This window comes from Bidens hawaiensis, unplaced genomic scaffold (genome assembly GCF_021521415.1).
Source record: "Bidens hawaiensis isolate Kalapana, Puna unplaced genomic scaffold, B.hawaiensis_p1.1 tig00040082_1, whole genome shotgun sequence".
NCBI classification, from domain to species: Eukaryota; Viridiplantae; Streptophyta; class Magnoliopsida; order Asterales; family Asteraceae; genus Bidens; species Bidens hawaiensis.
Window position 1 is genome coordinate 107,663 of NW_027497066.1, and position 72,089 is coordinate 179,751.

The 72,089-nt window shown below is 37.7% G+C and overlaps 1 protein-coding gene across 1 annotated transcript; it reads right to left on the minus strand.

Moving 5' to 3' along the window:
• Positions 1–7,972: 7,972 nt before the first annotated feature.
• Positions 7,973–46,484, minus strand: LOC143591819 (putative LRR receptor-like serine/threonine-protein kinase At1g07650). Its single transcript, XM_077071910.1, has 23 exons — positions 46,432–46,484; positions 46,172–46,243; positions 46,029–46,097; positions 45,879–45,950; positions 45,644–45,715; positions 45,468–45,539; positions 45,326–45,394; positions 45,149–45,220; positions 45,000–45,071; positions 44,840–44,911; positions 44,608–44,676; positions 44,444–44,502; positions 42,931–43,000; positions 42,683–42,718; positions 42,557–42,597; positions 42,096–42,466; positions 41,598–41,796; positions 28,485–28,619; positions 28,273–28,391; positions 27,019–27,229; positions 9,003–9,240; positions 8,597–8,747; positions 7,973–8,520 (listed from the first exon to the last, which is right to left on the minus strand). Exons 1-23 carry the CDS (start codon positions 46,482–46,484, stop codon positions 8,146–8,148), a joined length of 2,769 nt encoding a protein of 922 aa, XP_076928025.1. The 3' UTR covers positions 7,973–8,145.
• Between the last annotated feature and the right edge of the window lie 25,605 nt (positions 46,485–72,089).

Here is a 72,089-nt window from a genome sequence, read left to right on the forward strand (position 1 = left end):
GCATGAGTATGATTGCACTATTTATAGTGCAACCCATACTATGCTTCATCTATCATTAACAGCCCAATGGGCTTTAGCATACATGGCCTCGGGTCCAAACATACACAAACAGAAACCAATAAGCCACTAAGATACATCGTTAAACAAACAGACAAATACAGAAGAATTATAAAGAAAACGGGGCGCAACAGGTAGGAATCACAAGTAAACCCAAGACAAGTTTTTTGAGGAGTAGGGTTCGGCTCGAATAGGAAAACTAATTTTTCTAAGAAAGCTAGAACAGAGGGCATTTTTGTCCATGAATTATAACCCTAAATCTAAAAAAAAACTCAATTACATTCGTCACATTCACCCAACTCCTACTTCTCAAAAAACTTAACCACCACCATTCCATTATCTACTGCCACCTTTCCGGCCACCGACATCCTCCCGAAGCCTCCAACATAATCCACCGCCACCAGCGTCACCTTTAACCACTTCATTTGACGGTTATTTAAAGCGATAATTGATGGACTTAAAACTGGTATGACGAAGAAACATTCAAATGCGCTGTAAACATCGAGTCTCCCCCGACACAACATATAACTGACAGAGAGATGAATCGCCAAAGAGATAATAATGTTACTAACATGTAACTAACGGATAGAATCATGTCATTGCGTATATGATAATAATGTTACTAACCAGAAATAAATAATATATGATTCCATAATAATATGGATGAATTAATACGTTAACTTTATTAGATACGAGTACAAAAGACTAACGATTTCATGTATGAAAGTGCACATATGTTGCACTCTGATCACAAAATTTTACTGGGCATGCCAACAAAATATTGGATATAACTTGAATTTAGATTATATAATTATCTATTATCTAATATATATAAATGATAAGTTTGGTGCCGCTAAGCCCCTATTGGCTCGCTTGGCAGCACCTTGCTTGTCTATAACATTTGTTTTTTTTTGTTTTTTGTTTTTCGTTTCGGTATCGCAACTAACATAACGAAGCTGACCAAATGTCCATTTTGATTTTTTCTTTTGTTTGTTTTAATTCCAATAACATAACGAACGTGACGGAAACCGACTGAATTCGCATATACTCAACGTCTCAACGGCAGAACTGACAATGCTCGGTTTTTCCTAAACCCAAGTGTACCGACCGACACCACTTCATTGGTCCACTCAATTTTTATATGTTTCCCTTTTTTGGCTCCGGTACTACAAACTTAGCCAAAATTGACCGAATTCATGTCCAATTACCGCCTCAATCCTCGGGACCGACAACGCTTGGGTTTTACTGTTGCCCTGGTTTACCTGCCAAACAAACGTCGTTTTAAATCATTTATTTTTTTATATGTTAATTTGAAGATTATATTTCTTTTGGACGCTAAGGTTTTACCAATGGTGTCTATATCATAACGAACTTAAACGATACTAACTGAATTCGCGTCAACTTACCGATATAAGTTCGGGTTTTACTAACACCCGGATTTTAACATTGAGGTTTTATCAATTGCCCCGGCGCGTGTAAAATTCTAGTTTATATATATAAGTTTAAAATTGGTTGGTGACGCTATAATGTGATTGGATCATGTGACAACACCATATTGGCCATTTTATTATTATTTTTAAATTATATTATGTTTTTTTGGATTGTTTTTTTCTCTCCTTTTTCGTATTATATGTTTACGATTTAGTGTCGATGATTATTAAATTCGCATCAGTTCGCTGTCGCAAGACGCATGTATTTTTTACTGTTGATACCGTCCAATTTGTGTTGAGTTGTTTTCGGTTCCAATACAGATAGAACTTGCGTATTTCGTTGCCGCCAGGCGCAAAATTTTCTTGTTACCGCCTATACTGTCCAATCTATGTTGTCACGCAGATTATTTTGAAATATGTATTTGTGGTATGGGTGTTGACAATTTTTCTTTTTTTCTATTTCCTTTTTCAAATTATATTATACGATTTAGTGTTGATACCAACGATATTGACCGAACTCGTGTCGGTTCACCGCCGCAAGGTTCGAGTTTTTTTTGTTAATGTCGATACTGTCCAATTCGTGTAGGTTTGATGCCCATGCCGATACCATTGCTGCCGACCGCTGCAAGGCACATGCATGGTTTTTTTTTTCTATTGCGGGCGATATCATTCAATTCATGTTGGATCGCCAAAGAGCAGCCGACCCGACGCAACGTAGCAAGTAAGAGCATTCTCAGCCCATTCCCTTAAAATATGTGAGGAGGATTTGTAAATTATATGGTATGGTTATGAGTGGTTGTGAGTAGAGAAAAGAGAAAATGTTATATGGAAAAGTTAAATTTGAGGATTCACTATTCATACCCTATAATATTTTAATAATTTTGAAAAGTGGAGGAAAGAGAAAAGATAATGATAAAGGTATAAAAAATATTATTTAATTAAACAGGAGAGAGAAAAAAAAAATAATTTGTAATGTAATTATAAGATATATATGGATACAGGATAGGAAATGAGTTGGGAATGCTATGACAACTAGTTTTACATAAAAAAAAATCATGGGTGTCACTTTTGACTCTTAATTGGTCCACCCTGGTGTCCTGTAGGTACAATCAAGCCGGTGGTTTGGCTGTGACGTGTATCAATTTATTGTTCTCCAAAATTCAACGAGTCAATGGGTATTCAGACCAGTGGGTTCCATATATAATGGGGTCAATAAATTTTGTTTAAAACACTACGAAACACTGTAGCTTTACTAAAGGTTAGGCGCATGTGGCTTTTTTTTAACGACCAAAGAAATTTTTATATATCACGAATTAGCTCGATTAGCTAGTCACTAATCGAACCACCAGTTTTACAGCCAGCCAAACAAAAACATAAGTAGTACACCGGTATCTCTGCTATGACAAATTAAATGATATCCACCTCTCCTAGGCTAAATTCACCATTTTCGATCTACTTCACAAAAAACTCAATGCTTTTACATCCCCGATCAAGCTACGTATATGTCACGAAATTCTGTCTGATATAACGTATAATTGCCAGCTTGCTATTGAAAACCAAATTATTCCTCGTCTTCCAAATGCACTAAATCATCACAAGACACCGCATGAAAAACCTTAGCTTCTCTCTTTGGCAGCTGAAAATTCTTATGAAGCTCCAGCAGCCAGTGGGTCACAAGATCAAACGCGAAAATTGTCAGGACTTTACATCATTGTTTAGTGAAACAAAATCGTCCCCACAAACTGGACAAAGACTAGACGACATAGGAATATGTCTTCTAATCAACGAGAGATGCGACATAATCCGCTCTATTTCAGCCCTCCAAAGCGAGAATCCCAACCTATATATGTTGGTACAAGATTGTTCCATTTAAAAGTCCAATCCGACCCATTAATTACCAGCTTCCAGGGCCGGCTCCGAGAAAGCAAAAAAACTTTTTTGCCGAAGGCGAAAATTTTTTTAGGTCTTAAGTAAAAGAAGTACTTGGTTATAATTTGGGTTGTGTAAAAAACTTTTGAATAAAAAAAGTATTAAACATGTCTCAAGTGCGGATAGAACCCACAACCTCTTGATTGTGAGTAATACCCATTTGCCACTAGACTGAACAAGTGGTTATGTAATTATGTTTAAACATTAAATATACATATTGTTTTTAATAAAAATACATATAATTTTTTTCAAAAAAAAATTCGGGTCAAGCGGGGTGTCGGGCCTGTGGCCGTCGACCACCCAGCCACACCCATGGGCCGGCCCTGCCAGCTTCCTTTAACCATAGGCTCTTAATTGAGAACCCTACTTCAGCATCCAGGACCCATTCTAGCTGATCATCTGCCACACTATATTTTGATGCTAACTAGTTTATGTTTATGATTAAGTGCCGACTAGTCATGATCAACAAAACCGGTTCCTGGAACCGAACCGGTGGAACCGAACCGGAACCGAACCGGTTCCTACCCGTTTTTGGTAGGAACCGGACCCTATCTGATTCAACCCGATGATCCGTGACCGGTTCTTGCATTTCTGAGTGGGAGCGGGTAGGAACCGGAACCGAACCGGAACCGGTTAGGAACCGGTTCTAGTCGTTGGATCGAGTATAGCCGTTTTTTTTGGCCGTTTTTTGACCGTTGGGGTCAAAAATAGCCGTTTTTTGGCTCCCCCAAGCACCCCACTACTAGTATAAATAGGTATTTGGTGTCATGGGTTCATCACAACACTCAAAACGCAAACCCGAACGCAAAAAAATACAAAAAAACGCTATTACAACGTTTTGAGTTCTCTAATCTCTTGTTTTCTCTTCTTCTATATTCATATTTGTTGTTATGGCTGCCTCACAATCATCGGTTGGTCAAGGTTCCAACGCCGAACCAAGTTTCGTTCGTATTGTACCTCATAATCGTAATCAAGAGATTTGGTGCAATTGGGATTTGGTTGAATTGAGTGACCATTCATTGAAGGCTCGGTGCAAGTTTTGTGGGACTTATTTAAACCCACTTTCGAATTCAAATTTGAAGAAACACATCGAAAAACCGTATTGCGAGGCGTTGAAAAAGAACGTCGATTCGCAACAAACGCAAAGGATAGTGAAGGCGGAATATTTACATACGAAATTGATCGAGTTCAAGATCGTATGGCGAAGTTTGTGATTCAAGAAGCTTTGCCGTTTAGCCACTTCGACAACCCTCGCTTAACCGCCATGATTCGAGATACGCTTCAACCACAATACACTCACGTAAGTTGTCATACTCTTAAACGTTATTGTTTAAAATTGTGGAAGAAGGCCAAAGAGGTACTAATTGCATATTTTGAAAATATAAATACGGGAATAAACTTAACTAGTGATGTTTGGTCGGCTCCACATGGTCTACCCGAATCTTATCTTTGTGTCACCGCTCATTGGGTAGACCCGTCATCGTGGGAAATGATGAAACGCACCATTGCTTTCGAACTCTTTGAGTATCCACATACGGGAGATAATTTGTTTGAAATTTTAGATTATGTTATAAAAACTTATAAACTAGAAAATAAAATATTTTCAATGGCATTTGATAACGCGTCGAATAATACATCGACGGTTGATAAATTAAAATTAAAATATACGCCGATTTGCAATGGTGTATTTTTTCACTCAAGGTGTGTTGCACATATCATTAATTTAATCGTGCAAGACGGACTTGCTTCGGATGAGGTTACATCGGTTATAAACGATTTTAGACTAATGATACATGAAGTTTTTAAGAAAAGTAAAAAAAGACAAATGGATTATAGAAAATTTTGTAAAGATACGGGAAGAAAAGCTTTGGGAGCTAATTGGGATGTACCTCATCGATGGAATTCCACTCGCATAATGTTTCAAAGTGCTTTGAAAAAAAGAGAAACTTTACAAATGTTTCATTATACTCTTGCCGAGAATGATTTGGCAATCCCCTTTTCAAATGAGAAATGGGAAATTATCAATGACTTATCGACTTTTCTTGAAGTTTTTAAAACATCAACTACGAAACTATCGGGAACGTATTATCCGACAAGTCCCTTGGTTCTTTCGGAGTTATTTTTAATCGTTAACAATCTTAAAGAATTTGAAAATAAAAGTCCAATGTTTTCAAACATCATATTACCAATGAAGTTTAAATTAAAAAAATACTTTCTTGAATTGCCACCGGTTTTACTTGCGCCGCCGCTTTAAACCCAATGTTAAATGTTACGGGGGTTGAATGTGTGATAGACGAAATTTTTTCAGCCTTAGATATGCATGAAGTTGACCCAAACTTTTCAACAGAGGCAAAAAATGATTTTAACTTGAATTTTAAATTTATGTATGACTTTTATTTAAATAAATATGGGTCAAACATACGCATGCCTATGCCGGGGGGTCTTCATCAAGTTCAAGTGCTACTAGAGTACGAGATCCCATGATTAGCCTTATGAACATTGTTCGCAACGTAACGGCTAAAAAACAAAGGGGTAACACCCCTTCGAGCGAACTAGGAAGGTATAGTGCAAATGATTACTCTACCGGTTTATCCGAAGAGGAATATGGCACTTTTGATGTTTTGGCTTGGTGGAAGGTAAAGGAAACCGAGTTTCCGATTCTTGCCACCATGGCCCGTGATTTACTAACCGTCCAAGCTTCTACGGTAGCTTCGGAATCCGCTTTTTCTCTTAGTGGCAGGGTAATATCGGTGAGAAGAACAAGACTAAATTCGGAGTCGGTGGAGATGTGCATTTGCTTAAAGGATCACTTGGACTCAATCGATCGTATTCAACACGTAACCACTCTCGAAGATGAAACACCACTTGATGTTCGAGTGCACGATGAACAAGAAGGCATTTCTACAAGTAATTCCGAGGAAGAAGTCGCCGCTCAATAATTACGACGAACAAGAAGGCTTTTCTAGAAATAATATGTCACAACTTTATATTTATAAGTTTAATGTTTTGTTAGTTTGTTTTTGAAGATTTTAAAACATGTAACCTTTTTTTTTTTTGAACTTCTTAAAGTAAATAAAATGAATTTTATGTTAATTGTTTTGTTTATTTTTCATGCTATACAACTACGAATCGTAGTTTAGAATCCAAATCGCAAACGAAAAACGAAAAAAAAAAAAATTTTTTACACTGTAACCGGTTGGAACCGGTTACAGTACAGGAACCGGTTTAGGAACCGGTAAGAACCGGTTAGATAGGTTAGGGGTCCGAGGGTGGGAGAACCGGTTCGGTTCCCTAACCGGTTCGAGCCTGGAACCGGTTTTAAAGGGGGTTTTGAATATAGGAACCGGTTAGGAACCAGTTCCGGTTCCTACTCCGAAACCGTTTTGAACATCTCTAGTGCCGACAATCAAGGCACATGATCGATCAACTCTTTATTAATTGTAGGTCCTCAACTGCGATCAAACAACTATGTTCTTGGATCAATCTCACACCAAGCTAGCGGAAATCACTTGTGTGTAACCAAGATCTCGGATCTTGTTGTGTTTGATTATTTTTGGTAGAGAGAGAGAGAGAGAGAGGAGAGTTGGTAGAAAGTATGGATAAAATATGACAAAAGATTATAGATGCATGTCTATGTTTCTCTATTTATAGGATAAACATAGAATGCATACACTTCATTATTTAATTATGGCCCTATCACCCCAATGGGTTCAAAGTACATGGCCTCAAGCCCAAACATACATAAACGAACTAAAGCTAATAAAGTACATCGTGACATGATCGAAATAATACGAAAGACTAAACAACAAAATAGGGCCCAGCATTATTGCAAGAGAAAACTGAATAAAAAACTTGTCACAATAATTCTCTATTGATCACTCCTTCAATATTTTGTTATTTTTCAAGGCTTACTCATTTATGTTTACGAATTAGTGCCCATACTTTGATACCAGCCTTATTCACGTAAGCTTGCATCTATATCACGCAGGTTTTAGCAACCAACTACATGTTATTTTAAATATGTTTTTTATCAGAAGTTATACGAGTACCAATACTATTATGTATGTTTATTATTTTGGGTGTATTGACTTTAGCATTACGAACCTAACCGTTATTAACCGAATTCAGTCGTTGTAGTATCGCAATGTGGCAAGTTTTGATACATTGTTGTGATAATTTAAGTACTGATAAACTACAAGATATTATTTGAATCTTGTTCACAACAGTTAGGACATCTAGCGTCTATAGAATGCCAACGAATCCTATGGAGACGACATGTATGAGAATAAAATTTCGTCTTATGAGAGTAAAATTCATCAAGCGATGATAAATTCATGTTATATCAATCATTAAAACAATTTAAATTTTCCAAGGGTCATCCTTGTTGAAAGGTCCTCTCAATCCTATACAAATAGTGGTGGGTTTAAATCTTGCAATGTTAAGACTAGGAGCTATTCTGAAAACAACAAACACAAAAGTTCAGAAAAAAAAAAGAAAGAAAGAAAGAAAAAAAGACAAGTCTATAATTTTTAAATAACAAAAAGTTGTAATGAACCATATCCATGCATTTCAGAATGAATAACTATTCTAGCACATTTGATACCGAATAATTGTTTGCTGCGTATAGGTATCCCTCTAACCATTTGTGATATTGGCATTTTCAAGGCTCGACGACACTTGAATATTTTTATGAAATATCCATTACGAAGGATTTAGAAAAGAGTATCGCTTACTGGAGCAACAAACAACTTGCTTCAGAAATTTGACTATTGGGATACAGGTCGTGCGAGATAGAAGATGATGCTTTAGTGAATGCCTCCTGCTCATCAGAGTAAGGGGACTGTATCTCTTCAAGCTTTAATTTGAGTGCTTGCAACCTGAACTCATCATCAGCTGTGGTTAGATTAATATCTGTTTTCGTAATTTCGATATGGCCCTCGAGCATATTTACTACTTCAGACATTGTAGGCCTAAGAGCTGGGGACTTATTAATGCATAATAAGGCGATCTCTATCATTCTCAATGCCTCTTTTTTGTTGAAATTAGAACACAGTTCATGATCCACCAAGTCCATCAAACTCCCCTTTTGTTTTAGAGAAACAACCTAGAATGGAAGAAACATATTGATCATAAGATTGTGAGTTACTTGGGATTAATTCAGTGAATAGAGTGCGAATTACCCAATCAACAAAACAAATAGATTCTTCAGTTGGTCGATATTTCATATTATTCCTTCCTGAAACAATTTCAAGTGCAAGAACGCCAAAACTATACACATCTGCTTTGTAGGTTAAGTGGCCCCTTAATGCATATTCTGGGGCCATGTACCCTCTGGAGAACCAAATACAAAATTAAAAAAAAAAGTAACAGAAACTGATCATGACGAACAAGAAAGAATATGATGACTGCTTATTTGGTAGATTTTATGGCACAAGCTGATTTCATGGCTTATTTTAGAACTTGCGTAAAGTTCGTTTTTCGTCCATGTGGTTTGATCAAAATTTTCATTTTAATGCAAAAGTTTATTTTTTTTTCAAGGAGACATTGAAGGTAAAAGAAAATGAATAGAATTAAGAAGACACTCACATAGTTCCGGCAACTCTGGTTGTAATGTGAGTGTATTCTTCGTCATCAAGCTTAGCCAAACCAAAATTTGATATCTTTGGGTTAAGGGCACTATCCAAGAGTACATTTGTTGCCTTGATGTCTCTATGGATCATTCGTAGCACCGACTCTTCGTGCAGGAATGCCAAACCTTTTGCAATGCCAATACAAATTCGTTTTCTTGTACGAAAATCTAATTTTATTGTAGCTTTATCGTTCTCTGATTTATGAAAAAAAAACAATAAAATATTATTCAACAACTTGTGTTTTCTTTAAACATGCAAATGAGATATATATTCTCTCTCCTTTTGGTTTACATGGGTTTCTTTTCTTAACTTTGTATATTTAGTACTACAAGAAGTCATTTCCTCATGAGAAATTCTCACCAATATTATTCAAGACCTGATTACATGAAGTGTAGTCTAAAGTTACCTATGGGTCCATTTATAAATCTAATTTGTTAGCCTTAATTTGTTAAATTTACGTGAAAATATAGTTTACAGACAAGTTATGTATTTATATATAATTAATCGGTCCTTCTATCAATATGTAAGATATGTAGCTGACTAGGATACGCCTTTTAGTATAGGGTTGTGTCGATTCATCCTATATACCGATCATTGTAAACAATTAAGGTTAATGAACCCCAATTTTCTCTTCCATTTTCTCTTGTTTAAAAAAAAGAGCCATGTGATTTCAATACAAAAAAAATTGTTTGCTGTAGATTTTTGTTTTTCATCTTTATTATTTTTCATACAAAGATGATCATGAAATTCTTGTGTTTTACAATTGTTATCAGAGCAATGGTTGTAGAAGATAATCGGTGAATTACAGAACTATAAGAAAATAATCGATAAACAGAAGCAAGGTAGAATCAAAGAAGTTTAAATCTATGTGACACATTGAACAAGATCGATCAATTAACAAATCAAGAACCTGGTCACTCGAACTAGTGTGGCATGATGGCAAATTGAGAAAAGCATTCAATCGAGACTCCAATCGATCGAAGAAGTGAAATTCAAGAGGTTCGGGAGAGAAAATCTGGAATTGAATCAAGAAATTAGAAACTAAAATAAAAAAGTAATGGAACTATGGAAGATTGATTGTGTGAAACAATCAAAAGGCTGTGAAAATTGAACCAGAAACAAAGAATGTAGAAGCCCAATTTTCGTTGATCGTAGCAACAAATTGTGTTACCACACATTGGTTTCATGATTCAAGGTAGATTTGATACCACTTATTGTTAGGTCCCATTTTGTTATATTAGTATTTTGTATTGAATTTATAATGTTTTGGGCTTTTGTAGTTCATTTTGTGTATCTAGGCCCAAGGGAAATAATGTAATGAAGCCCAATGGGCATGTGATGTGACTTGTTTCTCATGCATGCTTCTCTATAAATAGAGAAGCATGCCACGAGAGAAAGGAGTTGTGAATTGAAAACCTTTTGCCAAACTTTCTTAACACACACATATATTATCTCCCTCACTCTCTTTCTCTCGGCTTTCTTTCTTTCTTCCTTTCCTTCTAAAACCCGAACATAAACTCAAGATCCGAGACCTCTTAGGTTGCTTAGTGTGATTTCCTCTAGCACTAAGTTAGGTTGATCCAAGAATGTTGTTAGATCCACCCGCGTTGGGACCTACAATTGGTATCAGAGCTTCGGCTCACTAGTTGAGGGTTTTTGGATCACAACCTTGGGTTTTGAACTTGAGAAGAAGAAAAGAAGTGTTCTTGAAAAGAAAATTCACAAAAACAACAAATACAAGAAAAATACAAAAAGATTCGGCCTAAATCTTCATAAGATGTCTTAGAATATGTTCTTGGTGAAAAACAACAAGTGTACTAGCTTTAAATCCATAAGTTTTGGGTTTAAATGTGTTAAAATTGGTGATTACGGGCTTTAAAATTGTTAAAATTGATAAGTTATAAATTTCGCTTCTCATGGCATGAAAATCAGGGTACCAACTTTTGACCCAGTACTGACAAGTTAGGTGGAACAGATCCCAAGAAAGATTTCTTCTAGAAAACTTAACTTTTTCGCATTTCGCTTCGCGTGAAAGATTTTCGCATCGATTGTGATTTCGCATCGTGTGGCTTTTCGCTTCGCGTGGTTTTTCGCTTCGCTTGAACTTTTTCGCATCGCATCACTGTTCACCAACTTTTTCGCTTCGCACATGAAAACTTTTTCGCTTCACTTGACTGATTCGCTTCGCATCACTGTTCATCAAACTTTTTCGCTTCTCTTGAAAAGCTGTTTCGCGCGAAAGAGTTGACTGTTTTATAAAGTTGAACATTTTAAGATTTGTTAAGTGTTTGGAACTGCTAAGACCATGACTAGCACTGATTCAGAGTTGTTGAAGGGGTATTTGTTGTTAGAAAACCAAGTGGGAACTCCTCAAAAACCTCCAAAGTACATGACCCTAGATGATAATTTTGCCGACTTTAAATGGAGGTTCATGAACTATGTCTCATTGACTGAAACTAATTTGATGAGATGTTTTGAACAAGGTCCTCATGTTCCCGTGACTGTTACATAAGCTGGGGAACAACTAAAGGCTCCTGAAAATTATGATCAAAATGATAGGGACCTGTTAGCACAGGACAAGAAAGCATATCTCATTTTGACAGTTTGTCTTTCATGAGATCACTGAGACTTTATGTGAACACAGAAGTGCAAAGGGTTTGTGGGATGCACTTGTTGAGAAGGTTGAGAGCAATGCTGAAATCAGAGAAAACAAGAAGGCACTGTTGAAAGAAGAATTCAATATGTTCAACCACCGTTAAGGTGAAGGTGTGTTGGACTTGGTTAAGAGGTTTGAAAAGTTGATGGTTAGAATCAGGGCTGCTAGTGTTAACATTCCAAACTTTGAGATCAACCACAAGTTAATGAATTCATTGCCGTACAGCTGGAGTACCAATACAGTCACAATCAAGAGAACCACAAATTTGAATGGCATGACAAACACTGATTTGATTTCCACTATCAAGTCATTTGAAATGGACGAACATATGAGAATGAATAATCACTTGAGTTCTCTTAATCAAGCTGGGATGAGTACTACAACAACAATTCCAACTGCTTTTATAAGCAAAACCCAGCAGAATATGTACCCTGTGAACACTCCGAAGTACTCCTCAAGTGTTCCTCAACAAACTACTGCCTTTATCTCAACGGGAAGTCAATCTGGATCATCTGAGTCTAGCTCATTTCAAAAGGCAGTCGATAGTGCAATTGAGCAAGCATTGAAGGCCCATGGAATTTCATCGTCATCAAAGAGTCAGCCAAGCAAAAACTCTAGTTACTGTGAAGCACTACCCTTGTTGAATGACTCAAACATCTTAATAGTTCATGCTTTTCTGTCAAGCCATGAAGAGCTAATGCAAGGAAATCTATTGCCACCACAATTTGAGATTGGGGATATGAGAGACATCAATCAAAAGGATCTCAAAAAGATGGATATCAAGTACCAAATGGCAATAGTCGTGCATAGAGCTACAAACTTCATGAAGAAGTATGGGAAAGACAGCTTCAAGGATTCAGACAGGAAGAGGATCGGGTTTGATAAGTCAAAGCTACGGTGTTACAACTGCGTTCAGATGGGTCACTTTTTGAGAGAATGAATGAATCCATCAAAGCCATCAAATGGTATTCGTGTGACCGAAGTGACTGAGGAAGAAAACAGCAAAGCTACCGGAAAGAAGCATGAGGTGCATAAGCCAAGCAGCTCAGCTCCAAGAATTGAAAATCATCCACACAAGGGCAATTCAAGCTTAAACACAAGGGCCCTTGTCTCCCAAACAGAGGTCCAAGTTGGTATGGATTGGGATGATCAATTCCAAGAGCTGCAGAATCCTCTCAACTTGGCAAGCATGACTTTCACAGCAAATGATGAAGCATCCACATCCACAGCTGCAAGTTCCGATGCGTCACCCATCGATGAGGTAAATCACAATCTTTGCACTGAAGCTTGCATAAATAAGGTGACATATTATAGATATCTTCAGGACGAAGTTTTGAAAGAAAATGCAAAACTTCGTCAATTAAATGCTGAATATGTTAAAGCTGACAAGATCTATGTTGAAAAGATAAAAACTCACCATGATGATGTGGCAAATCTTAAACTTAAAAATTTTTTAAAGGAGCAAGATGTCATCTATTATAAAAATATAATTAATGAGTTAAAGGATGAAACTGAGAGATTAAAACTTGATGCTTCTGATAAAAGAGAAAAAGAAAAACAAGTTGAAAGATTTGAAGTGTCATCTGAGCAATTGGATGATATTATCGGAGCACAAAGAAGTACTACAGTTAAAACGGGGCTAGGATATGATTATTCAGTGGTGGCTCCACCAATGAATGATAGTTATACTAGTTTGCCCCACTTTAGCTATAATACTTCTCCTGATGAAGAAATAGCATATGGAATTGGTAAAGCACCAAAACCTATGAAATTTGTTCATGCAGTATCAAAAACTGCTGCGCCAATTCAATCATCTGATAAGTCTAACGTCAACGTGTCTTGTGGAGCTAGGTGATATAAACAATGGTGATTGTGGGAAGGTTAACCAGGGTTGTAAGCCAAAAGAAGAGTTAGAACCCCGTTTTGAGTCTTGTGTGGGCCTAACAAAATCAATTAACAATCCTATTTGTTATAAAGTGTGTGAGTCAATGTTAGGAAGTTTGATGTCAGGATCAAAAGCTGTATTTTGTGAAACATCTAGTGATGACAGTTGTACAAATGTTTGTAATGAAAGTGAATGCTCTTCTTCTGATTCAGAATGTGAAATTGTTTTTGACGAAACCATTGAAGTCAAGGTTGATGAACAGACTAGTCCTAGCTGCTCATCAACTGATCATCATTTTTAGAACTTGACTAAAGAGAAATCTAGTTTTGAAAATGAAAAACCAAGCACTTCTTGTAAATATGTGCCACCTAAGAAAACCTCATTTTCTCAAAATACAAATTACAACAACAGTTCTCAATATTATGATCAGTTTGATAATGTCTATTACTACTCTCATCAGAAACCAAGGCAATCAAATTATTTTGCAACTCATCATTCAAATGTTTATAATTATCACTCAGATAAATGTTACCAACATGTTAACCCGACCAAATCACCTTATCCCGCATATATCAGTGATCAAGATGTCTATAAATGCAACCAAAGAAAATGTTGCTTTGTTTGTGGATATCCTTCTCATCTTGCGAGACATTGCAAGAACTGGCACACGCAACAAAGAGACTTCAACAGTAAATTTGGTCAGACATTTCCTAAGTTTCCTGCTCAAACTAGGAAAATGTCTAACCAAACTTACACCTCAGCCAGTGAGACGGATTTCAGACCCAAAAGGACTGAGAAACCCAAGAAACCTTTCTGGCTAACCCAAAGGGAAAGAAAGAGGTTAGCGAAGGGATCTGAAGCTTAAAAGCCCAAGAACCCTTCAAAGGTTTTCACTAAGGATAGTCAAGAAGATTTTGTAGTTAAGTCTAAACCAAAACGAAGGCAATCCAGAAAACCATTTCAAAACTGAGGAAATAATAATTCAAGTTCCTCGAGAGATTGTTCTTCAGATTCAGACTCACCAAAAGACTATATTTTCAAAAATCATAAAATTAAACTTGGTGATTTTGTGTTGATTTTCCCGAGACAAGTATGTCTCGGGAAACCCTCCACTAACTTGTTGTTCATGTGTGTAGGGTCAGCCTAGAAGGCCTGTCAACAGTATTTCGTACTTAGACAGTGGCTACACCCGACACATGACAGGAGACGAGTCACTGTTGTTTGACATAAAACCATTCGACGGCGGCCACGTTTCCTTTGCCGGTGACACTAGAGGAGAGATAACAAAGCAAGGGAAGGTCTCAAATGGTACTTTGACATTCGATGAGGTCAATCTGGTGGAACAGCTCAACCACAACCTGCTCAGCTTATCTCAAATTTTTGATAAGAAATTCTCAACCCTGTTTACAGAAAATGAATGTCTTATATTGAAACCAGGTTTTAAAGTCCCTGAAGAGTGGATCATGTTGCGTACTCCGAGGCACAATGATGCCTACATTCTAGATATGAGAAGCAACTATTCCATGCATTCTGCTTCCTGTTTGATGTCCAAGGCCTCGGAGAACGATTCATCATTATAGCATCGACGTTTGGGTCACGTCAACTTTAAGAACTTGAATAAATTGGTTAAAGGTGACCACCTGAGGGGTTTACCTGTAAAATCTTTTCATTGTGCTGAAAAATGTTTATCTTGTTCAAAATGCAAATAGCACAAACTCCCTCACAGACCCAAGACTGTAAATTCCATAAACTCCACTCTCCAGCTGTTGCACATGGACCTCTTCGGTCCAATTCAACCAATGGAAATAGGTCGAAAAGCCTATTGTCTGGTTATTACTGACGATTTTTCGCGTTTCAATTGGACATTTCTGTTAGGGCACAAGGATGAGACATCGCAATTTCTACTCAGGTTTATCGTGTTGGTTGAAAATCAAACTGACAAGAAGGTGAAGTGTATCAGAAGTGACAACGGAACATAATTCTACAACAAAGTGGTGAATGAATTCTGCCACAACAAGAGAATTCTTCGTCAATTCAGCGCACCTTACACTCCCGAACAAAATGGGGTGGCTGAATGATGAAACCGTAAGTTGGTTGAAGCCGCTCGAACAATGCTTTCATATTCCAAACTACCATTGATTTTCTGGGGTGAAGCTACCAACACAACTTTCTTTACCCAGAATCAGGTGCTTTTGAATAAAAGATTGAACAAGACTGCTTATGAAGTCTTCTATGGAACTAAGCCAAGGGTAAATTTCTTCAGAACGTTTGGATGTCCCTGTACCATACTCCAAACCAATGCTGGAACAACCTCCAAGTTTGCTGAAAAGGCAGATGAGTGCTATTTTGTTGGTTATGCTGCTGACAAAATGTGCTTATCGGGTATACAACAAGAAAACCAGAGTGATCTTGGAGTCTTTCAACATTAATTGGCAAGAATTGAACCCTACCGATGCACAAAATGGTCCTGACTAGATGTTTGACTATGAAACTTTGTTCAAGCAGTTTCGTGGGATGTATGTGACCCCCGTCGTACCAACAGTTTCCCGTGTTGTTTCTGCACCTGTTCAACCCACTGATGATCAATTTGTTTTGATGAAAGCTGTATTGAGAGGTCTTGATGATGTAAATATAGCTGCTCCTGCACCCATACTTAATGTACAACCTGTGGCTAATCCACCAGCCCCGGTTAATGATGTGCAGCCCTCTGCAGACACCACCGAGATGCCCGTTGTTGAAGACATCACTGATTCGGACTCTGATTCATATGTGTCAGCCGACAACGAAGAAAATGTTCAAGTCGAACAAGCAGAGCCACCTCCTGCAGAACCTAGTGTGGTGGAATCCGTTCCCACGCCTCCCTTAGAAGAAGATAATCAAGGTCCCGCAATGGAGGTTGGTGCATCATGTGTGCAGGTTGATCCCAGTCCAAACGAAGCTTCTGATAACACCAACTCTACCTCTATTTCAGTCGTCGTGGTGCCATTCTATGACAACCTATGGGAAGGTCACATTGCTTCAGAACACTTAGTTGATCAAGAAGAAGGTGAAATTGATCCTCAACCAAGTGCTTCTGTCCCTGCGACCATCGTTTTCCATCCCATAGAGACCTTTTCCATACAGCTAGAGGTAACACCAGTCGAGCATGTCGAGCATATTCCACAGTTACCGATCCATCGTCGACATCCGACTGAGAACATCATTGGAGATAGTACTTCTGGTACCTCTGGTAACATTAACAGATGTCTTTTTGCTTGTTTTATTTCACAGGTGGAACCTAAGGACTACAAAGTTGCTTTGAAAGAGAAATCCTGGGTCGAAGCCATGCAAGAAGAGCTGTTACAGTTCAAGAAGTTGAATGTTTGGAGGCTGGTGAAGAAGCCAGAACATAAGAATCCGATCGGAATGAAATGGGTGTTCCGAAATAAGAAAGATGACAAGGGGTGATCATTAGGAATAAAGCCCGGCTTGTTGTGCAAGGCTTTTGGCAACATGAAGGTCTTGATTACGATGAAGTTTATGAACCGGGTAGCCAGACTAGAAGCAATTCGCATCTTTCTGACGTATGCCTCGTACATGAACTTCAAAGTGCATCAAATGAACGTGAAGACTGCTTTCTTGTACGGGAAAGTCAAAGAAGAAATCTACGTCAGTCAACCTCAAGGTTTTGAAGATCCAAATCATCCTGATCACGTTTACCGACTTAACAAAGAACTTTATGGTCTTCACCAAGCACCTCGTGCATGGTATGCCACATTGGCTTATCATTTACTGAAGAATGTATACAAGAGAGGCATTGTTGATCAAACTCTATTTGTCAAGAAGGATAAGGGTGATCTGATTCTGGTATAAGTTAATGTTGATGACATTATCTTCGGGTCCACGAATGAGGATCTGTGCAAGGAGTTCTCTAAGATCATGCAGAAGTGATTTGAAATGAGTTCATTAGGGGAGATGACTTTCTTCCTGGGCTTACAAGTTGAACAAAAGAAGGATGGGACTTTAATCCACCAAGAAAAGTACGTTCATGACATTGTTCAGAAATTGGATTCAAGGACTCAACAGCTTTTATGACACCAATCTCTACGCGGCCTGTTCTCGCTCCCAGTCGATCAACACCTCTGTAGATCAATGATTGGTTCCCCGATGTATCTCACTGCAAGCAGACCGGACATCATGTTCCCTGTTTGTCAGTGTGCCAAATATCAGTCAGACCCGAGAGAATCCCACATGACGGCTGTGAAGCGTATTTTCAGATACTTGAAGGGTAGACCACGTTTGGGTCTTTGGTATCCAAAAGAATCTCCCTTGGAACTTCTGCTTACACCAATAGTGATTATGGGGGATGCAACTTGGACAGAAAATCAACATCATGCGGATGTCAATTCCTGGGAGATCGGTTGATCTCATGGCAGTGCAAGAAGCAAGTCACTATGTCCACCTCCACAGCAGAAGTCGAGTACATTGTCGCATCCAGCTGCAGCTTTCAAGTGATATGGATCCAGCATCAGCTGTTGGATTACGGTTTAAATTTCGATGGAACCACGATTAAATTTTATAATGAGGCACCATTACAATTGCTAAAAACCCGGTCCAGCACTCAAAGACTAAGCACATCGACATCCGAATTCACTTTATTCGTGATTGTTTTGATCGTAAGCTTGTCGTTATAAAAGGGTCCATTCTGACTATAACCTTGCAGATCTCTTTACAAAAGCTTTTAGTCGTGCCTGATTTTTGTTTCTCGTTGAGTCATTGGGCATGATTTCTTTTAAGTAAATTTTATCTTTGTTTTTAAAATTAAAAATATTTTTCAAATATGTCACAATTTTAGAGGGAGAAAATGAGTTAACTTTAACTCACCAAAAAGATTTTAAATTTACTTTTAGAAAATCCAAAATCAAGTCCCTTGACTTAACAAAAAGATTTTATTTTAATATTCAATATTAATTTCATCTTTACTCCTATTTAAGAAAATCTTAAGAAAATTCTGAAAGTTTTATCCCGTTTAGAGGGAGCTCCTTCGTAGAGGGATTTGGTTATTTACAATTTTCAATTAAAAAAATTTGATTCGACCCTATGGAAAGTGATAGTACATTGGTATGTATTGATCCTAGCGCGTGAAAAGAGTAGATCAAAAGGCTACAAGGTCATTCATCAATGTGTAAATAGGCTTGACAAACATGTAAGTGTTGGGTGATATAAACTTAAACTCTTGCCGTTGTTAGTGGCTATACATTTAAGAAGCGGTTGCATGATTCCGTTAAAGTCATATCAATGAAGGATGAAATGTAATTACACATGTCATACCCAAGCCTCTCTTTACCTGATCACAGTCGTCTTATGAAATAAGTGTCAATTTTAATTTTCATTTGAGTCAAGAAAAGCCTCATAGAAAGGCAAGAAAAAGAAAAACAAAAGAGTCAAGAAAAGAAAAAGAAAAACAGAAAAATAAAATGAAAAATCAAGAAAAAGAGTCATTTAGGATTTTTAATTCTGCTTTATTTCTTCATTTATTTTGATTCAAGCCTTGGACTTTCTCTGTTTGTAGTCATACAAGATTGTTAAGGCCCTGAATCTTCTGTTTTATTTTAACTTTTCTAGATTGAGTCAAGTGTGCAAAGCACAAAATGTCAAGTGTACAACGTACAAAATGTCAAGTATGTCAATAAGAGTACTGTGATCAACTAAGAAAGCTTTAAGTCAAGTTGTGCTGATATGTTAACACAAAGTAAGCCCGAGATATAATGAAAATCAGTAACATGTCTAATTAAGTGGGGAACACATAAGCATCGTGCCTAATTGAACCTAAAATGTATCACGTTAACTCCAAAACACTTGTCAAGTTAAACATGTGGATAATATCTGCAGTTGATGATGAAGTTGTGTCAAAATAATATCAAAATGGAAACGCGATCTAGTTGCAAATCAATAATATCAAAATAATATCAAAGTTGATGATGAAGTTGCAAATCAGTATAATACCATGTCGCGATCGTTCTTTGTAAATTCAGTCAAAGAAAATATCTATGTAAATTAATTCAATATTATTATTAATTTAAAAGGGATATTTTTAAATTTTATTTTATTTTATTTTGTTTTGTTTTTATTTTCTAAAATATTAAGTACTTGTATAGTTTAATATTTTAAGTTTTGTTTTTAATTTTTACTTGATTTTATTTTATTTTATTTTATCTTAATTTTTATTTTTTATTTTTAATTTTTATTTTAATCTTATTTTTATTTTAAATTATAATTTTATTTTTATTTTTTTTATTATTATTGTTTATGTTTTTATTTTGTTAAAGAGATCATCAGTGCAAAAGTTAGCAGTCACGGACCGACAAAAGAAAAATCAAATAAATAAACAAGTGCTTGGATTCGGTGGGTAAATGTTTTTCGAGTTTAAAAGTGCAAATATTTTTAAAGACAGAGGACCGAGAGTGTATTTTTAGGCGAATACTCACGATGTTTTGACCTTATCACGAGATAGGCTAACCCTATATATAAGGGTAACTTAACATCTCATTCACTATTCACCATCACATTCCACTTACTCTCTCACCTCTCTCTCTTCCTTATCATCTAAACCCTAAGTTCTTTTCAAAATCTTCAAGATCCGGCCTCCTCTATATCATATTTAATCATGAATCCAGAGCATACACCCATGGTATAACATCATCACATCCTCGATCTATTATCTTCTTATGTTTCTGGGTTCACGGAGATCGTGGTGGCGGTTCATATGAACCGTCGGCCAGATCTGGATACTGATCTTAAAGTTTGTGTTGTCATCTAGGCTTAGGATCATACATTAGGCCTTGGTTTATGCTAATCATCATTAAATTGTTAGTTTATGGGCTTTTTTGTAAAGTTTGTAAATCTAGGGTAAGTTCATAGGTTCACGGGTTCAATTGACCATGTAAACCAAAGAGTTTTTGGCTCAATCTTTCTAGAAACCTAATTCGTGGCCAGGCGACACCAAAGGAAGAGAAAGGAATAAAAAATTAGATAAGTCAACTTTTTCGCGTGAAGGGGGTTTTTCGCTTCGCGTGCTCATGCGAAGCAAAATGGATTTCTGTTTCGCTTCGCATGCCCATGCGAAGCGAAACTGGACCTCATGCGAATAATCTATACTTAGCAAAATTTTCAGAACTTCAAGTCTGTGGCTACTGGACTGTTTATGAACAAATGGACTGTTTGGACTCTTGGACTGTTTTGGACTTAATCTTTGTACATATTGGACTTAGTAACCTATTAATAGACTAAAATCATGTTTTAACTTATTAAACTAAAATGTACATTATAACTTAAAATTAAATAAGTTTATATTTAACTAAGTTAATTATCTTGTGAACATTTCAAACTCTTGTATATATCTATCTTGTTTAATCTTTTTAATTAATGATGATTCTCATGATCTCAATGTCTAATTTCAGGGTCATAATCAATTTTGTGCTCTCGAGCTTCCAAAATCAAAGGCAGACAAAGTTTTCACTTCTATTGTGAAAGGACTAAGACAGACTCCTGTTGCTCATGCTATCTCTGCCAACTCAGCTGTGTATTACAAATGGGTGTTGGACTTTTGGGCGTTGGCAAAGCCTGCTGATGATGCTTTGTCATTCTCTACTAAGGTGGCTGGGAGGGAACTAACCATCACTGAAGAAGATATCATAAGAGTGTTGAAGATAAAGGATGAGCCGAATTACAAGTATGAGAAAGGTGACAGGACGAAGTTGGAAGAATTTGTAACTCAGATGGGATATGACACAGAATGGAAGAGCCTTGAGAAGAAACACCTCCCACCATATTGGAGGTTTCTTTGTCACATCGTCACTCATTGCTTTGCAGATATTCGTGGAGGTTATGATAGCATGAGGGTAGATTGGGTGCGTATGATGTTTGCGTTGACCACTCGAGAGAATTTCAATTACTCAAGGAGAATATTCTTGTGCATGTTTGCCAACACTAAGAACGACTCGAGGTGGCTCATATACCCTAGATTCGTTCAAATGTTGATTGATGTTCCAAGGCCAGGGTCAAAGAAAGCTAAAGATACGAAATCACTTCCAGAGCCTTATCATGTTAATGAGATCAAGACGTCAATTTTTGGTGTTTTGTTGAGCACCAAGGGGAAAGGATATCAGTATGAGGGACCAAGGCCGGGTCCTTAGTTCGGGTTGTTCGAGGAGACAGAGCATGCTGGGGATGAGGCTTCTGTTAAAAGTGGAGAAATGGTTGACTCTGAACCTGAGTTTGAAGCTGAACAGGTGTCATCTGATGAGCCAGCTGAGGGCAGAACGAAAGCTATGCAAGATCTGAAGAGGAAGGCTGTCGACAAGCCTTCTGTTGGTAGTGCTTCTGGTAAAGAAAGGTGATTGAAGAGGAAGAAGAAGAAGACGTTCAGCCCTTGAAGCGTATCAGGAGACTTGGGGACTCCAAGAAGGCTCCCAAGCTCATCGTCAAGCTTCCCTCTACAGGTAAACCCTCTACCCCCTGTATTTACTAAGGAAACCTTAGCCCAAGTACTCAAAGACCTAGACGTAGACAAAATCCAAATCCCAACCTATAGGAAACCCAAATCAAGAAAGAAAGCAAAAGTCAAGAAAACCAAAGCCATGCTCCACGACTCACCAGATTCCTCTCCCGAACCCTTACTATTAGACCAACCTATCTCAACCTTCCTACCACCAATGCCGACCTCACCACCACAAACACAGCCATCCCAACCCACAACTCTAGACAAACAACCAATCCAAACCGAACTCGAGCCTTCTATAACCACATCGCCCGCACAACCAACTACTGAACCTACAACCTCCTCAATATTGACATCATCTATATTCAGCTCACCCATACAAACCACCAGCCTTTGGAGCCAAACTGTTATCACTTCTCCACCCACAAAGCCTCCACCAAGATTAAACCTAGAACCCATACTTCCATATTCTCAAAATCATCCACCATCACAACTCCACCCATACCAACTCAATCACCACCCACTTCAACACCAACCACCTCCACAACCTCACCGGTACCTACCTAATCCATCACAGTACCTTTTCAAATCACCTCACCACCCACCATGTCCATAAACCCACCTTCCACAATCTTCTCACCAAAACCCATTACCAGAGGGAAGTCTTCGACACCTCCAGTATACGCCGATCTTATCCTCGATAGGATCGTTGCACTGGAGGCTTCAAACGCTAAAAAGGCAGAACGAGAGATTGGGCTTCTTCGCTTTATCAAGGATATGAAACAAAAGGAGATTGCGGATGAGAAGGAGAAAGCAGAGTTGAAAGCAAGGGTCCAGGTTTTGGAGGAGGAGAAGGTGGTGAATGAGGCTCAATTGGAAAATCAAAGATTGCTGATCAACACGCTTCACACCAGAGTCCAGAATCAACTATTGTTGCTGAACCACGAAGCCTCTCAAAACGCTAATCTGAGGGCAGACCACTCCAGGCTTGTTAACAGACTGGCTACACTTGAGAGAAACTTACCAAGTGTAAGTGCTCTCAGAACAAGTCTCAATAAGAAGATCGAGCATGCAACGAGAAAGTGGGATGTTGAGAGTGAGGGTATAAACTCCAGAGTCATGAGTTTAGAGAATCAGCTAGCATCATCCGCTTCCCTCGATACACTCATAGCTGAAAGTGCAGCAATGTGAATCGAGATGGAAGCTATTCATGCCAAAGTCAAGGAACATGATCGCCTACATGAGTTACAATTGAAGACAAATGAAGAGCTAGTGAGCAAGTATCAAGCGGCCTCATACCTTATGGGTATTCATGAGGATGACTTTCATGGTCTGGAGGATCGACTTGATGCGGTTTTTCAGAGTTAGAGAAGGTCTGGTACTTCTCAGGTTGGTGGATCCCAACCCACCGCAGGTCCGAGTGTGGCCTTGCGAGCTGCAAGGGTTGTGGCGTCTGAAGGTGAGGCAACTGTTGGTCGTTTGGTACAACAGGGTGGCCAAGCCACTAGTGGGGTAAGTACCAGCTTGGGTCCTGAAAAACAAGCACAACCTCAGGTCCAAGCTGGTGGTGAAGACAAAGGTGATGATGGTGATGACGAAGATGATAATGAAGATGATGATGATGATGATGATGAAGACGATGATAATGACATCGTCCATGATAGTTTTGATGATGATGATGGTGATGGTGATGAAGGTGGAAACGGAGGAGATGGAGGGGCCGGGGCAGCAGGAGGTGGAGGTGGATTTAACACTCAATCACCTCCACACACTCAACAAGATGTTCAAGACCCTGCTGCTCACGACTCGGCAGGCAAAGTCAGGCAGCACAACTCGGAGATTGACAATATGTATAAAGATTTGTTTCCTGATGATTTTGCAGGTGTTATGGATGATTGTATTGAAGCAGGAAAGAACTTGGAGAAAATTATTGAACAGAATACGGAAGGGGCAGTAGAAGAAGACTACCTCAACTACTCGCCAAATCCAGACACACCTCCAGCTCAAGTTCAAGCTTCAGAAGCTCCTGCAACAGATCCCGTCTCCAATCAAGCCTCCGACGTGACACAAGCAACACTGCCTCAGAAAAGAAAGACTCACATTGTGTCAAGTCGTGCGTGTGCCCGCTTGCTCAACTACCCTTATCATGATGATTCACTGATCATTTATGCGAAGTATGATAAGAGGAACAATGTTTTGGCCATCAGAAGATGCAGTGGTGACCTCATTTATCTCGACCACCACCGGCTGAAGACATTACCAGAGTTTGATCTCAACTACTTCAGAAAAGCTGTGGGTCGAGGAGAATACGATGATACTCTAGAAGGATGGGTAAAGACTCATCTGCATCATCAATCAAATGTGAACTACAAAGATTTTGAAGTTCAAGAACCCACGAGAGATCGACCCAACTACCGGAGAGCCCCGAACTATGTGGAGATACAAGGCGCCTAAAGACTGTCACGAGATTTATCACGGCAAGCCTTATCTTCCCAACACTCTCCGAGATTTCATTGGTTGGGAGTTTGATAATACAACCGGTGAGGCCTTCATCCACTGCCGTGACATGCACGAGATAAGAGTGTTTGATGAGCATGAGCTAATGGGATTTCATATTGAAGATGTAAAGAAGCTCTACAACTCACCGCTTAGGATTGTCGAGGATTTGGGTCGTCAGAATACAGACCGGATAGTTGAAGCCTTCAACAAGTTCGTCCGAAGACTTGTTGAACTTGCACTTTCCGAGGACGAATGTTTGATCTACGACACCGACGGATTCCAATACTAAAGACTAGAGGGAGATTTTTATGTCCCATTTTGTTATGTTAGTCTTTTGTATTGAATTTATAATGTTTTGGGCTTTTGTAGTTCATTTTGTGTATCTAGGCCCAAGGGAAATAATGTAATGAAGCCCAATGGGCATGTGATGTGACTTGTTTCTCATGCATGCTTCTCTATAAATAGAGAAGCATGCCACGAGAGAAAGGAGTTGTGAATTGAAAACCTTTTGCCAAACTTTCTTAACACACACATATATTATCTCTCTCACTCTCTTTTTCTCGGCTTTCTTTTTTTCTTCCTTTCCTTCTAAAACCCGAACATAAACTCAAGATCCGAGACCTCTTAGGTTGCTTAGTGTGATTTCCGCTAGCACTAAGTTAGGTTGATTCAAGAACGTTGTTAGATCCACCCGCGTCGGGACCTACACTTATTTCCTCGGTTTCGAGGTAGTATATGTTTGAGTTCCGTAGAAGTAGTTATTGAGTGACAACACTTTCAAGATATAGTAAGATTGCATTTTCTTGTGAAGTAGATTACAAGTAGAAAAAGGAATTTAAAAGTCAAAAAGGTTTATAACTTATGAGGATAAGAAATTGAAAGAAGACAATGGAAATGGGTTTGTGTGAAACGATAAAAGTTTAAAACTTTTGTTGTGTGAAACAACCATAAATTAATCGCGCGGTACGATCATGTGGAGAGAATTTTTGATAGATCATGAAGAAGAATCGTATGATACGGTGTTTGTGTGAAAAACTATACAAGAAAAGAAACGATTGCTTGAACGTTTGGGTGAGACAAACAATAGTGGTGTGAAACAATCGTGTGACACGATCTTGGATTAGCTAGTAAAAGACCGAATAAAATCTGTGCGAGATGGATTTGAGTCATGTGATAACAAATTTAAACAAGACCAAATGGAGTTGTGTGAGATAACTACATAAGAAAAAAAAGGAAATAAGTGTGTCATACGTACGAACCGGGTGCAGACAAAATAGAAAGCAAGTTAATGTGAAGTAAGTTCGTTTGAAGCAAAATCGCGTGAAGTAAATCAAGTCATGTGAAGCAAGTCATTAATAGCAACTGTATGGAACAAAGACAAAATATCAAGAAAAGAAGACTCAAAACTTGGATCAATTAAAGGGGTACATTGTTAGCCTTAATTGTTTAATACAAGTTTGATACAAAGTTTAGATTAAAATTACAATTACTAGAAAGTATAGTTTAGAGTCAAGTTTGGTATTTCTATACAATTAGGGGGTCATTATGCCAATAGGTAACTGACTAAACAAAGACACGTCGTGTATTTTAGGAATATAGGGTTGTGCTGTGTGGATTCTTTCCAAACGAAGTGTTTGTGCATTTGATATATAAACCGATCATTGTAAACAACAAAGGGTAATGAACCCTAATTTGACATTCAAGTTTCTTTTGTTTTTACGCTGCCGGTCCCAACTAATGAATTGATTGCTGACGATCCTAACTTTTAACGCATTTGTTCCCAACGGTTCACAACTAACAGAATCCTAATCACATTTTTTTCGGAAAACTCAACACTTTCGTCACAAACATCTTTGTAACCTTGGATTGGACGTTTAGGTACCGTTTTCCAGTAAAACACTCAATTACTGAGGTCGCTGGAACCCTAGAATCATCATCGGAATTGGTTGTTGGTGGTGGTTGGTTAATGGTGAGTCAGTTGGTGGTGTGTTAGTTGGTGGTGATTGCGGTGTTCAGGTTGAATTTTCCGGCAAAAAATGTGACTTTTCCGGCCAAACACGTTTTTCCGGTGGCCTGCAAGTAGTGGCGTTAGGATTCTGTTAGTCGCGGACTGTTGTAAACAAATGCGTTAAAAGATGAGACTATCAACAGCCAATTCATTAGTTGGGATCGACATCTACCAAAGGATGATAGTTGGAAATAATAAAAACCAATATACCTTGTTTTAAAAAAGGGCCATGTGATTTTAAAACAAAAACAGTTGTGTATTCTAGATTCTTGTTATTCATCTTTATAGTTCTTGATCTTGATACAAAGATCTTGTGGAAATGGACCCCCATGTGTTCTACATAATTCACTATAACTATAGATGACGTTGGAGTGAAATATTATTACCATACTATGTGAAATGTAAGATGTGGAAATTGTAATGAATGAAAGAAAAAGGAGAATACCAAATAGAGCATGGGCTAGAGAATTATTCTCCATGTACTCATAAACAAGCAGTAGTTGATTGCTTTCCACACAACACCCATGCAGCTTTACAACATTAGGGTGTTGAATGCCAGCTATCATCCCTATTTCATTCACAAATTCACGATTTCCTTGACTCGATTTAGAAGAGAGTTTCTTCACAGCTATTAGAGTTCCATCTAGGAGGGTACCCTGCAATTAAAAAAAATAGAGGTATATCAGCTACGCCTAGTGGCGGAGCCACATTTTCTCGACCGGGTTCGGCTGAACCCGGTATTTTTTCGGTTTTATATATAACCTATAGTCGAATTAACGAGCGAACTCATTCTTTTTCGAAGAATAAACTCAGTATCATTTTAACAAAATATATTTGAACCCAATGGCTGTGAAAACTTTTGTTATATTTTTTAGTAATGTACATTCCTTTTATAAAATATAAAAAGCTTTTAAAAAAACTATAAAAATTATTAACAAACATCATATAGCAATAATAACTCGTATATATATTATTAAAAAGCCCAAAATTACTCAAGATCAATAAGCCCAACTCAGTTCACATTTTAAACATAATACCTAAATAAAAATAAATATATAAATAAATAAGCAAACAAAAACATCGGCCGTCGCCTCAGCAACTGATCAGCTTCTTTTTGCCGACCAGACAAAAATCATTGCCGTCGTCGGTTCACCTCAAGGTTTCAACGATCGCCAACAACCAATATCCGTTGGCCTATCGTTTGTGAAATATTTTTCTTCAATAAAGCATGTAAAGACGGATTTGCGTAATTATTTGGGTGACGATAATATGAACGATGCTTATACTTGTTATATTAAAAAAAGAGTTTTTTTTAAACTCGTGATTGAAGATATTATTTTCAAAACATGAAAACGCGTAGGGAGCAATTACAATATGTAATATATTTTTATTTAATATGACTTTGTATTTTATTAATTTGTCAATGATATATTTTTGTTACGATTGTGATATTGTATTTTTTATCTAACCCAATGATCGACCTGACCCGACCCATTCGTGCCCGATAACTTTGACGTCGGAAAAATAAATCAAGAATCAGAAAATCCCGAACCCATAAGAGAAAATTCCTGGCTCCGCCTTAATTGGTTTATCAATTTCTTTCGTATTTTGCCTTTTACATCAAACACCTTACAAGTAATACTTTGTAGATTTCAAAATGTGAATGGAAAAGGAAAATTCTATATGTGTTTAACATTACCTTGTAAACAGGTCCAAAACCACCCTCCCCAAGTTTATTTGAATCCGCAAAGTTATTGGTGGCAGCTTTAATCTGTCTATACGTAAATACGCCAGTTTGCAGATCCAATCCCCTTAAATCTGTAAGGAAGTACAATATATTAGTAATGAAATAATGTTTCTCACTAACCACATAAAGGAGACTCAATTTTTAATACTAATTAAATACTAGACCTTTTTCTCGTGATGTTTCCCCTTTATAACCTCGCACGATATGCCTTACAATACCAGCAATTATAAGAAAGAGGCACAATGATGCAGCCACTGCTCCAATGACTATGAATGTACTTCTTTTGTCAGGCTTAGACTCTAAGGAAAGAAAATCATATCAGCAACAAACGAAAATGAATAATTAATTGATCATAATTGTCAGGCTTAGACTCTAAGGAAAGCAATGTGCATATGTAAGTATGTCACAATATCTTAATTTTATCAAGACTTAGTGTGGGTAAAATATTATAGTGTTGGAAGGTCCGGCCCATTGGCCAGCCAATCAAGACTTTGCCTTTGTTTTAGGCCTTCAAATTTTAGAGCCTCCAACAAAATATGGGTTATGTACCTGGGTTTTTTTTTTTTTTTTTTTCATTTAATAACTTATTGATGTGCCAATAAAACTAATAGGAAAGGCCCATATCATGGATTATGCATGTCATCCTTAATAATTAAACATGTTATTGTATATATCTTTACTATTCTAGTTTTATGAATGTTAAACACTTAGTGATTATATAATTATATGCACAATAACCGTGCCATTTTCATACTGAGAATGAAATTTTCAAGAGAAAGAGTGTTCTCGGATACGTTTTTGCACGTGCATTTTTTTATTAAATTCATTATAACATAAATAAAATCATTTATGTACACATAGTATAGATTCAAACATAGATGTAATACATTTTTTATATACGTTATGTAATTATTTGTTTTACTTATAATTTTATAATTTAAATCATCCCGTGTGTGACATGTGCTCTAAAACTAATTTTATATAAAACGTGATCATGAAAAGCAAAAGTAAATATCAGTAGTTTAAATATTGACTAAAATATCAAATAAAAATGAATACAATTATAAGGATGCATATTTTAACTTGCTAATTTTATTCTTAAATCTTATTATGATTCTTAAATCTTTTTTGGTTATTTGAGAGTTACTTATACGTTTTTTAAAAAAGATTTTTTTAAGAACATGATAACGAATATTTTATTAAATAGTTTGCATCAAATAAAGCAAGAAGATTAAATTTCATTTAAATATATTTAGAGAAAAAAAAGAACATTAAAAAAATAACTCCGCCAACTATAAACTCATTAGTTTAAATCAAATAGCTTTTGAAAAAACTCTCAATATTTTAGTTCGCTTTAGGCCTTCAAAAACGTTAAGACAGCCCTGAGTCTTAGCTTTTTAGGACTTTATGTTACATCTAAAATTTATTCGCACGCTATTTAGTATCCAGTATATAGACCATTACCATTACAACTTTACCACACTTTTGTAGGATCGTCTAATGAAAATAGATTGGTATACGGTTGTGGGACTAAGTAAAAGGTAATCAGATTTCAAGTATAATCCTCGATTGCATTATTGGTTGGGAATGATAAATTAATTGCAAATAACCCCTATTATAGCCATCAAATCCTTAACACGTACAATTTTTTGTTAGACAAAAATACGAGGAAAACTAGCTTAAAATACCCCTAGGTTTGTAAGTACGACAACTAGGTCCCCAAACTTACGTAAGATTACACTAACAATCACCCCTTATCTTATGACGCCGATGAAGCTTCGCATCTCATTAAACTTCAATGTGGCAACGATTTTGTAAGGATGTTTGCTCTTTGTAAATCTCCACTAACATGCTCCACCTTGATTTGTTCTATCTCGATGCACTCCTGAATGAAAAGGTACCGCTTGTTGATGTGTTTACTTCTCCCGTAAAAAATCGGGTTCTTTATCAAGGAAATAGCCAATAAATTATCCACCTTCAATGTCACGATTTCCTCCTTTTCTCCATCATCTCTGACAACAAACCTTGAAGCCATCAGGCTTGACATGCAGCCATTGTAGCTGCCATAAATTCAGCCTCACATGATGACAACGCTACCGTTCCTAGTTTATGAGAAACCCATGATATCAGTGATGTACATTAGTAGAAAATTAGAATTGATGTCCTCCGACCAACATCCACATCCACTGCGTGACTACTATCACTATACCCGTGCAACATACTGTTTTCGTCTCTCAAGTAAGTGATACCGAAATCGAGTAAACATCTTTGACATCAGAGATTATATTTAACCGCTTGAGGGTGAGCTTGAGTTAGTGTTTGCATGAATCGATTCACATAACCAACCGAGTAGCTCAAATCAAATCTCGTACGAGTTAAATATCATAAGCTTTCGATTATTTTTTTATAACCGGTCGTATATACCTTCGGATTTTCATCCTATATTGATAATTTTAAGCTCGGTACCATCATAATTTGATTCGACTTACATTCCCAAAGATTTTCTTCTTTTAGCATCTTCGTTGCATAACCGTTTTTTGCTGTAACGTTATTCTGCGATCGCTTTGTTAAACTTCGATTCCAAGATAGTAATGCAACAACCCGTGGTCACTCATCTAAAACCTTGACTCCATTTGTCTTTAGAAATTTGATATCTATTGCACACCTGTGCTCGTCACTATCAGATTGAAATTTGATATCTATTACAACTTTTCCACACTTTTGTAGGATCGTCTAATGAAAATAGATTGGTATATGGTTGTGGGACTAAGTAAAAGGTAATCAAATTTCAAGTATAAACCTCGATTGCATTATTGGTTGGGAATGATAAATTAATTGCAAATAACCCCTATTATAGCCATCAAATCCTTAACCCGTACAATTTTTTGTTAGACAAAAATACGTGGAAAACTAGCTTAAAAAACCCCTAGGTTTGTAAGTACGACAACTAGGTCCCCAAACTTACGTAAGATTACACTAACAATCACCCCTTATCTTATGACGCCGATGAAGCTTCGCATCTCATTAAACTTCAATGTGGCAACGATTTTGTAAGGATGTTTGCTCTTTGTAAATCTCCACTAACATGCTCCACCTTGATTTGTTCTATCTCGATGCACTCCTGAATGAAAAGGTACCGCTTGTTGATGTGTTTACTTCTCCCGTAAAAAATCGGGTTCTTTATCAAGGAAATAGCCAATAAATTATCCACCTTCAATGTCACGATTTCCTCCTTTTCTCCATCATCTCTGACAACAAACCTTGAAGCCATCAGGCTTGACATGCAGCCATTGTAGCTGCCATAAATTCAGCCTCACATGATGACAACGCTACCGTTCCTAGTTTATGAGAAACCCATGATATCAGTGATGTACATTAGTAGAAAATTAGAATTGATGTCCTCCGACCAACATCCACATCCACTGCGTGACTACTATCACTATACCCGTGCAACATACTGTTTTCGTCTCTCAAGTAAGTGATACCGAAATCGAGTAAACATCTTTGACATCAGAGATTATATTTAACCGCTTGAGGGTGAGCTTGAGTTAGTGTTTGCATGAATCGATTCACATAACCAACCGAGTAGCTCAAATCAAATCTCGTACGAGTTAAATATCATAAGCTTTCGATTATTTTTTTATAACCGGTCGTATATACCTTCGGATTTTCATCCTATATTGATAATTTTAAGCTCGGTACCATCATAATTTGATTCGACTTACATTCCCAAAGATTTTCTTCTTTTAGCATCTTCGTTGCATAACCGTTTTTTGCTGTAACGTTATTCTGCGATCGCTTTGTTAAACTTCGATTCCAAGATAGTAATGCAACAACCCGTGGTCACTCATCTAAAACCTTGACTCCATTTGTCTTTAGAAATTTGATATCTATTGCACACCTGTGCTCGTCACTATCAGATTGAAATTTGATATCTATTACAACTTTTCCACACTTTTGTAGGATCGTCTAATGAAAATAGATTGGTATATGGTTGTGGGACTAAGTAAAAGGTAATCAAATTTCAAGTATAAACCTCGATTGCATTATTGGTTGGGAATGATAAATTAATTGCAAATAACCCCTATTATAGCCATCAAATCCTTAACCCGTACAATTTTTTGTTAGACAAAAATACGTGGAAAACTAGCTTAAAAAACCCCTAGGTTTGTAAGTACGACAACTAGGTCCCCAAACTTACGTAAGATTACACTAACAATCACCCCTTATCTTATGACGCCGATGAAGCTTCGCATCTCATTAAACTTCAATGTGGCAACGATTTTGTAAGGATGTTTGCTCTTTGTAAATCTCCACTAACATGCTCCACCTTGATTTGTTCTATCTCGATGCACTCCTGAATGAAAAGGTACCGCTTGTTGATGTGTTTACTTCTCCCGTAAAAAATCGGGTTCTTTATCAAGGAAATAGCCAATAAATTATCCACCTTCAATGTCACGATTTCCTCCTTTTCTCCATCATCTCTGACAACAAACCTTGAAGCCATCAGGCTTGACATGCAGCCATTGTAGCTGCCATAAATTCAGCCTCACATGATGACAACGCTACCGTTCCTAGTTTATGAGAAACCCATGATATCAGTGATGTACATTAGTAGAAAATTAGAATTGATGTCCTCCGACCAACATCCACATCCACTGCGTGACTACTATCACTATACCCGTGCAACATACTGTTTTCGTCTCTCAAGTAAGTGATACCGAAATCGAGTAAACATCTTTGACATCAGAGATTATATTTAACCGCTTGAGGGTGAGCTTGAGTTAGTGTTTGCATGAATCGATTCACATAACCAACCGAGTAGCTCAAATCAAATCTCGTACGAGTTAAATATCATAAGCTTTCGATTATTTTTTTTATAACCGGTCGTATATACCTTCGGATTTTCATCCTATATTGATAATTTTAAGCTCGGTACCATCATAATTTGATTCGACTTACATTCCCAAAGATTTTCTTCTTTTAGCATCTTCGTTGCATAACCGTTTTTTGCTGTAACGTTATTCTGCGATCGCTTTGTTAAACTTCGATTCCGAGATAGTAATGCAACAACCCGTGGTCACTCATCTAAAACCTTGACTCCATTTATCTTTTGAAATTTGATATCTATTGCACACCTGTGCTCGTCACTATCAGATTGAAATTTGATATCTATTACAACTTTTCCACACTTTTGTAGGATCGTCTAATGAAAATAGATTGGTATATGGTTGTGGGACTAAGTAAAAGGTAATCAGATTTCAAGTATAAACCTCGATTGCATTATTGGTTGGGAATGATAAATTAATTGCAAATAACCCCTATTATAGCCATCAAATCCTTAACCCGTACAATTTTTTGTTAGACAAAAATACGAGGAAAACTAGCTTAAAAAACCCCTAGGTTTGTAAGTACGACAACTAGGTCCCCAAACTTACGTAAGATTACACTAACAATCACCCCTTATCTTATGACGCCGATGAAGCTTCGCATCTCATTAAACTTCAATGTGGCAACGATTTTGTAAGGATGTTTGCTCTTTGTAAATCTCCACTAACATGCTCCACCTTGATTTGTTCTATCTCGATGCACTCTTGAATGAAAAGGTACCGCTTGTTGATGTGTTTACTTCTCCCGTAAAAAATCGGGTTCTTTATCAAGGAAATAGCCAATAAATTATCCACCTTCAATGTCACGATTTCCTCCTTTTCTCCATCGTCTCTGACAACAAACCTTGAAGCCATCAGGCTTGACATGCAGCCATTGTAGCTGCCATAAATTCAGCCTCACATGATGACAACGCTACCGTTCCTAGTTTATGAGAAACCCATGATATCAGTGATGTACATTAGTAGAAAATTAGAATTGATGTCCTCCGACCAACATCCACATCCACTGCGTGACTACTATCACTATACCCGTGCAACATACTGTTTTTGTCTCTCAAGTAAGTGATACCGAAATCGAGTAAACATCTTTGACATCAGAGATTATATTTAACCGCTTGAGGGTGAGCTTGAGTTAGTGTTTGCATGAATCGATTCACATAACCAACCGAGTAGCTCAAATCAAATCTCGTACGAGTTAAATATCATAAGCTTTCGATTATATTTTTATAACCGGTCGTATATACCTTCGGATTTTCATCCTATATTGATAATTTTAAGCTCGGTACCATCATAATTTGATTCGACTTACATTCCCAAAGATTTTCTTCTTTTAGCATCTTCGTTGCATAACCGTTTTTTGCTGTAACGTTATTTTGCGATCGCTTTGTTAAACTTCGATTCCGAGATAGTAATGCAACAACCCGTGGTCACTCATCTAAAACCTTGACTCCATTTGTCTTTTGAAATTTGATATCTATTGCACACCTGTGCTCGTCACTATCAGATTGTTCACATAAACTCCAACAAGTAGTAGTCGTTGACCCGAACAACGTTTGTAAACAACTTGTTCTTGTTTACATCGAGTAAACCGAGTTCATTTAACAACCAATCTAGTTTAGTATTCCACGCCCTTGATACTTGCGTAGACCATACAATGCTTTAGCCAACCTGTACATTTTCCTTTCTTGATCTTTTAACAAAAACATCTGGTTGAAACACGTACAACTCTTCATTTAAATCACCATGAAGAAGCGTGGATTTTACATCCAAGGGATGCACTTCCAACCTCGATTTGATGCTAAAGAAAGTAAAATACTAACGGAGTACGAACACCTCTTCGAAATTAATCCCATATTTCTGAGCATACCCCTTAGCTACGAGTTGGGCCTTGTAGTTGGTTATTTTTCCGGCTTTATCTCGTTTTATTTTGTAGATGCACTTTAAACCTATCGGTTGTACTTTGGGTAGCACTTCAACTAACCTCCATGTGTTGTTTTTTCAATCGACTCGATCTCCATTTCCATAGTCTTTCTCCAATGTTTTTCATTATTCGCTTATTGAAAATTTACCGGTTCATCATCGAATGATTATAGGATATTTACCTCGTCGTTTGCTGGGTCTTTCTTGGCGGGTGTTGGTATTCCTTCAACTAGAAAATCGCTAAATTTCTTGGGCAAAACCATCTTTCAACTAAATTTCTTGGGCAAAACAATCTTTCAACTAGTTCATCGTTTAGGCCTGTGTCGGTCCTAGTCAGGTTTTCGGGTGACCTGCCACATTATGAACTTGACGAATCACTTATGTTTCTTATCTGAACATGCTTACCACATCTGTTGGGCTCTCCAATATCGTGTCGGTCTACGGACCACATGTCGAACCTGGTTGTAACTTGCTCCGGTTCGAGTTCAGTATCGTAGCCGATAATAAACTCGGTCAATTCCGGACCCTTTTCGCACTCTTGTTTGTCAACATCAACCCACATATACCTTTTACGCTTGTCAAACTTGACATCGCGCGTAACGTGCACCCATCTTTTGATCGGATCAAACATACAGTAGACTTTAGTTCCAAGTTGTGCACCTAAATGAATCATCACAATGCTTCGGTCACCCAATTTCTTTTGCCTAGTACCGAGGACTATTACATACGCCGTGCACCAAACACTTTAACAAGTGAAAGGTTCGTTTTTCTTCCTTTAAGATGCTCGTACACCATACAGAGTCGAGTCCTCCAAAGATTTTGTTGGTGATCGGTTCGGTAAATAAACCGATTGATGAACCCTTCTCCTCATAAGTTTTATGGTAGAGACATTGCCTTTAACAAAATCCGAGTCGTACCGAGTATGGTAGGGTTTCTTATTTCAACCACCCCGTCTTATGTGGGGTGTACGGGGCTGTAAACTGATGTGCCACACCTATACTTGGCAAGTGATCTTCCAACACATGGGATGTAAACACACCCCCAATTATCGGTTCGTATTGTTATGAGTTTCTTGCCTGTTTCCTTTTCTACCTTCTTCAAGAAATCATGAATAAACCCACAATTTGGTCTTTCATATTTTCTGCCCACATATAGCAGTTGTAATCATCAACAAGTAAAAACTACCGATTTCAACCGTGTGTCTTGGGAGTAATCACGCCACAAACATCGTCATAAATAAGCTCAAGCAATACCTTTTCACGATTGTTGGACTCGGTTAGAAGAACACGGTATCTTAATAAGAAGCATTCCATCTTGTCGAATATCCATAAGATACCATCTTGGATCCCGATCCTTCTTCATCTAATTCTCCGAGACTTATAATATTATTTTTGAGAGACAGAATAAAATAAAAGTCACTCAATGCTTGTTGTTCTCCCCAAGTCACTCAATGCTTGTTGTTCTCCCCCTTTGACCTTCTACTACTATCTTGCCCCGACCTTGTATTTCAACGCACGTACCATCACCGAAACTCACTTACCAGTCATGTTGCGATCATTGTTGGAAAACTACTTCGAATTTCCCGTTATGTGGTTACTCACCCCCCTTATAAAGATTTCACATGCTTTTATCACACGAGGTTGAAGTGTATAATTTCAGATCAACACGATCTTCTTTAAAAAAACGACATCTTTCTTGCTTTGAGCTACCGTCATCATGTTTAGAACCGGTTCATCATCTTGAACGAGGTTACTTTGATCATTCTTCTCCTTCTTTTTCTTAGGATATAACATAGCAAAGTGTCCTAGTCATCACACCAATAGCATTTAATAATTTACTGATCCTTCTTCTCTCTAGATTCCTACATTTCCCGATAACCGTCCTTTTTACCAAGTTCTTTTTACTTGATTCGGTTCTAATCTTGCGTTTCTCATGACGCCTTTCACAATTGCTTTTAGCTTTCCATTCTTCATATGTATATATATGTCTATGGGAATTGTTCTTGCTTACCGGACACTGGTTTTCCTTTACTCCAGATCGTTTCTCAAACGCTTTTAAGCATCTAACGGCTTCATGGAACGCCATGGTCTTTATATCAGAAAACTGTTCGATGGTAGACACGATCGCTATATACTTCTTCAAACGGTTTTCGAAGATTGCTTGTTTTGGAAGCTATTTAGCTTATCTTGGTTAAGAAGTCATCAATCGTGTCCGTTTCTAATACTTAGATAAGTTGTTGGTGTTCATCATAGACGTGTATTGTTGGTGTTGTTAAACATAGATGTGTTGGTGATTTTGATTTTATTTTTAAAATTATGATGAGGTTCTTAGATTATTGTTGTTGGTGTTATCAATTATTTGTTAATATTTATATCTTCGATGTTAACGTTGATGGTTTTTGTGTTTCTAAGATTTGCGTACATGTTAATAGTGTTGTTATCCTTGTTTGTTGGTGTTCTCATTGATGAATTTAGTGTCTTAAAGATTTGTATTTATGATATGCGGGCTGATTATTTGTAGTGAGGTATGGTGTTCGTGTTCGTATTGTCTGGAATGTATGCATCGTTGTAAAATGTCTTGATTTCATATTGTTGTTTAAGAGTTCATAGTTTTGTGTTGATGTTTGTGTTTATGTGTTGATCTTAATAAATTAACTTGTCTAGATGTTCATACGTAAGTGTTGATGTTAATAATTTAGCCTGTGCTAATGTCATTAACTAGTTTTCCTTTTGTTTCAGCGATTCATGAATAATTGGTAAGGTGTTTGATAACTGAAGTCCACACGTTGCGTTAAAATAGGAATGAGATGACTCTGACTTTGCATGTTACCATAATACCCTTTTCTTTTTAATTATTAATTTCCATTTGTTCTTTTGTAATTGGTTTTTACTACTCTCATAAAAAAAACATTTTTTATTTGATCCTGCCCTCCCCCTCTCTCTCTTTCTTTATAAATACACACATATATATATATATATATGGGTGGTATCAAATGAAAACTCCTATTAAAAAGAAAACTTAAAAACTCTTAAATAATTATTTTAAATTTTTTTTAAAAAAAATTTGTAGTTTCTTTTTTTTTTCCATTACTCTTATATGTTGTTATTGTTCCAAAAAATAAATTGTCGGTAACCTCGTCGACGTAGTGCACATGTGTAACAATGTGCATTGTATATATGCAATAGTGTTGTATTATATATAATACAACACTATTGAACGTATTTGATACACATTATTGTATGTATGCAATATAAGACTAACAAGCACATCAAATACACATTAATACGTATGTGTAATACAACATTAATGCACATGTGCGCCACATTGACTTTTATTTTATTTATTTTTTTTACGTATAATACAACACTACTACACATATACAATACATATGTCATTAAACACTATTGAACATAAAAATACATAGTAATACACATATGTAATACAACAATATCATACAGTAATACGTATGTGCATTACAGCGTCTTTTTTTCATTTTTTTTATTTTTTTCAAGTGTAGGTAATAAAATATAAGAATAATGGCAAAAACAAAAATTTGAAATATCTTTTTATTTTTAATTAAAAATAATTCTTTAAAAGTTTTTAAGTTTTCACTAAAAGGATGAGTTTTCTCTTGATCCTCTCCATATATATATATATATAGGTGAGATCATGTGAAATAGTGTGTATTGCATATATGAACGAGTGTTGTATTGCTTAGAATACAATACCACTACACATATATGATACACACTGTTATATATATGCAATATAAAACTAATGCCACATTGAATGCACACTATTGCGAATGTGTAATATAACACTAATGCACATATAATACTATATCGACTTATATATATATATATATATATATATATATATATATATATATATATATATATATATATAATACAACACTACTGAACATATACAATACATACTAATGAATATATGCAATTAAACACTATTTAACATATAAATACACACTATTGCACATGTGTAATACAACAGCATTACACAGTATTACTTATGCGCACTACATTGTTTTATTTTTTTTTCCGGTGAAAACAGCAAAATATAAGAAGGATGAAAGAAACAAAAATTTGAAAATATTTTTAATTAAAAATAATTTTTTAGAATCTTTTAAGTTTTCGCTCTAAGGAGAAGATTTCTCTTGATCATTCCCTTATATATATGTGTGTGTGGGGGGGGGGGTATCGTACAATAATATCTTATCATGCATTACGTACGCGACTTTCCAAAGCGTTGGATTAAAAAACACGCGGTGACAGTTTCGTAAATAACCCAAACTAGTTCATGATAAATTCGTTGATTACAAATCCAATCGGATCCAAATTCTGAACTCATCGGTCTATCTCATCCAATTTCTAAACCCTAATCAGAGCTTAAAGTATGAAATCTCTAAAGTCAAAAACCAAAATCAAAATGAAACGTCGTTGAACATCAAGAATCTTCAAAATTGATCAAAAAATGATGATTTAATCAATCAAATTGATATGTAGAAGGATTTAGATTCATCAATCGATTATGAAATTGCAGAATACTATACTCAATTGAGCTCTGATTACGGTTCAAAATATCACGTTTAAACGTTCTGAACAAAAATGAAGACACTAAAATGTTCTGACCAAAACACATTTAAACGTTCAAGTTAAACGTTTTGACCAAAACGAACACCTTTAAACATTCAAATTAAAATTACAATCGGCAAAAATATTCTTAGTGTAACAAATCAATTGAACGTTCAGTTCTTTATTAGCCAACTTCAATTAAAAAGTTGTCATTCAACTAATACATTCAAGTAATACTTTCAAGTAATATATTTAACTAATACTTTCAAGTAATACGTTCAATTACCCTTAATTAATACTCTTAAACTAGTACATGCAACTAATACATTCAACTAATAGTTTCAAGTAATACATTCAACTAATACTTTCAAGTAATACGTTCAATTACCCTCAATTAATACTCTTAAACTAATACGTTCAAGTAATAAGTTCAAGTAATACGTTCAATTCCCCTTAATTAATTCTCTTTAACTAATACGTTTAGGTAATACATTATGATAAAAAACGAACACGTTTAAACGTTCAAGTTAAACGTTCTGACAAAAAGCGAACACCTTTAAGCGTTCAAGTTTAGAAATTCAGAACAAAAAAGTTTAGAAGTTCTGTTTAGAAGTTCAGAACAAAAATGTTTAGAAGGTCTGTTTAAAAGTTCAAAACCCTAATCAGAGCTCATATATGAAATTAAACATTCTACACAAACCTTTAAACGTTCAGAAGCTCAGATTTGAAATTAAATTATATGTAACATGAAATTGAACGCTAAAATCACTTCATATAATCTCGTAATCATCAAGAAATCATCAACCGACCATCGATTTAATCATTGATTTCATCATATGAACAGATCTGGAACGTATTTAAACTTCTATCAGTTGAAATCAATTTTCAAATATTCAGTTCAATTGAAGTGAAGACTGCAACGGAGTCAGTGGGCGATGGTTGAATGATCGTAACGGTTAATTGGGATGAAAACGAATTGAAAGAATTTACAATATTGCCATAGCGTGTTTTTTTAAAATCAACGGTGTGAGGGTGTCGCGTACGTAATGTACGATAAGAGATTATTGTATTATATCTTTTTATCAACATATGTGTGTGTGTGTATAGGGTTAAGTTAGAATAAAAACCCATTTGAGTTGTGACAACTCTAGAAACTCATTCTCAACCACATGTTTTATTTAAAGATTAAATCTTGTGGTTAACAATTAAAGTTAATAAAAAATGTTAAAGTTAATTTACACTTTCCCTCTCATGAAAACATAAATAAAAATTACTAAAAAAATGTAAAAACGAATAGCAAAACATTTTTTTTTATGTTTTCGATGTTTTGTATTAAATGTTACAACATATATTACATGTAACAAAAAAAAACGATGTTACATAGGGTTTTCACAACTCAAGTGGGTTTTCATTTTATACTTTGCCTACATATATATAAGGTAAAGTTAACATACAAATAAAATTAACGTGAGAATCAAGTAGAGTAATTATATATACAAATAGAGTAATTATGTAATTACATCATAGAGTAATTACTTACATAATTACTCTACTTGATTCTCACGTTTAGCACGTTAATTTCATTTGTATTTGATCCAAACCCTATATATATATATATATATATATATATATATATAGAGAGAGAGAGAGAGAGAGAGAGAGAGAGAGAGAGAAATAACAAAGAAAACAATCAAACATGTAAATAGTAGAAGAAATAGCAGAAAGAAGCAACTGCCACCTAATGACCCAAACTCATTATTAGTCACAATGACTAAACGCTTATTACTCAAAACGATTAAATAATTCAAAAAGTTCGAACTAAAATTAAATAGAGTGATATTTGTGATGAAAACAGTGGTTATGTAGGGAATAAGCATACCAAACTCCATAGAAATGGCAGATATTAGAGGTCCAAGTACTCCTTTTCTTGGGGCTACGGTTGTTCCTTTCCCAGCATACTGAAACCGAATTTCTAAAGTTCTGTTAGTTACATGAATGTTTTTTATTATTTTTATTAGTGCCTTATCAACCCCTCCTGCTTCATTTTCGATATCCAAATTCTTAAACTTAATTGCACCCTGCGGAAAGGAGAAGGGAAAAGTGAAATCAAACTGCAACAAAATTAATTTTTCTGTATCATTGTAGGAAATGCATCATACTTTTTGTTTACAAATTTCTAGGTGAAGTATGTAAAAACTTTTTAGAAAGTTTAAAAAGTAGGAACCTTCAACCTGTACATAAACATCAAATGCACGTCTTCCAAAAGTCTGTTAAGATTTGTTAGCTCTGAAGACGTGCATCATACTTTTTGTTTACAAATTTCTAGGTGAAGTATGTAAAACCTTTGTAGAAAGTTTAAAAAGTAGGAACCTTCAACCTGTACATAAACATCAAATGCACGTCTTCCAAGAGTCTGGTAAGATTTGTTAGCTCTGAAAACTATCTCTGCAAAATGTAGAGTCACTCTATACCTTCCATTCGCTAAGCAGCGGCCGTAGTAAGTGAGAGACAGTGGAGAGGTGCGAGCCACTGTGTAAAGTTCCGAGTCTTTCATAGAGAGTCTAGATACATTCTCTATTGTATATGTGAAATTATTAAGATCCAATACATTTCCGGTGCTACTAAATCCCCAATGATCACTTAAAGGACGAAATTTTGCAGGTCCAGCTGGATCTTGATCTGCCTCGTAAGATTTATCTCCGATGGTGGCTCCTATCCCGCCGCAATTAATATGAACTGATTTGTAGTCTGGACCGAAAAGAGAAACATAAAATGCATCAGCTTGACTTTTGCTTTTAAGAAGGATTTGCAACATTACCTAGAAAAAACGAGGCTCACCCTTCAAGCAAGGATAACCGCTAAGGCATTTAGCAAGGTCTCTGTGTTAAATGAAACATAAATCGATGAGCATCGTTGAATTATATTTCTATTCATATTAAAATCAAAAGTAGGGTATATGCTTACGAGTCGTTCCCACTATTGTAGCTTCTGAACAAGTTCCTAGTACATGAAGAGACCATACGTAGACTTTACTTTCAAGTTGTATTCAAACAAGAAATGAGTATTTTGAAGGGAGCTGCTATTTAGACACTCTTTAAAGTTTAACCCTTTGGAGAGGGTAAATGTGAAAAAGAAAATGTGTGTAAAATGAGTGTATAAATAACAAAAAGGGTGTCTAAATAGACAAACCCATTTTGAATATGAAAACTTACAATGATTCACCACAAGCTGGAAACATAGTTTCTCTGATAAAGTGGTTGTATGAAAGATCTACAAAACGTACTGCATTATAAACACAATCATTTAAGAAAGTATATATATTGTTGAAGACTAATTCAAATAGTGTTAAGAGTTAAAGTCAACTTGGTTAAATCAGTGTGGATAACTCAAATTACAGGGTCTTATTTGTAATTTCTCAAACTTGTGATGGCTACTTTGATTTGAGAGTGTATTAGTTTTCAAATTATAGGGCTATTTGTGTCAATATGAGACCTAGTTTGTTAACAACCTATACTAATTTGATTTGGGTGTTTCGGGTTTATAAACTCTCAAGATTCACTCATTTATATCACTTGTGCGTTCTTTGATTCATCTATAGCACTTTATTTCTTCGTTCTCGTAATCAGACACATTTGTGTTCTTCAATTATGTAAATTCTTTGTTGTTTCCATAACAGTGGGTATCAGAGCCAACGCTTAAATTCAAATAATATAAACATATATTCCGCAATTGATGATTAAGATTGTGTAGGTGATGTTCGAATTGAAGAAATTCACTGGTGGAAATGATTTTCGTCAACCGAGAGTGAAGATGGGGCCATGCTAGTTCATCAGGCATAAGTTGTGCTCTGTTGGGAGAAACTAACAAAGCTAGATTGGTAGCCAAAGGGTTCACACATAGGGTTAGGTTGACTATAGTGAGATTTTCTCTCATGTAGTCAAACAAACATCAATAAGGGTAATTATGTCATTAGTTGCTTCACTTGATTTGAAGTTGGAGCAATTAGATATAAAGACGGTATTTTTACATGGTTAACTGTGTTATTCTCCTCTCGTCTCAACCAATGCGCCAAAACATGCAAGTGAAATTTAAGGCCGGTAACGTTTATGGCACAGTGTGTCCCCTCATAACTCAACGATGTAGGGTAGAGATGGTCAAAAAAACCGGTCCGGGAACCGGATTGCCGGTTTAAACCGGAAACCGGTTTTTACGAAAACCGGTTTTTTAAAAACCGGTTTGACCGGTTTACAAACCGCCGGTTCGTATTTCGGTTACAAGTTTTAGAGCCAAAACCGGTTAACAAACCGGTTAATGGAAAAACCGGTTTTTTTTAAAACCGGTTATTATGAAAAAAAACCGGTTATTAACCGGTTATTTTAAAAAAAAAACCGGTTTAACCGGTTATTAACCGGTTCTAACCGGTTTCTAAACCGGTCCTAACCGGTTAGACCGGTTAGGGTTTTGACATACAAAAACCGGTTATTAACCGGTCCGGTTATTAACCGAACCGGTTTTTTTTCGGGCAAAAAAAAACGGTCCGGTTAATAACCGAACCGGTTTTTTTAAAAAAACCGATTTGTGCACCTCTAATGTAGGGTTTACCTAAGGTTTTACAATGGGTGTGTATGTGTTCATTCGAGTTGATATATCATAGCAAAGGGCACAAATTTCATACAAAGGTAGTGATGAAATGGAGCTTGATAATCCACATATATCGTATATTACCTGATCCTTTAGTAATCCATCTGGGTACACTCCCATTGAGATAGTTACCAGTAACATACCTGGTCATTTCACCAAATAACCTTGTTACAATTTATAATCATGTCCTTTCTTTCATAATAACTTAGAAGTTTAATGAGTGAAAAACTGAAGCATATATTTCTTACATGTATTGTAGATCTTTTAGTCCACTAAGATCCGGGATATCACCATATAAATAATTGAAACTTAGATCTCTGTGCAAGTACATAGATATAGATAAAAATAATAATAAAACAACAAAAAATAAGAATATATAAGGAAATAAAAACAAACATTCAAAGATATGATTAATGCAAAAAAGACAAACGATACTAGTCAAAAGTAGATTTTGCTCAATGATAAGGGGAAAACTATTACAAATGCTTCAAATTGGGCAACTGTGAGAAATAATCAGGAATTCTCCCTGTTATACCACAGCTTCTCAACATCCTGCAAAATTCACGTTATTTCTTGAAGTTAAGACAACCAATATTGAAATTAAGAACTAGGTAATAGATTCCTAAATAAAACAACTTACAACTTTGTCATGTTCATCATGTTCCTTAGATTCGGGAACGATGAATTATCTCCACTTAAATCAGAGATTCTTCTACAAATGGATTACATAATACGTGTAGATTAGTTGTAGAGCGATACGAAAAGTTTGAGAGTGCCCGAGTAACTTACAGTTCTGTCAAATTGCTCAAGACAGAAAGGCTTGCTGGTATCGGTCCTTCAAGTCCACTACCATGGATCTCTCTGCTGGTATTGCCATATAAGAGATACCACATAACGTGGAATGTTTGTAATATTCATTATTAGATAATAAGCTTCATAGCATAATATATATAAGTTAAAACTTACAGATTCCTAAGTCGTTTCCAACTTTCAAGGCTAGGGATTCTTCCAGTGAAGTGGTTACTACTTAATCGGCTGCACAAAGATGAAAAGCAGCGATAATCTATGCTTTTAAAAATATTAGTTTGGAAGGGCGGAGTTTGCATACAGTTCTGTCAATTTGGCTAGATTATTAAGCTCCATCGGTAACACGCCTGAGAGATTATTTGCATTAAGGATCCTATGATTTGAAAAAAAAAAAAACGTGGCCACAAATTTTATTAATCACCATAGGAACAATAATCGTGAATAATTGTAGTAAATAAGTATTAGAAACAAGCATACAGGTTTACTAAATTTTCCAGTTTTCCAAGCTCAGCTGGAACAGTTCCAGAGAACATATTACTCTCCAGACTTCTGGTATTCATTTATCCATCAAATATAAATTAATATAAAGCGCGTAATAACTTAATTAAAGCCAAAGTGTTAGTTAGTAATATAATGCACTACACAAAAACTTATTGGAGAACTATCCTCAAAAGTTTGTGTGTGAGATACATTTAAAGATCAGAGAACATACAGATATACAAGTGACGTTATGTTGGCCAAGTATGTTGGAATCGTTCCCGACAAACGATTCACAGTAACAGACCTAGATTAAAGTTAAGAAGCTAAGTACCGAACTGATATTCACAAAACTTATAATAAACATGAATGAGAAATGGCTTACAAGTACTCCAGATTGGTTGAAGCCCATTCAGGTGGTATGGTACCATTTAGGTAATTGCGAGTTAAATCACTGCAAGAAGCGACCGGTGTCAAAATGATGCCTTGAAGCATGGTATCTGAATTTATTTTTAAATTATGTCTTACACGGTTTTAATATATGGTAACTTTGCCAAGGAAGGAGGAAGAACACCACCGAGATCCTGCCCTTTGAGATATCTGTTTATAAAAGAAATTTCCGCTTTTTTAGTTTAACGTGGAGACAAATCTCATATAAGAAATGAACATATGTTTAATGTCATATGAATTCAATACATCTATTTTTTTTAAAAAAATTTAATGCATATTTCAATTCATCAAAAACTAGTGTTTACATCGATACAGAAGGCAAAAGGACAATAAGCTACGCTGCTAGCTTTTTTTGAAAATCAAAACCAAGTCGTTTAAGAATAGCATTCATAGATCATGGGGTCATAACATTACAACTTATGACCCATTGGACACGACTAACTAGCCATACAACAGGCGTTAGGAAACCAAAAGTATCATGTGAAGGGTATAAATAGGTGTTGGTTGTCAACACATGTTTTCTCATGTTTGGTCGCTTTACATGACACAACTTTTAATGCAATTTGCCCCACCATGTTTGGTCTCATGTGTTTCCCTCCTGTCCAGCATACATCTATTGTTTATTGTTAAAAGATGTTGGTGCATAATGTCAGTAGTTCATAGTCTAGTGTCTGTAATCGAGTCTGTAATGTTAATTATGTTTTATATATGTCTTAAGCGAAGTTGTTAACAAGTTCGCCTAGGCGAACTTGTTAGACAAGCGAAGTTATGGACAACTTCGCCTGAACATGCCAGGCGAAGTTGTCGTGAATTTATATATGAGGTTACGGCTTGGTTTAGGGTTAATCAGTTGTTCGTTTTGGTTGTTCGAGTTGTTACGAGAGCTGTAACGTGTTTTTGTAATAGTGATATCGTATCACGTGTTTGAGTTATAATATAACGTGTTCGTTTATCGTGTCGTGTTTGTTTGATTCGTGTGTTCTACGCTCGTAACGATCTACGCAGGGATTCCGCACCTGAGTTGATCGAGATATCTCGTGAGATCCGTCCAGGGAACCTACAATTGGTATCAGAGCTTTTGCTCGATTGTGTGGTTCGGGATATTCACGCGGGTGTAGAAATCGTCCCGTTTCGACTATTCGCGGGACGTGTTTTCTGTGTTTTTGAGTCAATCTTACCTCCTACCACAGTATTCAAGCCTTTGCACCGTCAAAAAACCTCGTAAAATCCAGATTTCAGATCTGCAAAAACGTCCGTGTTCATCAGGCGAAGTTGCCGTCACTGTTCGTAGGGTTTCGGCGAAGATATAAGGTTAAGCGAAGTTATCCACAACTTCGCCTACCTTCTCAAGTTCGCCTAACTCAGCGAAGTTCTCTACAACTCCGCCTATCTCCTAAGTTCGCTTACCTTAAGCGAAGTTAATCATCAGCGAAGTTCTTCAGCGAAGTTAATCTTCAGCGAAGTTATCCGTAACTTCGCCTACAGTACTTTAAAAAAAAAAATTTTAATTTTTCAGGTTTCTTACTTTTCGGGAAAGATGTCGTCGATTAACATCTCTGAGTTAGTGAAGATGGAAGTTGAAGCAGGGTCAGTTACTAAGGCCCCAAGATTGCTGAAGGGAACCGATTTCGTTGCATGGAAGGATCGGTTCATACAATACGTCAAATACCAGGATGCGAAGATGTGGGTATGCATCCAGGATGGTTATATTCCACCAGTTATGGAGTATGAAGGTCGTGATCAAATCAAAAAGTATAGTAAAATGGAAGAAGAAGAGAAAAAGATGTATGAGGCCGAGAGCAAGGCTCATGCTGCTATTACTATGGCTCTTCCACAAGAGATCCTTCATACGTTTAGAAAGTATACGTCAGCAAGAGAGCTTTGGGAAGCTCTTGAGAACAGATTTGAAGGGAATGTAGGAATCCGTGCTTCAAAGATAAAACTGCTCAAAACCCAGTTCTCAGTCTTCAAGTATTTGAAGAATGAATCTTTAGATGATATTATCACTCGATATTACCATCTGATGACTGAATTGAGCAACTATTCGATTTCCTACCGAGAAGAAGAAATAGTTGAGAAGCTTCTAGATGCTCTCCTACCAAAATGGGAGATATACACTGTGCTGATGAGGGAAGACAAAGACTTTCCCACATATGATCTAGAAACGGCAGTCAACAAGCTCAGAACCTTTGAGCTTAACATGGTCAGAAAAGAGACACCTACGGATCAGGTTCAAGATCCAGGTATGTATGGAGCTAAAGTCAACACTAGCTCAGGATCGAAGACTGAATCTGCTGCCTACTACTCGAAGGGAGAGTCGAGCGCAAACTCATCACATGAGGGGCATGTGTCAGTCAACACAAATGGTGATGTTTGCTATGTAGCAGGTGGATCGAGTGGTTCTCAACCCCAGGTAAGCAAGAGTAGTTGCTCTCCAAGTATTCCCAGCAGCAACTACTCCAAGATGCCTATGAGTGTCAAGTCTGCTGAAGAGCAGTTTGGTCTCTATGCTTCTTTCATTACTTCCTATGAGAACTATATTCAAGGGAAGATTGTTGATCCAACTATGTTGGATGAAGACTATGACCAGATTGATGCTGATGATATGGAAGAAATGGATCTACAATGGTAGATGGCCATGATTGTGAGAAGAGTGAAAAGGTTTATGAATAAGACCGGAAGAAAGTTTGTCGGTGGAAGGCCAGGGTTCGACAAGACGAAGGTAAGATGCTACAATTGTCAGCAAAACGGTCACTTTGCAAAGGAATGCAGGAATGAGCGTGTGGAACGAAGTCAAGGAAGGTCTACACAGCATAATAAGGGTAGAAAAGATTATAGTGCCATGATGTCCAGAGAAGATGGTGAATACAACTGGAACCTGCATTCTAAAGAAACTTTTGAGCAGGCAAATTTGACGAAGGTTGAAACTGAAGAAAGTGAGAAAGTTACCGGAGAAGAAAAGGCTTTCATGGCAGATGTTAAAGACCAGCTCTCCGAGGTATGTTCTAAACCTACATGTTCTAAATGTGAAAACTTGTCTGAGCAATTAGTAACTATAACCGATCAGTATGTTAGGTTGGATGCTGAATTTAAAACCCTAAAAGAAGATCATCATTTTACAAAAGCAAGAGAAAATAGCTATAAAGTCAAAATAAAAGCTTGTGAAAAAGATGTTAAAAGTCTAAAAACAAAACTTGCTGAAAAAATTGAAGTGATTGATTTAAGCTATGAAGTTTTGGAAGAAAAAACCAAACTAATTGCTGATAGAGAAAAACAGATTGCTGATCACCAGGTAAAAGTGGTGGAACTGAATAGAAAACTAGAGTAGTTCAGAAATTCCTCTGCTATTCTTGATCACCTTGTTAGTGATCAAGGTTCCTCTGTTAAGAGAGGAGGAATTGGTTATCATGAGGTTCCACCACCGTATAATCACAATTACACTTTTAACCCTAGTGTTCAGAAATCTGTTGACTTTGAGGTTGCTCAGACAGTACCAGTTAAAGTAACTTGTAAAGAACCAAATGTTAGTAAAGGCGAATCAAGTTCGCCTGTTTCAAGTGTTAAAATTTCTGATCCAAGTCCAGTCTCATCGGATTCGGATAAGTCATCCGAGTCTGGAAAGGCAAAAGAGAAGGTGGTATTACCCAATGGTGGAGAGAAAGATAAGACGAATAAAAAGAGTACTCCACTAAACCCGTATGTCCCACCATATGTGAGACAAACAGGGGGTAATAAAGCCTCGACATCTAAAACACCGGTTGATAAAAAAGTTGAGCATAGGTGTTGTTTTAGGTGTAATAAATTAGGACATCTTGTTGCAGATTGCCCTTTGAAGCAGCGATTCAGAGGTCTGAGACCTACTAAAACTGAGAATAAGACTAATAGTAATTATCATACTGCTAAAAATGAAAACCATTTAAAATTCAAAAATGTGACTAATTCAGGTTTTCATAGAAACAAATCTCAGTTTTACACTACTAATAACCAAACCACAAACTATAATTCTTTCAATTCACTAAGGTTTGGAAGGCCTCACAATCAATCTACAAGGAGGTATCCTAGTAGGACTTACAGGAATTATCAAGGTACTAACTTTGAAAAGCCGAAGTTCGGGATGTATAGATCCAAGACCAATTGGTCTTGGGTCCCTAAATTCTAATCTTTTGCTTTATTGTGCAGGAACAGTTGAACAGGGCTGTCAACAATCTTTGGGTTGTGGATAGCGGCTGTTCCCGGCACATGACGGGTAACAAATACTTGTTACACGATTTGAAACCTGTTCAAGGAGGGAGAGTGAGTTTTGCCGGTGAAAGTGGAGGAAAGATTACAGGAATGGGAACGGTGTCGAACGGAAAGATGACATTGGAGAAAGTTAACTTTGTCGAAGAATTGAAGCACAATCTGCTGAGTGTGTCGCAGATTTGTGATAAGGAGTACACCGTACATTTCACAAAGAATGAAGCAATTGTGTTACATCCTGGTTTTCAGATACCAGAGGAGTGGATTGTGATGAAGGCTCCACGTGATAGGAATACGTACATTATGGATATGAGGTCGACTGAAATGGCCTCAGAAGAATCATGCCTTATGACAAAAGCGAGCGAATCGGAGTCCGAATTGTGGCATAGGAGAATGGGACACATTCATCTTCGGAAGATGAACCATATTGTCAAGAATGGGCTTGTGCTGGGCGTTCCCTTGAAAAATTTCAATTTTGAAGACAAATGTCTACCGTGCAAGAAGGGAAAGCAGCACAAGAAATCCCATCACACCAAGAAGGTCAATTCAATTGCCAGTACTCTAGAATTGCTTCACATGGATCTCTTCGGTCCCGTGAATGCAAAAAGTCTAGGAGGTACTTCATACTGCTTGGTGATCACTGATGACTACTCACGATACTCGTGGGTATACTTCCTGAAATCAAAAGATGAAACGGCTCAGATGGTGAAGAATTTGATTACCAAAGTTGAGAACGTTATGGATAAAAGGGTTAAGTTCATCAGAAGTGACAATGGAACGGAGTTCAAGAATTTTGAGATGGAGATCTTCTGCCTTCAAAAAGGGATTGAACACCAATACAGCGCTCCGTATACACCGCAACAGAATGGAGTGGCTGAAAGGAAGAACAGAACGTTAATTGAGGGAGCCAGAACAATGATGGCTGATTCGAAGCTTCCTGTGGTGTTTTGGGCTGAAGCTGTTGCTACAGCCTGTTATGTTATGAATAGAGTCTTAACTGTTAAAAGACTTGGTAAAACGTGTTATGAGCTTATGCATGGGAGAAAGCCCAACTTGAGTGGTCTTGAACCATTCGGGTCCCCCTGTTCGATTTTAAAGACAAATTCTAAATTTGGTGAAGTAGCCGATGAAGGAATCTTAGTCGGTTATGTTGTTGGGACTCCCAACAGACGTGTCTTTAATACATCGACCAGCAAGGTTGACGTGGTGTGTAACACCGATATCACAAGTTACCAACCGCCAAAACCAAGCAACGGACCTGCGGAGTTTTTCGACTATGTTAAACTTTTTAAGTCTTTTAACATACCGTATTTGGATATTGCTGAAGAAGAAGAGAGAGTTGCTACGAAGATGATCCTTGATGAGGAAGAAAATCTATTGCAAAGACAGCTGATCGATAAATGTCAACCTTCCTCATCAAATGCTATCAATACCCCTGCTGCCTCGACTGAAGAAGAATTTTTCAATCCATTTCACTCTCAGCATGAAACAACCATTGACGAGCTCTCTTCTAACTTGGAAGACAATTTGCATGTCGGTTCTGTTCCGACCACGAGAATTCATAAAGATCACCCTTTGGAGAATGTGATTGGTGATGTGTCCTCCGGTGTACAAACAAGACGTAGCTTGAATGAGCACACCTGTGTTTACACAAGCATCAAGGAGACAGGGATAATCAACGATTGCTTGTACACTTGTTTTATAAGCCAGATTGAACCGAAGAACTATCAAATGGCTCTAAAGGACAGCTCGTGGGTCGAAGCCATGCAAGAAGAGTTGGCTCAGTTCAAGAAAATGGAAGTATGGGATTTGGTTGAAAAACCGAAGAATGTGCATGCGATAGGCACAAAATGGGTGTTTAAGTGCAAGAGAGATGAGAAAGGGATTATCATAGTCAATTCATTTCTGGAGAGTCTGTCTGGTGAGATGTCGAGCGGGGGTTATTGGTCATCTTGAAGTTTCCTAGGTTTATGCTTAGATTTGGTTATAGCCTTGGTTTTGTCCCTGTGTTGTTTGCCTTTCTTGGCGGCTATGGTTCGGGACATTGAAGCAGGTGAGGTAGAAGTAGGATCATGAGGAAGTGTGGTTGTCTGGGCAGATAGGATTTGTGTCAAGGTGGAAGCAGTAAAGATTACCTTTAGTGATGGCATCATTGAAGAGACAAACGTTTATTCGTTCAGTTTCTTCTGGGAGTCCTTGACTCTTCTCAAACGTTTAAGCAGCTGCTCAGTTTCTTCTTCTTCTTCCTCAATCTCATGTGGAGGACCTCCAGCAGAAGGCTTGCTGATAGACTTCCTTTTCTTGTCGTGCCTTTTATTCGTTCTATTCTCACCTTCAACATCGGTGTCTGTTTTAGTAGCCTCATCACCACTACCACGGTCACCATAACTATCATCATCCTCGTCGTCTCCACTATCATTATCACCTTCATCACCAATGTCTTCGCTAACATGTTCGGTTTTAGCAAATAAACCAAACTTGGTGCCTGCACTTCACCTTTGTACTTGTAACCGCCTCTCACTGGTGCATATAACATTGCTTTGAACATTGTTTGCTTGACCATCTTTGCATGATAAACATCGTCGGCTGGTTTAGGCACATTAGGCATCAAATCATCCAATATCAACTGCATGAACCTCGGATACATCATCCAAGGTTTGTCAAGTAGCACATTTGCAAGCGTACACGAGAAAAATAATTTTGAGTAGTTGAACTTGGTCTTGTTTGTAAGGCATGCCATTACTCCAACCCAGTCGGCTCTTAACTTATCAAAACCACATTTCTGTTCTAACAAACAGTTAGCAACAATGTGAAACAAGTACTTCCAATACGGATAGATTAATCTGCACGCATGAAGAGAAAAAAAAGAAGGATTTAGCCCAGAAAATTTCCCAGGAATTTCAAAAGAAAGGAACAGGGCAATCCTATGCTCAACCTTTCTGTAAAGTTTGCAGAAAGAGGCATTCAGGGAAATGCGCTTTTAAAGAGACTAAGTACTACAATTATTGCAAGATGGCTGGTCATATAGATGAAGAATGTAGAAGAAAAGAAACTCGTGTTTGCTATAACTGCGGAGAACCTGGCCACATTCGTCTAGAATGCCCTAAGTTGACAAAGGTGCTCGACAACAAAGTTAAAAATACAGATGGACCTAAGAGGAACGCATGAGCTTTTCAGCTTACTGCACAAGAGGCAGCAATGATTCCGGACGTCATTGCGGGTACGTTTCTTATTAATGGAATTTACGCTAAGTCTTGTTTGATTCTGGAGCAAATCAAAGTTTCATAAACAAGAATTTTCGTCAAGCCCTAAATCAACCATTAACCAAACTTAATCAAGTCTGCATAGTAGAAACAGCCGACGGGAATTCCACTTGTATTCATCAAGTACTTCAAGGAAAAAATATAGGCTTATTAGGTCACAAGTTTAAAGCAAATTTGCTTCCAATGAATTTGGTCGGATTCGATGTTATATTAGGAATGGACTGGCTAGCAGCCAATCATGCTCGAATCCAATGTAATAAGAATTCTGTTGAGATTCGTACGCCAACAGGAGAGACTATTACAATACAAGGAGACAAAGTTCCTAAACCTACAAAGTTTATATCAGTAATGAAAGCGGCAAATTACTTAAGATAGCAAGGCATAGTATATATGATTTCTGTAATCATTAGCACCAAAGGAAAGGAGCTAAAAGAAATTCTGGTAGTATCGGAATATTCTGATGTTTTTCCAGAAGATTTACCGGGACAACCACCTAATCGTGAAGTAGAATTCATGTGATCCCAGGAACAACACCAATCGCTAAAGCACCGTATCGCTTAGCGCCAACAGAAATGTTAGAATTGAAAAAGCAATTTGATGATTTGTTAGAAAAAGGTTTTATATAACCAAGCTCATCACCATGGGAGCGCCAGTGCTATTTGTTAAAAAGAAAGATGGGTCAATGCGTATTTGTATTGATTATAGAGAAATAAATAAAGTCACAATTAAGAATCGGTATCCCTTACCGAGAAGATGATCTATTTGATCAACTTTAAGGAGCTTGATATTTTCCAAAGATCGATTTACGCTCAGGATACCATCAATTAAAGGTGCAAGAAGAAGACATTCCTAAAACTGCTTTTAGGACAAGATATGGTCACTACGAGTTTACAGTTATGCCGTTTGATTTAACCAATGCACCAGCTGCATTCATGGATATGATGAATCGGATATGTAAACCGTATCTGGATAAATTTGTAATCATTTTTATAGACGATATAATTATTTATTCCAAAACTAGTAATGATCATGTCAAACATCTTCATACACTTTTGGCACTATTGAGGAAAGAGAAGCTTTATGCTAAATTCTCAAAGTGTGAGTTTTGGTTGCAAAAAGTGCAATTTCCAGGTCACTTGATTAACCATAAAGGTATTCATGTGGACCCTGCCAAAATAGAAGCGATCATTAAATGTGAAATTCCTAAAACTCCTAGAGAAATTCGAAGTTTCTTAGGATTAGCAGGATATTATAGACGCTTTATTCAAAATTTTTCCCGAATAGCAGTTTCGTTAACAAAGTTAACATGCAAAAATGTTAAATTCGAATGGGAACCCAAGCAAGAAGAAGCTTTTGTAATGTTGAAGCAAAAGTTAATGAATGCCTCAATACTTGCATTGCTAGAAGGAACCGAAGATTTCACAGTATGTTGTGATGCTTCCAAATCAGGATTAGGAGGTGTATTAATGCAACGTGAAAAAGTTATTGCTTATGTATCCAGACAATTGAAGAAGCATGAAGAGAATTACACAACACATGATTTAGAATTGGGAGCGATAATTTTTGCCCTAAAGATTTGGAGACATTATTTGTATGGTAGTAAGTTTACTGTATTCACAGATCATAAAAGTTTAAAATATATATTTTGGCAAAAGGAGCTCAACATGAGGCAAAGACGTTGGATGGAAATTCTTAGCGACTATGATTGTGAAATCCAGTATCGTGAAGGTAAGGCTAATGTAGTAGCCGATGCATTAAGTAGAAAAGAGCACGAGAAACCTAAAAGAGTACGAGCTCTAAGATTACAACTTCAAATCAATTTAATTGATGAAGTGAAAATGTTCAGAAACAAACAATGGAGGGAAATAACAATGCTGATGAGAAAAGAAATGGTACAATTGATCTACTGATCAAAGGGAGTGATGAGATTCTCCGAATGGAATAGAATCTGGGTACCAATCATAGGAAATCTACGAGAAAGAATTCTCGAGGAACCTCATAAATCTAAGTATACGATGCATCCCGGAAAAGATAAAATGTATCAAGATTTAAAGAAAACCTATTGGTGGATAGGAATGAAAAAGGATGTAGTTAATTATGTTTCGAAATGCATAACTTGTTCACAAGTTAAAGCTGAACATCAAAAGCCATCTGGATTACTTCAACAATTAGAAATGCCAGAATGGAAATGGGAATTAATAACAATGGATTTTGTTATTAAATTGCCTACAACAAGAAGAGGTAATGACACAATCTGGGTGATTGTGGATAGATTAACAAAGTCAGCTCATTTCATACCAATGAAGGAAACTTTCAAAATGGAACAATTAGCTAAGTTATATGTAGACAAAGTTGTCTCATTACATGGAGTTCCATTATCCATTGTATCTGATTGGGATAGCCGTTTTACCTCTTATGTTTGGAAAAGTTTCCAAATAGCCATGGGAACAAGGTTAAACTTGAGCACAGCATACCATCCACAAACTGACGGTCAAAGTAAAAGGACCATACAAACATTGTTGGTGCATGATGTCAGTAGTTCAGTGTCTAGTGTCTGTAATCGTGTTAGTTAGATTTATGTTTTGTATGTAAGCGAAGTTGCTAACAAGTTCGCTGATATGGGCGAACATGTTAGACAAGCGAAGTTAGGGACAACTTCGCCTGAACATGCCAGGCGAAGTTGTCGTGTCTATATAAGCTGATTAGGTTACGGCTTGATTTATTATTCCAGTTAACAAGTTATTCATTCAGTTTACGAGAGTCAGAGAGTCCTGTATTAGTGATCATCGTATCACGTGTTTAAGGTTGCAATATAACGTGTTTGTGTTTATTGTAACGTGTTTAATCGTATCGTCTTCTACGCTCGTAACGTCTTACGTAGGGATTCCGCACCTACGTAGAACGAGATATCTCGTGTAGATCTGGCTGGGAACCTACAATTGGTATAAGAGCTTTTGCTCGTGATTGTGGTTCGGGATTATCACGCGGGTGTAGAAATCGTTCCGTTCGACCATTCGCGCGACGAGTTTACTGAGTTTTTGTGTCCTACTCACCTCCTACAATCATAAACAACCCTTTACACCGTCACAAACCTCTCAAAATCCAGAATCAAACCTGCAAAAACCATCGTGTTCATCAGGCGAAGTTGCCTTCACTGTTAGTAGGGTTTCGGCGAAGATATAAGGTTAAGCGAAGTTATCCACAACTTCGCCTACCTCACAAGTTCGCCTAAGCGAAGTTACCCACAACTTCGCCTTACTCACAAGTTCGCTTACCTCAAGCGAAGTTATTCACAACTTCGCCAAATCAGGCGAATTTAAGAAAGAGAGCGAAGTTCAGAATCAGCGAAGTTAAAACTTAAGCGAAGTTATCCACAACTTCGCCTACAGTACTGTTAAGAAGAAAATTTTTATTTTTCGGGTTTCTTTGTGTTTCGTAAAAGATGACTTCAATAAACATTACGGAACTGGTGAAGATGGAAATGGAAGCGGGTTCGGCTACTAAGGCCCCAAAGATGCTGAAAGGAACCGACTTCGTGGCGTGGAAGGATCTGTTTGAACAATATGTCAAATACCAAGACGCTAAGATGTAGGTGTGCATACAAGATGGTTACATTCCACCCACTGCTGAGTATGAGGGTCGTGATCAGATTAAGAAGTACAGCAAGATGGAAGAAGAAGAGAAGAAAATGTATGAGGCTGAAAGCAAAGCTCATGCAGCTATTACTATTGCTCTTCCACAAGAGATACTTCACACCTTCAGAAAGTATAAAACTGCTAGAGAGCTTTGGGAAGCACTTGAAAACCGTTTTGATGGTAATGTGGGAATTCGTGCATCAAAGATTAAACTTCTTAAAACCCAGTTCTCGGTCTTCAAGTATCTGAAGAATGAATCACTTGATGATATCATCACTAGATATTATCATCTGATGACAGAACTCAGCAATTATTCAATTGCTTACAAAGAAGATGAAATTGTTGAAAAGCTTCTTGATGCTCTCCCACCGAAATGGGAGATGTACACTGTGTTGATGCGAGAAGACAAAGACTTTGCCGACTATGATTTGGAAACGGCAGTAAACAAGCTAAGAACTTTTGAACTAAATATGGTTCGAAAAGTGACACCTACTGATCAGGTTCAAGATCCAGGAATGTATGGTGCAAAGGTCAACTCAAGTTCAAGTTCGAAGTCTGATTCGTCTGCTTACTACTCAAAGGGAGAGTCGGGCGCTAACTCAACACATGAAGGTCATGTATCTCTCAACATGAACGGTGATGTATGCTTTGTAGCTGGAGGATCTAATGCTTCTAACCCTCAAGCAACCAAGGGTAGTTTTTCCCCAAGTGTTTCAAACAACAACTACTCAAAGATGCCCATGAGTGTTAAATCTGCTGAACAGCAGTTTGCTCTCTCTATGCATCTTTCATTGCTTCATATGAAAATTACATCAAGGGTAAGATTGTTGATCCTGCAACTTTGGATGAAGATTATGATCAGATCGATGCTGATGATCTGGAAGAGATGGATCTGCAATGGCAGATGGCAATGATTGTGAGAAGGGTTAAGCGATTTATGAAGAAGACTGGTAGGAAGTTTGTTGGTGAGAGACCAAGGTTTGACAAGTCGAAGGTTAGGTGTTACAACTGCCAACAGAATGGCCATTTTGCAAAGGAGTGCACAAATGAACGTGTAGAGCGCAGTCAAAACAGGTCTACACAACAAAGTGGGGGTGTTAATGATAATAGAGCCATGATATCCAGGCAGAATGGGGAGTACAACTGGAATCTGCATGATGAAGAAGTGTTCGAACAGGCCAATTTGGCGAACATCGAAATTGCAGAAGGTGAGAAAGTGACTGGCGAAAGTGAAGCTTGTATGGCAGAAGCTCAAAATGAAGCTTACATGGCAGATGTGAAAGACCAGCTCTCCGAGGTAAGTACCAAACTCCATTGTACTAAATGTGAAAATCTGTCTGAACAACTGAAAACTATAACTGATTAGTTTGTTAGTTTGGATGCTGAATTTAAAACGTTAAAAGAAGATCATCATTTCACTAAAGCTAGAGAAAACAGTTATAAAGTAAAAATAAAAGCTAGTGAAAAAGATATTAGAAGTCTTAAAGCAAATTTAGCTGAAAAAATACAAGTTATTGATCTTAGCTATGAAGTCTTAGAAGAGAAAACCAAACTAATAGCTGAAAGGGATAAACAGATTGCTGATCACCAGGTGAAAGTGGTGGAACTAAACAGGAAACTTGAAAAATTTAGAAATTCCTCCGCTATACTTGATCACCTCGTTAGTGATCAAGGTTCCCCAGTTAAAAAGGGAGGAATTGGCTATCATGAAGTTCCACCACCTTACAATCATAATTACACTTATGATCCTAGTAATCAGAAATCTGTTGATGTTGATTTTGGTCAGACAGTTCCGGTTAAGGTTACTATCAAAGAACCAGAAGTTAGTAAAGGCGAAACAAGTAAGCCTGTTTCGAGTGTGAAAATTTCTGTGCCTAGTCCTGTCTCATCTAACTCGGACAAGTCTTCCGAGTCGAGTGAGACAAAATAAGAGGAAGTGTTACCAAAATGTGGAGAGAAAAATAAAACATCTGAAAAGAAATCTCCACTAAACCCGTATGTCCCACCATATGTGAGACAAACGGGCAGTAATACAGCCTCTACATCTAAAACAACTATTGAAAAGAAAGTTGAACATAGAAGTTGTTTCAGATGTAATCAATTAGGACACCTAATTGCTGATTGCCCTTTGAAGCAGAGATTCAGAGGTGTGAGGCCTTCAAAATCTGAGAAAAGTACTAACAGTAATCAATTTACTTGTAAAAATGAAAACCCATCAAAATTCAGAAATTGGTCCAATCCAGGTTTTCAAAGAAATAGATCTCAGTTTTTCACTGCTAACAACCAAACCATAAGTAATAATTCTTTTAATTCACGACGGTTTGGATGGCCTCATAGTCAATCTCCAAGAAGGTATCCGTTCAGGACTTACAGAAATTATTCTGATGCTAACTTTGGACAGCCAAGGTACGGAATGTATCGACCCAAGACCAATAGGTCTTGGGTCCCCAGATTTTAATCATCTGCTTTAATCGTGCAGGAACAGTTGAACAGGGTTGCAAACAATCTATGGGTTGTGGATAGCGGCTGTTCCCGGCACATGACGGGTAACAAGAATTTGTTACACGAATGGAAACCTGTTCAAGGAGGAAGAGTGAGTTTCGCTGGAGAAAGCGGTGGAAGGATCACAGGAATTGGGACTGTGACTAACGGGAAGATGACGTTAGAGAAAGTAAACTTTGTTGAAGAACTGAAGCACAATCTGCTGAGTGTTTCGCAGATCTGTGACAAGGATTATACCGTGCATTTTACTAAGAATGAGGCGATCGTGTTGTATCCTGGTTTTAAGATACCAGAGGATTGGATTGTTATGAAGGCTCCAAGAGAAAAGAATACGTATATCATGGACATGAGGTCTACTGAGATGGCCACAGAAGAATCGTGTCTTCTGTCGAAAGCAACTGAATCGGATTCCGAATTGTGGCATAGGAGAATGGGGCATATTCATCTTCGGAAGATGAACTACATTGTCAAGAATGGGTTGGTGTTGGGTGTTCCCTTGAAGAATTTCAACTTTGAAGACCAATGCTTATCATGCAAGAAGGGAAAGCAACACAAGAAATCCCATCACACCAAGAAGGTTAACTCTATAGTCAGTACCCTAGACCTACTTCACATGGATCTCTTTGGTCCCGTGAATGTAAAAAGTCTAGGAGGAACATCTTACTGCTTGGTGATCACTGATGATTTCTCTCGATATTCTTGGGTATATTTCCTGAAGTCAAAGGATGAAGCAGTGCAGATGGTAAAGAATTTGATTACCAAGGTTGAGAATATCATGGGGAAAAGGGTTAAGTACATCAGAAGTGACAATGGGACTGAGTTCAAGAACTATGAGATGGAGATCTTCTGCTTACAGAAGGGGATTGAACACCAGTACAGCGCTTCGTATACTCCGCAACAAAATGGAGTGGCTGAGAGGAAGAACATAACTTTAATTGAAGGAGCCAGAACCATGCTGGCTGATTCGAAACTTCTCGTGGTGTTCTGGGCTGAAGCTGTTGCAACAACCTGTTATATCCTTAATAGAGTGTTAACTGCTAAAAGATTAAATAAAACATGTTATGAACTTATGCATGGGAGAAAACCCAACTTGAGTGGTCTTGAACCATTCGGGTCCCCATGTTCGATATTAAAGACCAATTCTAAATTTGGTGAAGTAGCCGACGAAGGAATTTTAGTCGGATACGTTGTTGGGACTCCCAACAGACGGGTCTTTAATACATCGACCAGCAAGGTTGAGGTGGTGTGTAACACTGATATCACAAGTTACAAATCACCAAAACCAAGCACGGGACCCGCCGGGGTTTTCGACTATGATAGACTTTTTAAATCTTTTAACATGCCTTATTTGGATTTTGCAGAAGTTGAGGAAAGAATTGCTACGAAGATGATATGCGATGAGGAAGATACTTTGGTTCAACGACCACAGTATGATGAATGTCAGCCTTCCTCGTCTAATGCTGTCAATACCCCTGCTGCCTCTACTGAAGAGGAATTCATCAATCCGTTTCACTCTCAACATCTATCACCTATTGATGAGCTATCTTCGAACCTGGAAGACAATCTGAATGTCAGTTCGGTTCCAACTACGAGAATTCACAAAAATCACCCTTTGAAGAATGTGATAGGTGATCTGTCCGATGGTGTACAAACAAGAAAAAGCTTGAATGAGCACACCTGTGTTTATACAAGCATTAAAGAATGAGGCATAATCAACGAATGCTTGTACACCTGCTTCATCAGCCAGATTGAACCAAAGAACTATCAAATGGCTCTCAAGGACAGCTCGTGGGTCGAAGCCATGCAAGAAGAGTTAGCCCAGTTCAAGAAGATGGAGGTATGGAACTTGGTTGCCAGACCGAAGAATGTGCATGCGATTGGCACAAAATGGGTATTCAAATGCAAGAGAGATGAGAAAGGGATTATTATCAGGAACAAGGCGAGGCTGGTTGTAAAAGGCTTTAATCAGCAAGAGGGGATTGATTACAATGAGGTATTTGCTCCTGTGGCAAGATTGGAAGCCATTCAGCTGTTTTTGGCATTTGCTGCTCATAAGGAGATGAAGGTTTTTCAGTTAGATGTGAAGAGTGCGTTCCTAAATGGTAAAGTCGATGAGGTTGTGTACGTGGAGCAACCTCCGGGTTTTCCTGACCCAGACTTTCCCGATCATGTGTACAAGCTAAGTAAAGCGCTGTATGGACTACATCAGGCACGAGGTGCCTGGTACTCAACTTTATCAGATTACTTGCTTGAGAATGAGTTTGAAAGAGGAAAGATTGATAGCACATTGTTCTTCAAGAGAAAAGGGAGCGACTATTTACTGGTGCAAGTCTACGTGGACAACATTATCTTTGCTGCATCAAGGTCGCCATGTGTCAGGAGTTTGAGGCCATCATGAAGAAGAGATTTGAAATGAGTGCTATGGGTGAACTAACCTTCTTTTTAGGACTGCAGGTTGATCAGAAGAAAGATGGTATGTTCATTCATCAAACGAAGTATGTCCATGATGTTCTCAAAAGCTTCAAGATGGAGGACAGTACTCCATACGATACTCCAGTCTGCGTCAACCACAAATTGGGTGCTGATTCAGACAACGATGCAGATGTGGACCCAACCCAATATCGGGCAATCATAGGTTCTTTAATGTACTTAACTGCTTCTAGGCCTGATATAATGTTTGCTGTTTGTCTTTGTGCTCGCTTTCAGGCAAACCCAAAGGAATCTCACTTGAAGGGTGCAAAGAGAATATTGAGGTATCTCAAAGGCAAACCTAAGCTGGGGTTGTGGTACACGAGAGGAGGAGACTTGGATCTGGTCGCCTACACAGATTCTGATTATGGAGGGTGCAATCAGAGTCGGAAGTCAACGACAGGAGGATGTCAGTTTCTAGGTGGCAGATTAGTGTCGTGGCAATGCAAGAAGCAGACTTCAGTCGCAATTTCAACCTGTGAAGCAGAATACATGGCAGCATCCAACTGCTGCTCCCAGGTTCTTTGGATTCAACAACAGTTGCGCGATTATGGTCTGAATTTCTCACTTACTCCTATTTGCATTGATAACTCTGCTGCTATCTCAGTAACTAACAATCCCGTAAAGCACAGTAAAACTAAACATATTGACATCCGTAATCATTTTATACGGGATTGTGCTGAGAAGAAACTGATTGTGCTCGAAAAGGTTGATACGTTAGATAATTTCGCTGACATGTTTACAAAAGCGTTTGACAAAACTAGATTTCAAAACCTTGTTGAGCTGAATGGGATGATCAATCCCGAGTAACCATGCTTTATGTTTGATTAAAAAAAAAAAAAAAAAACGTCACTATCGCTTAGAATTATGTCGGTTGCCTTAGTTTGAAGGACATATCTTCGGATTTGTTTGGTCCTTATTACTACTTGTAGAATATGAGGATAGCCATTAACCAGATAACTGAAAGTGACCGGGGCGGTTTATGATGTGTTTTTATTCTTTCGCTGAAAATTAGTCGATCATACTTAGTTAGAAGGACACATACATGTATGTGGTCGGTCCAGCTGATCCATTGGATCTTCAGGATAGCCGTTTACCTGAAAACTTCAATGTGATCGGGGCGATTGAAGTTAAATTTTTTTTACGGGAGATGAAATTATTTTTCAAGTCTACTACTTCGTAAGAAGTTACTTTACTTTGTTTAACAGAAAATTGATCCAACCTTGGAAAGTGATCGATATACTGATTCTGTGTTCTTAACTAGTGAAGTTATTAGGCCTAAAATACTTTAGAACAGTCAATGTATGTCATGGTAGCTTTTTATGGTGCGTAAAAGTAGATGTGATACTAACTAAATCTACTCGATTTTACGTGGAAACTCCTTAAGAGTTGTGCATGTCTTCATATATATCTTTCCGAATGATAGGCAGAAAAGCGATTACCCAGTCATACACGAGCCCGTGAGTGTTCTGATTCCCGTGAAGATAGCGTGTCAAGACACTGCAGTGATCCAGATTCGGGACTTGCAGTTGTATACTACTCTAAAGTTGTGTAAATATTGTAAAAAAAAAAAATGTGAGTTATTGAGACATTCTAGAGTTCATAATAATGATACTTATCAATAAAAATGCAACATAGAGTACGGGAAGAAGAGTCTGAAGATCGAAGAGTACTTACTAGTTAATCAGACACTACGGGTCGAGGTCAACTCGGGGTGACTTGGGGAAAGCCGAATACGCTTTGAGAATAGATAGGAGACATCATAATCTCTGAGTTGTTGCCCACTTAATTTTTGAGCTTAATTGAACTTAACCCGTATCATAGAAACGATGAAAACCATTCTAAGTTATTTACCTGCTTACAACCTGTATCTTTATGTCATAATACAGCTGAACACGGATCTGTGTGATAGTCACGTAATTAGTATGATTCCTGTTCGGATCTTTTCTAAAACATGGTAGTCCCTGTCGAGACTGAAATTTGATCCCGTATACTTTATAGTTAAAATATTTTTCTACTTTTGTAGTTGTATGATTTTATACCTGGTTACTTGGTCTTGATCGTATCATTTAATGCTTTAAAGGATGTTTTAAAACTTAATTGCAAATTGTTCAAATTATGGGGTTTGTTTTGAAAAATTTTAATATCAGCGTAGGCGAAGTTATCCATAACTTCGCCTGATAGGCGAAGTTATCCATAACTTCGCCGGTACATCTGTGACCCTATATAAAGAAGTTTTAAAGGTCAGACTTCATTATTTCTCAAACACAGCGAACTTACTCTCTATCAACCCTAAGCGAAGTTAACGATCGATCATCTGTGTTAACTTTCTTTCGATTCAATCCGATTTCAAGGTGTGTAGGGTTCTTTTATCGTATAATCTCTGTCTATTGAGGTTAATCATCGGTCGTTTCGACTCGATTAACGACCTCGTTCTTTCGAACCTTAAACACCCGATTTAAAACTTGTTATTACGTGGTAGTAATTTACTTGAACGTCTAAAACTTCATAAAATCATGTGTTACGGAGTCCTCGATCTCCAATTTCATCATCTACACGTCGTTCGATAAACCTAACTGTTGCCGTTTCGAATTCGGCGAAGTTACAGTTTAGACGAAGTTATCCGTAACTTCGCCTGAGGTTTAACTTCGCCTGATAATAGATTTTGAATCATTTTATGAGGCGATGTTGTGGTTAGGCGAAGTTCTCATTAACTTCGCCTGGACCATTTTACTTAACAGTTATCAGACAAAGTTCAAGTTGAAGCGAAGTTGTTTCCCAACTTCGCCCCACCTTTAACTTCGCCTGTACATAATAGATCACAACTTCGCTCATGGTAACAGGCGAACTTGTGATTTGCTTTGACGTTTATCTAACTTAGCCTGTTTGTTGCAGATATGGCTGCTGTTGCTGGAGCAGGTGGTGCAGGCGGTGATGACGGAGGTGATAACCAAAGACAGTTCTTCCCGGGTCACAACTTGTATATAACATTAGACCCGGAGGCGAGCGGAGTTGATGATTTCCGCGAAATCATCACATTTCTTTTATGCTCGCGGATATTCCACGCGATTACAACAACTCTGCCGATATCCTTGCCCAACATTCAGGATTTTTGGCAGACTGTGGAATATGACTGTAGAGTCGAACCCCCGGTGATGCGTGCAACAGTCAACAATCAGATTGTTCAGTTCTCTTCTGAACAAATCCGGGCGGCTTTACGGTTTGGAGATGAGACGAGGGATGACCCGACAGAGTTTGTGGCTCCTTTCCGAGATGGAGCGTTTTTGAGGATGGGATACTCTGGGGGATACGCAGAGAAGGAAGGGGTTTTTGCTTGACCAGTGGCGCTTTCTCATGCATGTCATGATTGTATGCATGTCAGGGAGAAAGGCGGGCACTGATGGCATGGGCGCGACCATGCAGTCGGCGATGACTGCTCTGACTTACAACAAGCGATACAGCTTTAGTCAGATGGTCTTTTATGAGATTGATCGACAGAGAAGAGCGATGGCGCGTGAGAGATTTATCATGTATCCAAGATTCCTACAAATGATCTTGAATCATGTGGCTCCAACGCTACCTCAGCGCCGTCCGATCAGATACGTTGAAAGTGTGAACAAAAGGTTCTTCGCCCAATGCAGATCTTCGAGTGCGAGGAGCAAACCTGAGCTCCGTCCTCGACATACTCCACTATTCGGGTACTTGATCAACCCGGGGTATGTGCCTGCTCGTGGGGACGAGTTTAGGGACCCGGCACCACAACAAGCTGGAGCGCCTGAAGTTATACCTGCTGCTCCTGTTGTGGAACCGGAGGAGAATGTTGACCTTGATGCAGTGTTTGGGGGTCAAGGCTTCTTTGATATGGAGCATGTTGAACCAGTAGAGAATGTGCAAGTCTCAGTTGAAAGGGTGTCGAGTGTGAATGTTACTAGGACAGCTACTACGGTGGCTGGTTCTGATTCTGATGATGAAGTGGCTGAGGCAAGACGGATTATGGTAACTCGAGAAAGACTTCATGGGAAAAGAAAGAGAACTGATGATGACAGCGAGTCAGATTATGAAGAAGAGGTACAACAGTTGATTCGCATATCAAAAAGGGAACGGATAGGTGCAGGATCGGGAGCCGGTGAGAGCTCAAGGGTGGTACGTTTCACTCCACCCGCACTGTCCGGTATGTCTATTGTCCCTACATCATTACAAGTTACAAGGCCAAGCGCCACGGATGTTCCCGTGGTGGCTACCTCATCTACATTTGGCCTCCCACCCACTACTTTCCAACTTTCGGCTCCTGAGATTGTCTCGTTGCCGCCTCCAACTCTTACTCCAACGGAGGTCATGGCACGTTTTATTGAGTCGACGGTTGTGGCCACTGCAGGGTTATCGGTGACGATACCACCTGCGGTTACGTCAATGCCTACTTCTGAGGTCCTGGTTACATCGGAAATCCCTCCTCAGTACACTCAAGATATATCTCATATGAGGTTCGATTTCGATGCAACCTTATCAGACTCTGAGAGAATAGCAACACTTGAACGGGTCGTGGTAGAACAATCTAGGACAAATCTTATCCAGACCCAGGCTATTCAATGCCTAGTTGCAGAGAATCAGATGCAGTCGTCCCTGCTGGTAGAACATGGAAAAATCATAGATGCTCTGAAGGAGTTCTTGGCATCTCAGGGGGAGACGAGCTGTAAAAGCGATGAGTTGAGGACCAAGAGACGAAATGATAGAGACGATGATCACAATGCATCGAAAGATGCAGGTGGTGAGTTGCCAAGAACTGATCAAGCTCTTGGAACTTCCACAACTCAGGGGGAGTCGACAACTGCAGCTGGTGGTGATGATGTGGTGGTCGTGGACGTAGAGGAGATGGATGATGAGTTAGTTGGTGATGATGATGTATTACCGAGTGATGAGATAGAGAAGATTGGTGAAGAGATTGTGATTGACAATGAGATAGAAGAGGGAGAGATAGTAGAAGAGAATGTGGAGCATGAAATTCCGGAAGTGGATAAGGCAGATATAAGTCAAGAGATTGGAAGTGATCAGACGGAATGGGAAGAACAGCCTAGATGGAAAGAGGGCTATACTCAGTGGTTCGTTAAAACAAAGAAACCGGCGGTCCCTACTATGTTTAAGAAGAGTTACAACATTAAAGGTTATGCTGAAGCGAAGAAAGGGATTATTTGCTGGATATATGATGAGCAGTTGAGGCTCTACATGATAAAAAGGTATGATGGTGTACAGTACTTCAAAAGGTGTAACGATTCCGGCAAATCCAGGTATACCCTAGCCGGTATATACTATTTACGTGTCATTTAAATATTGATTATATGAGTTATAGTACGTATATACGAGTATATATGATTCATAGTACGAATCATACTCGATTATATAGTGAATCGTATTGGAATTACAATTAACCAATGAACGATTATTGAAACCCGAACGAATCGGGAATTACATTATAGACGAAGTATATAATGTTTTAGTGATATTTACGAAGTATTAATGCTTCGGGATAAGTAAATTATAGCACAGAAAAAGGATTTCGATTTAATGGTACGTCGGTACGCTAAACGAAACCTTTAACACCAAACCAAGCAAGAGACGATCAATCAAGCCGAAAAAGATGCGTAATTATTAATAATATGATGTTTTAATGTCATGGGTTAAGTTTTTAAAGTTTTTAAATCAGTTTTATGTAAATTTCATTTTAACCCGAAAAACGACCATTTTAGGCTCGTTTTAAGCCGAATTACGAGTTTAAACGAGAAACGAACTGAACCAGACTATCCACAACATTATCCGGATTGTGTAATCCAAATGTGTGGCTAATATTGAACTTGTGGGCCCCCCCCCACACCACCTTTAGGCCGGCCCCTTTACACACACACACACACATCACATTTTCTTTTTTCTAAATTATCCAACTCCAAATCCTCTCAACATTCATCTTCATTCATCCAATTTCCTTTGATTTCTACCAAAATCTCCAAGGTATATACATGTTTTGATGCTTGATTCTTGTTTATAACTCTATAATCTTGAGAAAAGGAGGTTTTCATATGAAAAATGGGTGAAAACCCGAGATGAAACCGATTCTCGTGTGATCAAGGGATGTATACAAGTTATACAAAGGATCTTGATCCAAGTAATTAGTCAAAAGTGTTTAGAATAAAATTTTACGGTTAAAATCTTGTAAAAATGAATTTCTATGTGAAAGACGGGTGAAAACCCGAGATGAAACCGACTCTGGCATGATCAAGAGATGTATACATGTTAAAAAAGGGATCTTGGTCCAAGAAATGAGTAAAAAGAGTCGAGAACGGATTTTTACGGTTAAAACCTTTGTTTCTACTTAAAAACCGACACTTTGAAAGAAATGGTTTGATTGTTGGTATAGTTTGCTTGGTATAGTGTTATTGTGCTTGTAAGTGTTGTATCTAGCGGCTAGAAACGGCTAGAAACCGAGATCCTTGCGATCTAAAGCTAGAAAACACAAGATAGTTCGGTTTTCGTGTGGTTATGAAATTTGGACAGATTGTAGCACGCTTAGGGTCGGGTCACGAAATTTCACAGAGATGATCTACACATGAAAATATGAGATCTGTGAATTTTTGGTAATTTTTGGATAAAAGATGAATATTTGGTGAATTTAATGCTCGGTTTTGGCCAAAAATGGTGAAAAATAGCTAAACTAGATGAAAAATTCTGAAAAATTTAGGATAAGCTTTTTATAACATATAAAAGTCACACACAAAATTTGAGCTCATTTGGAAAAGTCTAAAGGGGCTTTTCGGTAAAACGAGTTCTAGGGCTTTCTAGCTCGGTTTTGGGTGAAAATGGCTTGAAAAATGAGTTTTAAATTCTGGAAAAATTCCAGGGAGTTATGAGGATGGCAAGGATCATCCCAGAAAAATTTGGGATTTTTCTAAAGTGTTTTGGTATTTTTGACATATTTAGTGTATTAAAAAGGTTTAAAAATAGATAAATAAATGTAAATATAGGAAAATAAATCTGGAAAATTTTGTAAAATTTTCTTTCTGTCAAAATAAGTTTTGTCCAAAATTTCAAGACCCGAGACTAAACGGGTAATTATTTGTGCTAAAATGAACATAAAAACAAATATTTAAAGCTTAAAACGTGTAAACCGGCAAAACTCGCATAAGCGAGCTGACTGGTATATAAAAACCTAAAAATGGACCATTTTCATAAAAATAAGTAAAATAAGTAAAAATAAATCATCCGAAAATAATTCGGATGATTTGGGTAATTTTACCCGATTTTACTGTTTCCGGCACCTAAATGACGGAAACGGGCCCCGCGGCCAAACGGGGTGTCAAACCGAGCTCTAATTTCATCACTTTAACTAAAATAACAGTCAAACACCATTTTTGGGTTAAGTGTGAATAAACTCATTTTTGAAACTAAAAACGGACGACCGTGCTAGGCACGCAAATCAAGGAAAACATAAAAATGATAATTTTGACCGTCCGACTCTAAGTAATGGCACAATCTGAGTCCTTAGGAGTGTCACGGGGTTAACATTGTCCCCGGATCGAGTACAGTACTGGGTTAACAATGTCCCCAGATGTACCGATTAATACGGATTTAGTTTATGGGAATTATATAGTGACGACTAGATATTATATTACAGATCCAGGCACGTAGCTGTTCATTGTATTACCCACAGACTCACAAAAAGGTGAGTTTTCACGAGCCCCTTTTAATGAACTGTTTTAAATATTTTCTCGGGGCGGAAAGCATGATTGTGTTAAATTATCTAAGTACATACCGATCGTATGGAAACACTTGTATATTTTTATATATATATATATGGTATGATGCATAGAATAGATAATTTGTTTATCGGGTGGAATTGTTCTGGGGTAACTTAGTTCCCAGAGGGTTATTGGATATATTTCTGGGTTAACAGTGTTCCCAGAGGGTATTGGATATGTTTCTGGGTTAACAGTGTCCCAGAGGTTACTGGATATGGTTCTGGGTTAACAGTGTCCCCAGAGGTTATTGGATATGGTTCTGGGTTAACAGTGTCCCCAGAGGGTATTTGATATGCGCTGGGTTAACAGTGTCCCCAGGGGTTATTTGATATGTACTGGGTTAACAGTGTCCCCAGGGGTTATTGGATATGTTCTGGGTTAACAGTGTCCCCAGGGGTCATTTAATGTGTTTTTGGGTTAATAGAGTTTTCATTAACGGGCTTAGCATAATTTCATCATTAACATATGATTTTTATACTGATCTATGGTTTATTTAAATTAGTGAAACTCACCAACTATTCGTAGTTGACCCGTTTTCTTTACATGCTTTCTAGGTATGCCCAGGTTGGAATGATTGATATGTGCTTAAACTATCTGTGCTACCTGTTGGAAGCTTGCTGCTCTGTATTTTGTAATGAATATATATTAATGTCTTATTGGTAATATATGTGTGTAACACCTAGACAGTAACGCAACTCGCAACAATGTAATATGTTATAAATTAATGTAGTGGTATTTTCTTTATAAGCAATGCTGTTGATATCAGATGTGTCTGTTGCATCCCGTGTACGTTTCCGCTGCGGTTACGGGGTGTTACAGAACTTGGTATCAGAGCCATTGGTTATAAAGATTTAGGATGTCTTTAAAAGATACCTAAAATATAACCAGTAGCTCAAGTATTATAGGATCTGAATATCAACTAATAAATATATTGTGACGAGATCGGGATGAACTTGGATGGACAAGTGGGTTATTATGGTCCGGAACATAATAACAGACTTGTCTGCACGAGGAAATTCAGGGGAAGTCACGGGGGACTTAAATAGGTAAAATTGGCAACATATGTGTAAATATATGATAATATTATTATGTGGTAAAGTTGTATAAATAAGTATGTGTTAATTTAATTATGAATTACACTATGGAAAGGACTATATGCTTGTTAACTTGTGTGCAGGTAAAAATGTCAAGCCCGCATAGCTTATCTGTAGAGGAGGATCCGGAGGAGGTTAGCCCCGGAAACTCCGGGAGCTTACATGTGTCATCCGACTCCGAGCCTAGCGAGGCGAGTCACAGGAGCTCGAGTCAGTCCTCCCCGGCCCGGATCGTCAGATCCCCTACTCCCCTCGCACCGCAGGCCACCTCTGTCCCTCCGGGATTTGGTCCCTGCCTTACGGCGCGGATCAGCATTCCGCGTGTCCCACCGACCTCTCCCCCACCACCGACCTGCTACTCGTCGGGGAGAGTCCTCATCCCAGCCCGAGCCGATGGCTCTACCTGTCTGGGGCCTTCCCAGACAGGAGCGGGATTCGATAGCCTGGCTACGAGTGCTCACAGAGCAAGTAAATGAGCACTCAGCCGCCCTGACCGTGGGGGTACAGAGACGAGTGTACCTTGGTGACCGCATACTGGATTGCCAGTATGCAATCGACCGGTTGACCAGGGAGAGCTCGTACTCCCTAATGATGGTTACAGCGGTTAGAGGCGTGGCTCCGGGGGGTGGTGGCAGTAGTGGTGGCGTTGGTGGCAGTGATGATGTGGTGGGCATACCACCCGTGTTTAGTAGTTATGTTTGGATGGGGTTAGTCAGGGACCATTTTCTTTTTGATACTCTGTGTAAGTAGTTAGTGGTGATACTAACACGGAGTGTAATCTTGGTTAGTTATGATATAACCACTGGCCCCTAGGGTGGGTCTCTTGTAGGGCATATCACTATAGATACTTTTGGGTATCATTCAAGCACTGACCCCTTTACAGGGTTATGTCGAGATGATACCGACATAGGGCCCTTGTAATAAAACTAGTTATGTAATGTTGACTGAAAGTATGTAAACTGATGTTTGTGTAATATGAATCAATGTTTACTAATGAATGAAATATGTAT

Excerpts from the sequence above, each read along its gene's own strand:
- LOC143591819 (XM_077071910.1), bottom strand. The coding sequence starts at position 46,484 with ATGAATGCTATTCTTAAACGACTTGGTTTTGATTTTCAAAAAAAGCTA. Across the intron at positions 42,467-42,556 it reads CGGTTATCCTTGCTTGAAGG|ACTACAAATCAGTTCATATT; the intron begins GTGAGCCTCGTT and ends TTTTCGGTCCAG. Across the intron at positions 28,620-41,597 it reads TGCCATTTCTATGGAGTTTG|AGTCTAAGCCTGACAAAAGA; the intron begins GTATGCTTATTC and ends TTCTTTCCTTAG.